The following is a 53,187-nucleotide window of genomic DNA, read 5'->3' on the forward strand; positions in this document are numbered from 1 at the left end:
CTATCTGTTTCTCTTTTCCTCAATGGTACAACACTGTGTCTGTGGATTTACAACGCTATAAAACCAGGTTTTGATACTCGTGTAGCGCACGGCACAGATAGCCCAGTGTATAGCTTTGCGTTTAATAAAAAACTTGCTCACATTAATAAATGTCGCTGTTGTATTTCACTGATCTAATTTTGAATTATGAACATTTTGTGATAATGTTTGATAAAATTAAGTTATTATAATCATCAGAAATATACATTTTAAACAAGACTCTGTATGCTTGTAGCATAACATTGATTTAGGGCGAAACAAGATGGGACAGCGGTAAGTCTTCGGATTTATAATGCTAAAATCAGGGGTCCGATTCCCCTCGGAGGACTTGTTAAACTTATACAACGCTAACGCTAGGAAATTATCATTTTTTGTGTTATTTTCAACTGAAGCACAAACTATGTTATTAAAGATGAATTTTACAGAAAAAAAAGAAAACTTTGCAGTCAAAAGAACTACTCATACTGATTAATTTTGCAGCTTCACATTTTTTTTATAAAAAATATGTGCTAATAAATGAAAGAAAGAACTTGGTGCAGAAAGAGCCCTTTCCGAGCGGTAATCCGAACGTTGTAGTTTTTACATTTGCCGCTAGGAGAAGTACTGTGACGTAATAGTTGCCAAACAAACCGCCAACGCCAGTGCTTTGAATGTAAATAGACATGGCCAGTGCATACGGAGAAACAGAGGCGGAGTCTGTTTTGACTTTGTGTTCTGAACAGTGTCGAGTAGCGCCATATCAATTCGAACCTACTCTGAACGAACCTAGAACAGTTACTTTTGACACAGATCTGACAAGTTCTAGTGATGAAGACAGTTCCACGAGCGAGAATAGCGGAACTGTGAGTGATACTGATAGCGCCAAGGCAGGTTGCGAGCTGGTCATACCTCCAGTGAAAGAATGGTAATCCTAAGCCATGACAACAAATGTGGTCTGTATTATTTCACGTGCAATTTTAAGCATTTCGAAACCTGTTTGGTGTTTATGCGTTATTGGTTCCACAGACTGGGTTTAATTTGTTTATACTTTGCCGACTATGGTAACTAATACTCGGCCCTTCCACAATCATTGTACCGGGTATTTATTACTCGTAACAAAATGAATTTCAGTTATACGTTATAATTCTGTCTATGAAATCAAACTAGATGTAGCAGACTGAATAGTTAATTTAATATTTACCATAAATGTATAATTTATATGACATATTCCGTATGTTTTTGCAAGGTGTAGATAGATTTACATAAAACACCAACACTAACAGGAACAAATTGGTCGGCGCGCAACGAAGCGTGTTTGGCAACTATAACGTCATAGTTGTAAAACGTCACGGAAACAGCCGAAACACCGAGAGGAACGTGAGTTCGAGAACCCGCATTTTTTGTTTCATTTTTTACTCAAAAACTAAATTGTTTAAAAATATGGCAACCATACAGGAATTATACTTAACCAAAGTACAGTTTCTAAGGCAATTATTAAATTTGTTGAAAATTCACCTTTAATTCAGTAATTATACTTTGGTTATTGTACAAGTTGTTAACCATAAGAAAGGTTATTTCACAATGTTGATATTATTGTGGGATCGTCACTCTGACAAAAGACAAAAAAAAAGTATGTGTCATACGTGTGAAAGGTATTTGTTTTTGAATTTGGTGCAAACTTACAAGAGGTCTATCTGTTTTCGTTGTCTCTAGTTTAGCAGTGTTAGACGAGAAGAAAGGTAGTTAGTCAACACTTGGGCTACTCGTTTACCAAAGTTAGATTGACCATCACATTATAACGTCACCACTCCTGAAAGGGAGAGCATATTTAGTTTGACGGAGATTCGAACCTGTGGCTCTTATATTACAAGCGAGTGCCTCAACCACCCGGCCGTGTGGGGACGCGATAAGTCGTTTGTTCTTCATGAAATAAAAACCTCGTTTGTTCTGTGTTATACTTGAAAACTGTGTTAGTGGTTTTGATTTTTAAAAAAAGATGTTTTTTAGCGGTTTTTAAAAGTTTAACCATTTATCTCAGTTAGAGTAGCATTTGCCTGATATCATTAGAGTTCTCCCACTCTCGTTTCTCGCTGGTACAAAGGTAAGTCTATAGATTTACAATGCTAAAATCAGGGGCTCGATTCCCCTCGGTGGACTCAGCAGACAGCCTGATGTGGTTTTGCTATAAGAAAAAAACACACATACAAAACTTTCCCGCTTGTACAGTGGTAAGTCTACGGATTTACAACGCTAAAATCAGGAGGTTCGATTCCCCTCGGTGGACTCAGCAGATAGCCTGATGTGATTTTACTATAAGAAAAAACACACACACAAAACTTCCCCGCTAATACAGTGAGTGGTAAGTCTATAGATTTACAACGCTAAAATCAGGGGGTTCGATTCTCCTCGATGGACTCAGCAGACAGCCTGATGTGGTTTTGCTATAAGAAAGAAACACACACACAAAACTTCCCCGCTGGTACAGTGGTAAGTCTATAGAATTACAACGCTAAAATCAGGTGGTTCGATTCTCCTCGATGGACTGAGCAGACAGCCTGATATGGCTTTGCTATAAGAATAAAAACACATACACACACACATAAAATGTAAATAAATGAAAAATTGCGAAAGACATGAACCTTTTAAATCATTTCATGAAAGACAGTAAAACATTTAGCTTGAAATATTTTCGAATCTTTGTTTCAACCATAAATGAAACACTCTAATGCCTTGAAGCTTAAATATTTAATTTGCGGTTTTTTAATATATGAAGAATCGATGGAAACACGTAGCTGGAAGGTCATGGTATCCCGAGTGCAGGAAATTACGTCATTATTTTTCTCTTTCATAGAATACGTGGGTGTTTAATGACAGAATAAAATAGTTTAAAGCTGAATAAATATATCCAACGAGACAAATTATTTTGGCGTAAGATCTGAAGGAGGAAATAAAACAAAATATCTGAAAGTGTTAGCCATATCTTATTTCTTTACTTGTAAGTTGCTGGTTCTATTCTCTAAGTTATTAATATTCATTATTGTAATTGTGAGAGATTTATCACCAACGCTATTTTTAACCTAAATGTAATATTTTATACTCTATAACTGGCATGTTCAGGTGATTAGAGAGCTGGACTTGGAACCTGAGGGTCATGCGCTCAAATTCTCGTTCATCCAAAGTTGTTCGCCCTTTCAGCCATGGAGGCGTTATAATAATACGGCTAACCACACTATTTGTTAGTAAAAATGTAGCCTAAATTTGGCGGTAAGTGTTAATGACTAGCTGCCTTCTCTCGAGTCTTTCAACACTAAATTAGGGACGGCCAGCGCAGATAGCCCTTGACAAGTTTTGCTCGAAATTCTAAACTATCAAGGTGTTGTATTCATATTCATGAAATCACGTAAAAGTCAGTCGTTTTTTCATAACCAACCATACAAATTAAATAAAGCTATATTTAAATAAGTATAATAAAAAAAGGTATTTGGTAAACAGTACTTAACTCTAACTCGTGGCACTATGTAATATTAAATACAATGCTACTAACTGCTAAGTTTGTTTGTTTGTTTTTGAACTTCGCGCAAAGCTCTCAAGGGCTATCTGCGCTGGCCGTCCCTAATTTAGCAGTTTTAGACTAGAGGGAAGACAGCTAGTATTCACCGCCCACCGCCAACTCTTGGGCTACTCCTTTACCAACGAATAGTGGGATGGATCGACACATTATAACGCCTCCACGGCTGAAAGAGCGAGCATGTTTGGTGCGACGGGGATCCAAACCCGCGACCCTCAGATTACGAATCAAGCACCTTAACCCACCTGGCCACAACTCGGTTTCTGATTCAATTCTCAGCTTCTATTTATTTTCGTTTTTTTTAAATTTTATAATTACATTCGATCGATCTAAAAAAAACAATAGCTGATTTCGATCAATGTACCTAGACTGTGAAATTTAGTACTAATTTATTAATAATAAATTAGGCTTATGTTTGTTTGCCTTGTTTCTTTTGTACCGAGCAGATACGTTACTAAATAAATTAATAGGCATATTCGTTAATTGTTAAGACGTTGGTTTCCGTGAAGATGTGTGAGAACTGATTATTCAGTAACAAAAACAAGCATCAGTTGTTTAACTTTATTAAGCCTTTATGTGTTTACTTCTGTAAAATATTAATATTCTTCTCACTATTTCCTACACATCCTAATTAACTTCAAGTTATTCTAATAAATAAATATAAATAGTTAACTTGGATTAATTTGCTTCATTTGCGTGCAGCAAGTTGTTGATGTTATGCTATGTTTACGTTTGTTCGCTCTGTTATTAAAATGTCGAACAGCAATTAACGGTATTGATGTTAGCTTGTTTGTAATAAAAACACAATATTTTCTTACTCCGGGAATTTTTTGTAAAAGTAGTACATAATAATGATAATAATAACTTGATTAATTAAATACATAAAAATAATTGATTATTAATATACTAACTTTTATAAAATTGTAGCTGTAGGTTGCTGCTTATCGTTGCTTCCCTGTGGTCAGTTCTTCAAAATTAGGGACGGCGCCATTCTATCTGTGATGAACACTGACAGGGGTTATTAAACGGATAGCCTATGCTTTTGCCATTGTTAAAAACTTCTCTAGCGTATAACAATAAAAAACATGAACACAATATTTAAGGTAAGGTATCCGATAGTAAGAACCTTTCTCTCTCTCAGACATTCTAGTCTCTCTTTTTAAAACAATCAAAATAACATTTATATAAAACCTAACACATCTAGTACTAGAAGCATTTATCTGTGTAAAACGAACTATAAATAATATACATTTGATTGTACTTTTAACTAATAGCAACTGGAACGAAGTCTGGTTTTGTGAGTAGCTAATTATAAATAACACAAACTTGGTGGTTCTTTTTAACTAAAAACAACTGGCACATGTGGTATTTTGGACCAACAATAACTAGTAAAAACAAACTGTTTCCTCTTTATTACAAGTTTAATTAAAGATTTATAATACGAAAAATCTGGAACATAAAATATAAGCAGATTTGTTCGGAAGTCAGAAAGAAATATTTATTTTAAAAACGTATCACGGAATTCTCTCAAAGCAGTTCCAAGATAATCAGATTTGCCAGGTAATTGTACATACTTGTTACGAGAGTCACGTATCCAAAGCGAGGTTGAGAAGAGAATTGACCATTCAGCCCTAAGTTTCAGAATGACTGTTGTTTTGAAACGTTCAAACCATCACAAATGAACCAAGGACAGATTGTATCTTGAAAGCAGTAGGCAGGAATAGCTCTTGTGAAACAAATGCAGCTACAGCCTGATAAAATCTGATAATATAAAAAAAACTGTTAAAATTGCTGTAAATAAAAGAAAAAAAAAACAAGTTGTGGTTAACTTTCGCCTTGGCGTCCTTGATCGGGAACTTTTAGCCTAACTCTTGAAAAGGCTTGTATTAATTATATCATGGCCTAGCTTTTGAATTAATTTGGATTAACTATTAGAATGGCTCAACTAGTATTCCTTCGGCAACAAAACGTTATTAACAGTTGATAAGGATTCGAGTGAGTTATTATTTTCTCTTAGAACAGGTTTCAATGAGTTTCTGTTAAAAACAAATTCAGTAACGTTTCATACTTTCATGAACGCTTTTAAAACTTGTTTCGTAAAGAAAAACAGTTATTATCTATATTTACAATTATCAACATGAATAATTATAGGAAAATAAAATATCAACATTGAAAAAAGGTTCTAGTGATTGAGACATTTTACTTAAAACGTTATATGGAAAATAACTTAAAATTAAATGTTCAAACAAATAAAATACAGAAACTAAACTTTGAGCAATACGTGGAAGAAATTATATTGAAGTGATTTAGTTTGTCAATGTATTTACACGGCATAGGACTAAATGAACAAAACAAATTAGCGTATGCGAATTGTTCAATGTATAATTCTAAAGTTTTTACACCACATGTCAACAAATTCATCTAGTAAAAGTCTTCTGCTAGAAGTGTTTTTCTTATAGCAAAAGCCACACAGGACGATCTGCTGTGGCCACGGAGGGGAATCGAACCCTTGATTTGAGCGTTGTAAATCCGTAGACTTACCTCTGTCTTAGTGAGGAACTTCTGATAGAATCTGGTTGTCTTACGATAAGACAGCGTTAAGTTTGCTGAGTTAAAGCGTTAAAATCCAGGGTTCGATTCCTCACGATGAATACAATAGATAATCCAATATGGCTTTCTTCAGAAAAATAAAAAAACAGAAACCTTGGCAAGATGGTTCTTCGTTAAAAAAATCTATGTAAAAAAGTGCATGTAACAAACAAGTTAGTGTTTGTGTATTCTGCAAGCAATTTATAATCTATTCTATCTTTAACATAACTTTCGGTTTTTAAAATGTTTAATGTTATAATTTTCAAACTATTATTATGTATATTTTAAAGGCTATTTTTTTATTGCCAGTTTCATATTCCAACTTAGTTAAGCCTTGAGAGATATTGTTGAGATTACGGTCCAGAATATCGCTAACAGCGGAGGATCCAGATGATGAAAAAAAACAATACATTCTAAACATTATAAGTAAAAACAAGAGATCAGTTACTAATTAGGTTTACGCATTATTGGGTTGATTTTCTATTTACGATATATGTTGGTAGCTTGATTTGATGATAATATAATATTAATAACATTTTTTAATATAATATTGGATTTCAAACTTTGCTAACATGTAAACAAAGCAAACCCTATGGATAATTGTAATTCAATACTCGTACAACCGCTATAAATCTGAACGCAAAGAAAGGAAAATATCCCCTATTTCAAATTACGTCAAAACATTTATAAAAGCTTCTAATTTACCATGTAAAATTAAACTTAGAGAAACGGAAAAATATAATTTTTTAAAGTTATTTTAACTAAGCTTTATATGATCCTTTCTCTCTCTTTTAACAGAATATTTCATGCGCTAACTACCAGAAGAATGCAACTGATCTGAATGGAATCTTCCGAAATAACAACAACAAAAATCATTGCTATAGACCTTGTGCGTTTTGACAGTTATTTATTTGTAATTTAAAATATAATAAATCGAATAAATTAAATATCCTAACAAGTAAGAAGGTTGATAAAAATTATTTTATTGATTTGTTTGCACTTTGTTGAGATTGTCATCGCATTCACCAATTTGTGGGAGACAGAAGTGTGAAAAATTCTTAAACCTTCTGATACCTTTTATATTTCAAAACTCAAGAAAGAACAGCTAAGCCTAAGTGAAAATGGACTATAAAGACTGCCTTACTTGTAACTTGCAGTTCCTCGGTGGGACAACGGCAAGTTTAGGGCCTTACAACGCTAAAATCTGAGGTTCGGTTATCCATGATAGACACCATTAACAGCTCAATGTAACTTTGTCATAACCCAAACAAACATAAGTTGCAATAGCTTTGGACCTAGTTTTATTCAACGAAATAAAAAATAATAAATAAAACCTAGTTTTTTACCAACGAATAGTGGGATTGATTGTCAGATTATGACCCCCCCCACGGCTGAAAGTGCGAGTATGTTTGGTGCGACGGGAATTCGAACACACGACCTTCATTTTATGAACTCGATTACCTTAACCACGTAGCCATGCAGGGCCTTCCAATATGAAATATACATTCTGTAGGATTGCATAAAGTACACTGATGTTTTACATTCTTGTAAACGCACAAACGAATGATCCTTAGAGAGCTGTTTTTGGCTTTACGATTCAAAACAATAAAGTACAAAGAAAGAAAGTGGTAACTATAGTCTTTGGTACTCCCAATACTGCTCTACCTCACAGAAAGTCAATATAAAGATATATACGAAGTGTTTTTCAATAGGTGTATGCACATATTATAGATATTGGATCAATTTCCGCCAAACAATTAGAAATTTAAACACGTAAAAAGATTGGACTTTAACATCGGTCGTATAAAATTATTGCCTAACATTTGTACAGTATATTTCATAAACTGGAAGCGGTACATACATGTTGTACTGATAACAAACGGACAATAAATACTCTGAGTCAGAATATCATTACATCCGTGCTTTTTGCTCCCTATAATTGTATTTTCTGTGCGTTACAGGAATAACATTGTAAAATCATGTATGTGCTTCTTCCTCAATTTGCCCGGCATGGCCAGGTGGTTGAGGCACTTTCACGTTGCAGCACCAGAGATTTCTTGTTTGTGTATGTTACAAAAGGATCCAATGTTTCACCGGACAAAGTCTCACTTATGTGATCACTGACTATCATTTTGCTCTATGCCCAGCATGGTCAGGTGGTTAAGGCACTCGACTCGTAATTCGAGGGTCGCAGGTTGGAATCCCCGTCATACCAAACATGTTCGCCCTTTCATCCGTGGAGGCGTTATAATGTCACGGTCAATCCCACTGTTCGTTGGTAAAAGAGTAGCCCAAGAGTTGGCGGTGGGTGGTGATGACTATCTACCTTCCCTCTAGTCTTACGTTGTTAAATTAGGAATGCCTAGCGCAGATAGTCCTCGTGTAGCTTTGCGCAAAATACAAAAAACAAATAAACAAACAAACTTTCTCAATTTCTTCCATTAACATAATCTGGATAAAGTAAACAAAGGTGTTGTTGAAGCTGTTATATGGCAGGCTATCGCGTGTATTCCAGCTACTGAAATTCAGAATAGCATCAAAAATGGCCCTATGTGAACCTTTTCTTCCACAGTGGTCAATTCAATAGAATTACGAGGACCGGGCTAGGTTTCGCACATATACATGAAAAAAAAAAAGACTTTGACAAAATTTATGTTAAAGTTACGGAAAATCTTTACATATGATCTCTTGAGTTGTAAAATCACATCATTTTAACACACAATCATATATTTACAGCATTTTATACAGTGGACTATAATACGTCCTAGAAAGCCAAACTGAGCTTCTGTCTGTATGTGTTTCCTTATTGCAAAACACATTGGAATGTCAACTGAGGGGAATCGAACCGCTGATTTTAGTGTTATAAATCCTTAGACTTACCGCTGTACCAGCAGGGGGTGCTGAGCTTTTACTTGATTTTATTGAACAAGCAGATTTCAATTTTAACAACTCACAGACTCTAAAAATGGCGGTTCTCCAACATGATCACTGTATACCTGTAGAAAAAAAAAATACTTCGGTGTAAAAATTTATGTTACAAAACATGTAACAATTCTACTGTTTTTCTTTATGATATGCCAATAATACTGATCACATAAATCAGATAAATTAAGAACATTACGTTTGAACATTTGTTTGATAAAATATATCCATAGCAACTTGGACTTTTCAAGCCAAGTTAACGTACTGCACATGATTTTCAACTGTGACTGCTAACATGTAATGTTTTCAGTATTAATAAATTTTTTTAAAATATGAGCTTGAATCTCGTTGGTTTGTTGAATTTGTACAAAGCTATCTATCGAAGAGTTATCTGCGTTATCCGTCCGTAATTTAGAAATGGTAAGACTAAAAGGAAGGAAACTCTTCAGCTGCGAAAAGTATGATGGACGATTGCATAATAACGCTCCCACGACTAAAAATTTGAACTTGTTCTGTGATGACATTCGAACTGGCAACTTGCCAAGCCATGGAAGGATGCTTAAAGGGCATTTACTCTAACTGTTATTACGAAAGAAAAAGTGCAACGAAATACGTAAAATTTGATATTTACCATAATATGTACAATTATACTATATCACCCAATTCAAAAATTATATACGAGATGTATGTGTCAAATAACATTTTATTTCATTGATTAATACAATTACACAGTTTGTAAAGAGCTTGCAGCAACATTTAGTAGTTTGTCTCTTTACTGAATTTCGCGCACGTCTACTCGAGGGTTATCTGTGCTAGCCGTCCCTAACTAAACAGTGTAAGACTAGACGGAAGGCAGCTACTAAACACAACACAACTTTTACATTACTCTTTACCAACGAATAGTGAGATTGACAGTCACATTATAACGCCCACATGGCTGAAAGTGCGAGTATGTTTGGCGTGAGGGAGATTCGAAACCGTAACCTTCAAATTACCAGTCAAGCACCCCAATCACGAAACTGGAAGGAAAATCTTTATCATATGTAATCATTGACCTAAAATGTTTGAATTTTGCCCTTTGACATCGTCACTTATAACATCCGAAGCTCGATAGTGTGGAGGGCTATATGTTCTTGTTTAGGGGTAGAACGATTTGTTTGTTTGTTTGTTTGTTTTGTAATTTCGCACAAAGCTACTCAGGGTTATCTGTGCTAGCCGTCCCTAATTTAGCAGTGTAAGACTAGAGGGAAGGCAGCTAGTCATCACCACCCACCGCTAACTATTGGGCTACTCTTTTACCAACGAATAGTGGGATTGACCGTCACATTATACACCCCCACGGCTGGGAGGGCGAGCATGTTTAGCGCGACGCGGGCGCGAACCCTCGACCCTCGGATTACGAGTCGCACGCCTTACGCGCTTGGCCATGCCGGGCCAGGGTAGAACGATAAAGGATGCTAACCAAGAAATCTAATTAACTCCACAATACGACGTGTTCAGTGGAACTAGAACTGAAAAAAAAAAAAAAACAACTACCAAATTTGTCGATTGAAGTTTTTGTTTTTATTAAAGCTGAAAATATTATCATTTATCTTGCGAGTGAAAGAGGATATGTAGATATACATATTATTTAATGAAGAAAACCTTACTTGAAAATTACTGGCCATTCAAATCATACTTTTCATGTAGTGTTTCACTCTTCAACACTTATAAAACATAGCTGTAATTTAGAAGGAAATTCTCTCTTTAACGCTCATAAAACATAGTTGTAATTTAGAAGGAAATCAGTTCTGTAAAATTAAGAGGCACTAGGTTTCATATTTTCTTGTTGTTACGAGCTTAGTTGGAACTGACGTCGTACTTTAGATTCTTCCCGAGTTAGCGTATCTTTCAATCTTAATGTGGAAAATATTTGAGGGAAGTGAACAAAACTAACGACTGAAAAAACAACAAAAAAACCTTGCGTAAGTTCTGCTGCGTTCGAAAGCATGAATAAAAAATCTACAGCATGGTTACTTCAACAAAATGACTCCAGGTACCGAATAAAAAAAAAAACGAAATCAACTCATCGACATTTAATCACATAGATAAGTATGAAGAAAACCTCCACCCATCATCCACAATCAATTCGTCCAATGAATCTCAGAATACTCAACTGAGAAAGGCTACTTCAAACAAGACACCGCTATAATTTAGTGACGTTATCATGATAAGACCTGTGTTGTTGGTAGCAATGACCTTGAAGTTATAAACCTACAGACAACGTCTGAAAATGCTTAAACCATACTTATGTCGTAAATAAGTAGCTACTTTTTCATCAAGGTTACTTGCAGAAAACCCGAGATAAACTATAGGAGTCCAAACCATATCATGTTTTGTTTTCGACTTTAGATCTTTTATTGTTCTTAAAAAAAAAAAAAACAGAAAAAAAGCCAACATTGTTTTTCCCTAACTTTGTTTTTTGATATTAAACCACTTTAAAAGTAATTTACTAACAAGGTGGGTTTTTTAAATCAATTTCTTTCTCGGCTTTTCTTAAACAATTACAAGTAAAGAAAAGCTTTCAAAAAAGGAAGTAAATCTAGGGATGGCTAATATCAACCCTCAGAAATAATATGAACGAGATAGTAAAAATGGCATTTAGCAGGGATGATACATAGATCTAACAAGAATTGCATAGATGGTGTAAATGTTATCCTTACTATCTTGTTTACATTATTTCTGAAAGATTGGTATTAGTAATCATTATCTTTACTTCATTTTTGGAATAGTTTTTTCTTTACTTATTTGGTCTTTTTTTTTTAGGTTGTGTTTCAGTAGACATAAAGTGATGGCATTTATAACTAACTTCTAAAGTCAATAAGGTTCCAACTGTACCATTCATTGTTTATCTATTATTGGCTGATAATTCATGTTTCGCCCTGTGCTGAAGTTTTTTAAAGGAACGTCAAATTTCTGTAGAAAAGTTAACTTTAAGAGTAATGATAAATTTATGATTAATTATGATTGTTTTTAAAAATTATTCCGAGTTAACAATACTTACAAAAAGCAGAAACTCAGTTTGAAACTTGGATAAACTTGGTAGATCCCATGTTTTTGCTGAGTTATAGTGCAATAAAAATGGTAGTAAGAAGAACAAGAAATCAAACTGTTTACTGTGATATTTACAGACATGTGACTCAGTCATTACATAGATGTTATAAAAGAAAACACTGTTTAGTATTGTAGAGTTCTGATGATCTATGGAGGAAATATTTAAGTACCATTTTGATGAACAGTCCGAGACATCTCTATATAACTAGTGCTACCGCCTGCCTGATAAGCGACATTGAAAACAGTGGAAATATTTATTATGTCGTAGTACATTATGTTTTCACATCATATTGTCGTTAGCGTATTTTTTTATGATTTTGTCCATGGAGTTTGAGTCCTAGTTTTTCTTCCTGTTGGCTCAGCTGTAAGGCTGATGGATTACAACGTTAAAGTTGAGTTTCGATACCTCCATGGACAAAGTCACCGATAACGCATTGCGACTCCTTGTGACTGTGTTGATAGTAGTAGTCTCTTTCGATTTGCCATATACTTTATTATTAAACTGTTGAAAAACATTCGTACCGTTTGCAATATGTTTTGCTCTGTTAAATGCAAGTATTTATCTATTCCTACAGAAGCACCCGATTTGCTCCTCAGTAGCATAGCGGTATGTCTGCGGACTCACACCGTTAAACGCTGGGTTTAGATTCTCGTGGTGGGCAGAGCACAGATAGTACTTTGTGTAGTTTTGTGCTTAATTCCAAACAAGCATTCGGTTTCTCAATGCTTTTCTATTAAACTAATACGTGAACAAAAACGCATCAGTCGTAACAGCACTAAAAGTACCACTCGCTCGTTTTTAACTTCCTCCACGTGTCCACGTGTAAATCAGTCAAGGTTAGAAAGAAAGGTCACAGATAAATCGTAAAAACCGTCTGAATTATTAGATGTTTTTAGTCTTACTAAAGGAAAACCGTAACTACTTTAAAACTAGTGTTTGCTGTTATCAGTTCGCCAGACAAGGAATTTATTCCCATCTAATATACGATTTCCTTTTCCCTCTTCTCTATAAATTATCTTTCATGTTAATCTTTTCTCTTAAATTTTGCGTTAACTTATCGAACACTTTAAATGAATGACAGGTTAAATTATGATCTTGCTACATTGAAACTCGATCAGGGCAGAGGTTCCCAAACTTTCCCAGTACATGGTCCTCCAGAACACATTGCATATTGATTAAAATCCCACCAAACACAATGAATCTATATCTAGTGAATATCTTAACCGCCCCTTAACACTTTTCTGCAGCTACAAGTTGGGGCCCCTTCTCTATGAAATGTTTACATCAAATGATGTAATGATAACAAAAGGTTATAATGTTGCTTTTTAAGATGAATATTATATATATTTTTCAATGAAATTTTCTCGTTTATTTATAGATGAGTCATCAGTTTCTGTGTTTTTATGATTTACTTAGACAAAGAAAACGCCCCCCGCTAGTACAACGGTATGTCTACCGATTTACAACGCAAAATCAGGAATTTGATTCCCCTCGGTGGGCTCAGCAGATAGCCCGATGTGACTTTGCTATAAAAAAATACACATACACAAATAATACAGAGAAAGAAAAAAAAAGGTTAAAATCGCACCATTTTCTGCAATCGTAATTCATCATAACTTCTTGAAGAAAATCTTTCTCAAACCAATACTAAGTAATGTAGCTATATTTTGAAAGACAGTCAAAGGAGAAAAATTTACCTAAATTTAATTAACTCCGCAGTGTGGCGTAGTGACAAATATGACGTGTTCTACCATTTCTAATATAAAGCTGAGAAAGACTTGAATGAACTTAGAATTTTTCAAATGGTCAGCCAGTTACTTCAGAAAGAAAAATATAAACTTCACGTGTTCACGTTTTGTAATTCGAGGACGTGTACTCTGGAAAGGCGATTGTTTTGGAACAGATTATCAAGCATTTCAACCCATTGTTAAGTTGGATTTACGATTTATCCAGCTGATGATTGGACGACATTGTTACTGCTGGCATCGTAGCGCTAAAAGTAATTGAATGAGATGGCATGTCATTTCTCAATTATATATAAAACAAAACAAAAAAAAAATCTCGTTAAATTTCTACATTCAACCGGTTCGTGTTCTTTAAACGCCACGTTGCTTGAAAACTAGTTAGTTTTATAGGATTTGACTGTTGTTTATTCCATGTTGAAGCTCCGAGCTGTATTCTGATCATCAAATTCAGTATTCAGTAAGACTTAAGAAAAACTTGCACGTACGATAATTGCAACGCTTGGATGAACATAACGACGCCATTAATGCCTCGCGATATTTACCACTATCATGAAAAGTGATTGTAGCATCAATAAACGTCTTCCGTATACCACTGAGGCTAAATGTGTGTTTGTATCAGAATGCTGAATTCGATCTTCGAAAAAGAAAAGTTAATTGAACGAATCTGTTGAGTATCTTGCTCTATGAATGATTACGGAATTACCAAACGCCTAAGTGTATAAGTTTTAGATCTAAAGAATGCTGTGAAATAATGTATTCCTTAAAAAATAAGCGTTTTCATGCTAATTTAAGATTTCTACAAGACGTAACCCGTACATGAAAGTAAAAAAAGTTAAGTAAACGTATTGAAAGGGTTTGTTTTCTGAATTTCGCGCAAAGCTACACGAGGTCTAATTTAGCAGTGTAAGACTAGAGGGAAGGCAGCTAGTCGTGACCACCCACAGCAAACTTTTAGGATACTCTTTCACCAACGAATAGTGGGATTGACCGTCACATTACAACGCCCCACGACTGAAAGAGCGAGCATGTTTGGTGCGACGGGTATTCGAACCCACGACCCTCAGCTTACGAGTCGAACGCCTTAACCCACTTGGCCATGCCGTGCCTCGTTGAAAGGAAAAGCTATAAAATGAAAAGAAATTCCTGATGATACTCAATGATACACCCAATTTTTCACTCCGATATTCATCAATTAATTGGAAAAATGAATATACAAAAGTATATGAAGCACAATAGCTTCAAAATTAACCATGATATCGTTTAGTATCTATCAGTGCAATGAAATATATCTTGTATTTATTTGTTAGTTTTGTTTTCTCACAAACTTACTTCTTATTTATTGGCCTATTCTATTAACTTCCTAAAAGGAATGAGCTAAGAGCAAAAAGTAGAAAGGACAATGAACAGTTAAACAAGTTTTCTTTGAAATATTAAAATAACAACTATACTTGTAGAAACACTCATCAGTATATGTTATAAGAAACTTACCATCTAATACATTAGCTGCCTTAATATTCAACTCACTGCCATAAAACTTTAAAATATATTCAGCATTGGGCATGTGCAAGATATGTGTACATATAAGATAAAAACATAAGTTTACAGCTTTATTCAGAAAGTTGAAAAATTTGAAAACATATTCTAGTTTTCATAATAAATGAGTAAAACAATAAGTAGTTATGTAATATTTGAAGCATCTAAATAATTTAAGTGTCAACTTTGGACAACTTTTACTGTGGTATCAGCAAACAAGACGCATATCACTCTAGATATACTGTATCTAATATTATCAGAAAACAAGATACACACTCTGGACTGCTTGTATATCTTATCAATAAAAACGACACATTATTCTGGACATATTGTATCTAATCTTATCAAAAAACAAGATGCATGCTCTGGACTGCTTGTATATCCTATCAATAAAAAGGACACATCACTCTGGACATATTGTATCTAATCTTATCATAAAACAAGATACACACTCTGGACTGCTTGTATATCCTATCAATAAAAAGGACACATTACTCTGGACTGCTTGTATATCCTATCAATAAAAAGGACACATTACTCTGGACATATTGTATCTAATCTCATCAGAAAACAAGATGCACACTCTGGACTGCTTGTATATCCTATCAATAAAAAGGACACATCACCCTGGACATATTGTATCTAATCTCATCAGAAAACAAGATGCACACTCTGGACTGCTTGTATATCCTATCAATAAAAAGGACACATTAATCTGGACATATTGTATCTAATCTTATCAGAAAACAAGATGCACACTCTGGACTGCTTGTATATCCTATCAATAAAAAGGACACATTATTCTGGACATATTGTATCTAATCTTATCAGAAAACAAGATACACACTCTGGACTGCTTGTATATCCTATCAATAAAAAGGACACATTACTCTGGACATATTGTATTTAATCTCATCAGAAAACAAGATGCACACTCTGGACTGCTTGTATATCCTATCAATAAAAAGGACACATCACTCTGGACATATTGTATCTAATCTTATCAGAAAACAAGATGCACACTCTGGACTGCTTGTATATCCTATCAATAAAAAAGAAGACGCATATCATTCTGTAGATATTGTATCTAATCTTATCATAAAACAAGATACACACTCTGGACTGCTTGTATATCCTATCAATTAAAAAGAAAATACGCATATCACTCTGTAGATATTGTATCTAATCTTATCATAAAACAATATACACACTCTGAAGTGCTTGTGTACCTTATCAGCAAACACGATACGTATTGCACTTGATAGCTTGAATATCCATCAAAAACAATATAAACACTCTGGATATCAGAATACACGACGTACATTTTAGACTACTTGTATTTGTCAACATATTATCAAACAAAATGCAGAATTTGAATTTCTTGTACCTGTCACTATTAGCAAACAAGATTTTCACTCTGGACCGCATGTTTCTTATCAAAAAACAAGATGTTCACTCCAGACTGCATGTTTATCTTATGAGGAAACAAGATGTTCACTCTGGAGTGCTTGTATACTATATCGGTAAAAGGATCACACTTTGAACTGTTTGTTTGTATCTATCCTGTCAGCATATCTAATTTTTCGAGTCTTTGTCTTTGTGCGGGATTGTTTCTATATTTTCATCTTTGCCGAATTTAAAAACACCAAAAAAATTATAAAAGACAAAAGCATTGTTTCTTTAAAAAAAACTCCTATTGCCTTGCCCCCCAGTGGCAGAGCGGCAAATCTTTGGACTAATACCACTAAAAGCTGGGTTTCTATACCAGTGGTAGACAGAGCACAAATAGCTTTGCGCCTGATAAGAAACATCCAACACCCACTGCCTAGTTAAAAAGTGTGTTGAATAATTTTGTTTAAGACTTATCATAAATTATTTTTCTTTGTTTTGAATTTTGCGCAAAGCTATTCGAGGGCTATCTGTGCTAGCCGTCCCTAATTTAGCAGTGTAAGACTAGAGAGAAGGCAGCTAGCCATCATTACCCACCGCCAACTCTTGGATTACTCTTTTACCAACGAATAGTGGGATTGACCGTCACATTATAACGCCCCCACGGCTGAAAGAGCAAGCATTTTTGTTGCGACCGGGATTCGAACCCGCGACCCTCGAATTACGAGTCGAAAGCCTTAACACATTAGGTCATGCCGGACTATCATAAACGAAGAATCTGTACAGCAGTTAACACCACAGTAACCTCGATATTTTTTTCTCGTTGTTGATGTTAACGATACCAGATGAGCAAATATTTGTATTATGATGAATCATGACATCGATGAAGAGAAATTAAGAATGGAATACAACACATGTAACTCTAACAACGATTGTAAAGTTCTCGTGCTCATGTGCAGCGTATTCTAGTCATTTTTACTGAAAATAGTTAATATATTTGTTTGTTTGTTTTTAATTTTGCACAAAGCTGCACGAAATTTATCTGTGCTAGCCGTCCTTAATTTATTAGTGTGAGACCAGAGAGAAGGCGTTAGTCATCACCACCCACCGCCAACTCTTGGACTACTCTTTTACCAATGAATAGTGGGATTGACCGTCACATTATAACGCCTCCACAAATGAAAGGGCGGGCATGCTTGGTGTGACGGGGATTTGAACCCGGGACCCTCAAATTACGAGTCGATTGCCCTAACCATCTGGCCATGCCGGACCAGTTATATCTTTATGAACAAGATGAAAGCTGGACTTTACACACTGTAAACATAAAATAGACTTACTGAATTCATTTTATGTGAAAAAACAAACAAATGAGGATTTTGTTTACTGTACGGAAGAGTGAAATAGAAGAGAAAAATTAGTAAAGATTCTATTTATGGAAGTTAGCTAAACGAATATATATACCCTAAACCCAAAATGTAGTAGTATTATTACAAAATGATTTTCAGCAAAATACAACATATAAAGCTTCAGACTATTTTGCTGTTGATACTACGTCAAGCTTACTGGACATATTGTTGTCTATTAAACGTTACAAATTGTTCGTATTACATGAAGTTATATGATCAAGGTGCATCGTACTCCATACCAGCAGGCTAGTCGTGTTACACAAGGTTTTATGACCAAGGTATATCACACTCAATATAAGAGACTAGTAGTTTTATACCAGGGCTTATGGTGAAGGTATGTATTGCTCTATATTAATACATTAGATTTTATCATGCTTTGGACTAGCAGACTGGTATTATTATTATTATAATGATATAGGTTTAATAGTAAAGGCATATCATAATGTATATAAAAGACTAGCAGTGTTATACCAGGATGTTATATTTAAGTCTTTCGTACTCTGAGCTAGTAATTATTTGTATCGTAGCAAAAACTTTCATCAAGCTAGTTATGCTCTAATCCAGGAATTTTTAACTTTTGACCAATAATTAAAACACCGAAGTATTACTCCACAAATATTTCAACTGGTCAAACGAAACTGATTTTTTCAGGTGAACAAATATTTAACAGTGGTCATCGGTTGTACGGCCAGATTGCTCTAAAGTAGTATATTATTAGATTAGTTGATATCATCAAGTATATTAACAGTATGATGATATCTTGTTCTATGTGGTATCAAGGGCTCTACTGGCAGACTGACGTGTTTTAGATAGGTATTCATAGTACGTTAATGTGTAGTATATGGCACACATTAGAATCTGTGGTCCATGGAGAATTCACTGAATTGTAGGGTCACGTGGCTCGGCGATAAGCTTGCTGTCTAATAACGCTGAAATTCAGGGTTTCTATCACTGGATCTAATAAAGCTCATAATGCCATGTGTATAGGTTTGCGTTAAAAAAAAACACTATACCGGAGTGCATACCCTAGAGATCGTAAATAATGGAAAACTGGATGTAAAAACAGAAAAAAAAACAACATTTTTATATATTGCAATTGACTAATAAACTTTAATTTTCGTTTAACTTTCGTTCTGATATGATGGTCACGTTGTCAACAGATGAAATATTGTCAAACGTATTATTTCAGATAGCTCTGTCTCAACATAATATACGAAAACATTCATCTCATAACGTCAATTTACTGAAATAATCTGTGATTTCACAGTCTTTACCGGGTCCAAAAATTAGTTCTACCAACTAAGCAAACATTTTCAGAAGCCGTTGGTGGTGCTATGTTTTTGGTTTGCTACATATGAAAATCGTTGGTTCTATTAATTAATGTGGGACAACTTTGAACTACAGTGTTCTTCCCACTCTAACACCACAGGAAGCTCCACCCAAGACTGAGGTCAATGACTTATCGGTCTGATTATCTGTGAACCAACTACACATGCTCCTCTATCCTTTGTACTTGATTATCAATGCTCATACAAGCTGTTGTTATTGACACAAGTATAAATTCTTTCTGTTCTACAATCGTTTACCACGTAGTCACAACGCTCCATTCATTCCGACAAATAATAAAAATCTATTGGGTCGAAAAACAGGTATGCAAGCCCTTCTGACGACACGCGCTTTAATACTTAGAAACGATTATCCACTTATCTTGGTTTTATTTATAGAATTTTTGTTTAAACAACGAATTTAGAAGTTAGCTGTCATTGTCCTCCGCGACTATATTTATGTACGAACTAAAATAAGAAAGAAAAAAGTCTGAAAAATGCACGAGACAATTGTCTCTAAAAATTATTGCAAATAGTTTTTTATTGCCGAGCGCTTCATTTGCTTCAACTGTTGTATATATTTGGTAAATAAATTGACAGTTATTACTACGGTTGTAATGGCACTTTATAACACATAAATTGGTCAATTTCCGAGAAGAGTTTAAATGAAACTTTCTCACCAATAAAACACAGGTTTGTATAATTTAAAAAAAAGGAAAATTTTCAAGCTAACACCCACAGGAACAAAACACTGACAAACAAACTTCATGTAAGAAGAAATGTAAAGATGAAACACAGGTAAACATGCTCTAAGTAAATAGCAATGTAAAGTTAACATCCACAGCAATAAAACAGTGCTTGATATCCTGGTAGTTCTTTGCTGAAAATATTAGTGAGAAAATTAAATTAATGACGGTAAAATAGAAGTGAATATAAAGTAACTAAGGATCTAGTAGGAAGATCCTATCTGATACTTGGGATATTCAGCCTGAGAGTCACATTATGTGTCGCATGGGTCAAATGACTAGACCAGATGAAAGGTAATTAGTTAAAAGAAGACACCACCTAAAGGCTGTTCTCAATAAAATAACAGGATTAACTATTATATTTATTATACACCCAGAACTAAAAGGGCAAAAAAGAGGCGTTGATATGCACTGGTACGTGGGTCCCGTGCTCCGTTCCCCGAATTCCAAGTTGGTGTCTTGAAAACTTAGAATATAAAACCATGATAGATGTAATGCTTAAAAGCCGAAAATTCACGCGTCTATGGGGCCCGATCATCGAATCTTTTAAGCAGCTAGCAACAGCGCTGGTGCAGAGCGTATTCAACAAAATATCATGTGCTCAAACCTTGGACCTCCGATAGGCATCATCCAAGCAGGCTTGCCTTTTGTCTATTCTTGGCACTTGGTTGGAAGAACAAGGAAACATTAATAATTGATTATAATAAAAGTATACTGACAGACGTTTGAACAAACGTGACGTGAGCAACTCTTCTGGATGACTTGTATGGAAACCAGACAAATATATGACGTGGATGATAAATTTGTTTGTAGTATGAATTGTTGAAGATGGTGTAAGGTAAGTTCGTTTATAGTTGAGTACAAGGCCACACAATGGGCTAATTGTACTCTGCCCACCACGAGTATCAAGACCTGGTTTATAGCGTTGTAGTATAAGAATTTTGCACAGGTCCATAGAAGAAATGTCACCTGAAGTAATTAAAACAGAAAGTGATGAGTACTGTAATTATTTGTTTTGTTTTTCAAAGCAACAGATGGATCTTCTTCTTCCTTCGGGATTATAAGCAATAACAAATTATTCTAGCACACGTACTATAAAATTGTCTTGTGTCTGTCATGGGCAACAGGTATTTTTAAGTCATTGAAGAAGTTTGTTGGAAGGTGTGTGTAGTGTGAAAACAATTGTCACATGTTACACAACGATCTTGTTATTTTACAAGACTACCTTGATTCAAGCTAATGATATAGACGCACCAAAAAGGTGTTTGTGAAGAATATAAATAAGTGAAAATGTAATGTTAAACTTTATTTTTTTTTTAAATTTATATGTGCTTTAAGAAAAATTAACATTCGTAAAGTGTGTTGCACAGAAGGGGAGATGTCATTAAAGATGACATTACTTCGTATACATGTTTGTCTGTAGTAAAATGTCAATTAACCATTTTAGGTATTTGATTTTAATATAAGTTCTTGACATGACAAAAAATATAGGATCTGAATAAAAGCAATAATATTACACTCCAAAGTAAGTTCCAGTAAATATGTATATCTTATGAGATCATGCCTTATGGTAAGCCAATAAGTTGAAATATCTCCACTCCAATAGAGATAGTTACCATCACTGTAGAAGAGATACTTCAGTTAAAAATCCATAAAATTATTTTACTTATTTCGCACCAAAGTGTTCACGACTTGCTTCAATAACTTGGCTAAAAGTTGGATGGAAAAAATGACAAGAAAACTAATAAATTATTTTATTATCAAAAGGACAATGCATTACATTTCTTCTTCGGTTATTAAATGTCTCGTTGCAACAGATATTACAACACTTGTAGCGAAATATAAGCAACCAAAGAAGTTAACTAATTAAGGCCAAAATACTTACTTTACAATAAATTAAAACAAATATGAAACATAATCTACAGCTCAAATTATTGTTGTCTTACTAATTATTTACATTTTTATGTTCCTCGATGGCTCAGCGGTGAGTTTAAGGAATCATTGTATCATTGTGTGTTTTCTTCTAACAAAACCACGTCGAGCTATCTGCTGTGTCCGAAACGCTATAAATACGAAGACTTACCGCTGTCCTTTTGGTGAACATAAAAAATCAACGTTAAAATCAGAGGTTCAATTCCTGTGATGAACAGAGCGCAGGTAGTCCGTTATGCAGTTTCTGCACGGAAAAAAAAAACAAAAAATTAAATTTTTGTATTATAGCTGACCCATAATTGTATTAGTTGTACTATGTTCAAGTACATTATATTATCTTTAGTATATATAAATTTAGGTGTCGTAGAGTTTCAAGTAGAAAAGCTAAAACAGGTATTTTTAGATCTTTTCTAAGTGCCAATTTATCCTGATTTGCAAGTAAATAAAAATATTGTCTCATTTATGACATGAAACTAATGAATGATTTATTAAAACATTCTCAATGCTTGACATCGTTACAAAGCTTTTCTATGTTTAATTTACTGTGATAACAAAACATACAGTTTGTTTTTCGAATTTGATTAACAATCACAGCGCCGTGTATTATCTGAAACAGTAGCTTGTTAATTTGTAAAGATTCGTTTAATAAAAATATCGTGTGTTTTTTTATCACAGTACAGTCAACTTTGCGAAGCATGACTGTGGGCAAGCCTTCATCATGACTACTTAAAAACAAACAGCTATTGGTTTAAATGTGCGTCACATGCCACGGTCACGAGCTACTTCAAGAAAGAAAGCACTTACGTCCTCCCTTAAAGGACTAAAACAAGTAGGCCTAAAAACGCTGCCAAGGCCAGTGTGTCGATAGAAATTGATATGGAAACACGTTTTAGTCCTTTAGGTGTGCCAGCAAAGGAATATTTGCTACAGCTAACACATTCAAGAATAACGACACAAACAAAAAGTTTCAAGCGAAACTGGTTTCATATCAAAGTTAAAACTGAATCGAGATATATTTTACTCACAATCTATTTAAACTACTGTGAAAACACGGTATTAACTTCTACATTTGATAAATAGAAGATTTGATGTGAAAAATAAATAAATTAGATGGTATGAACAATCTTTTGTAATCAAATTACTTTTTTGTTTATTTTAGGATAAAACTAATTGAGAATTTTCTCGTTTCGAATAGATTAACTGAAACATTAGACGATGGAAAGATATTTAGAATAATTAACAGTAACAAGCATTAATAATTATTATATTGTTTTCATTGAATAAAGAGAGTAAATTCTATAGTAAGTACACGATTTATATATGGTGATGCAAAGAGACATGCTGACCTAGATATGAGCCAGGACAGAACATTTGGTTCACGGCGAATTCTTCGATCGTTCTATTTTTCAGTACACCTATAAATAGACTTATATCTGTAGAGTTATACATCAGCAGTTTCAAAAGAAGGTTATTCTTATAGCAAAATTGTTAAACGATGTGGAGACAGAGGGCGCATCACTTCCAAAGAGAAGCTTTAAAACATCTCCATTGAAATAGAAAAATTCGCACTTTTGAGTATTTGAGACAGCAAGGGCTTCTAATCTTCACCTATTCCAATTTGGAGTAACGTCCTTATTTGTATGTAAAGAGATGTGGTTATGAAAGAGGACCTTCCGACCCGCAAAGCCTTTGCAATGCAGCCAAACAAGTCTATCTTAAAACTGGTTACAAACTTATACACACCTGCCTTGAAACCGTTAACAAAATAATACACATGGATTTGAATTTAGCTGACGACACTTTACAAGCCAAAACATCAGAAGCTTCCAAACACACCTCGAAATCATCCTAATTTTGATTAAACAAATGTTCGAAAACACTGGAATTAAACAAAACTCAATCAATCACACACTTGTCAAGTTCATCGGTCAGAACTAGGGTTATTCTATGCATGTATGAAGTAAAGATGAAAATGAACAGTTTCTACGAGTTAGTTTTGCCTTAGTTTTTTTTTTTTGTGCTATGTGTTATGTTTTTTAAGCAAATTATTTATATACATACGAATGTTAGCCCAGTTAAAACACGCTCGTGCTTGAGATAGAAGTACCATTAATAGCTTTAAATTTGATGTAATTCGTCAAGTAATGACTTAAAATGTAATTATTCGCAATTTGTATGAATCAACTTTTTTATCTTATAAGCTTAACTGAAAGATGCCCATTTTCTTAAAGATTTAAATATTTGACGTTTAACGATTAGAAATCACTTTTAGGTCTCAATATTGCATGGATTGAAATGCATTAATTCTATTCCAAAACAGATCAGCAAAACTAAGTTATGGACCGTGTTTCGTATGTATTGGTTAAAACCAATCATCTCGTTTTCGTGTTTGACGTGTGTGTGTTTTTCTTATAGCAAAGCCACATCGGGCTATCTGCTCAGCCCACCGAGGGGAATCGAACCCCTGATTTAAGCGTTGTAAATCCGGAGACATACCGCTGTACTAGCGGGGGGCATTTGACGTAATAACACCAGACCATATGTAAACAACTCAGAAACTGTTAAAAAAAATACTGATGTTAACATATGCGAAAGAATTTTTTGTGTTCAAAGTTTTAGCTAAGGAAACGCCATCGCAATCTCTAATTAGTATACGTATGAAACATTTAAACGATGTAAAAAAAACCACCAAAAAACATACGAAGTTGCACCATTTTCAGCGAAAATTACAAGATTTTTCTGAGAAGTTTTACCTCTGAACTCTTGTGGTTATAATACTCATTTTCTTCTCTCAAAAATACTTATGGTTTAACCTGTATATTATAGATGCGTGTGCGTTTCTGTATTATTGGCACTTCTGACACTAGTGTCTAATTTTTAAACGTTTTTAACATAAGTATTTCTCGAACATTAGAAACGTCATTCTTCAAACCAAGATGTCCCAAACCTGGAGGCTCGGTGTGGCCAGGTGGTTAAGGCAATCGACTCGTAATCCGAGGGTTACGGGTTCGAATCCCCGCCACACCAAACATGCTCGCCCTTTCAGCCGTGGGGGCGTAATAACGTGATAGTCAATCCCACTATTTGTTGGTAAAAGAGTAGTCTAAAAGTTGGCGGTGAGTGGTGACGACTAGCGCCTTCCCTCTAGTTTTACACTGCAAAATTAGGAACGGCTAGTGCAGGTAGCCCTCGTGTAACTTTTCGCGAAATTCAAAACAAACCCAAGCCTGGAAATTTTTAATAACTTATTTGTCTAAATTCTAGACACGTCTGACATTTCAATATTTTATACTCTTGAAAGTTATACGGTTGACTTGATTATTTTTATTTCTTAATATAAATATAATTTAAAATCTTAAATGACCAGTGATTTAGTTGATATTTAGTAAATCTGTGGTAATGACTGAATATGAATTATATTACGTATATTATTTTATTTCATTTTTATTTTACCTTAAGACTGGAAAGAAAGAACGAGTCATGTCTATCGCTGAATGGTTTATTTGTTGTTTTTTTTCCGCAAAGCTACTCGAGGGCTATCTGTGCTAGCCGTTTATAATTTAACAGCGCAAGACCAGAGGGAAGGCAGCTACTCATCACCACCCACCGCCAACTCTTTGGCTACTCTTTTACCAACGAGTAATGGGATTGACCGCCACATTATAACGCCCCCACGGCTGAAAGGGCGAGCATGTTTGGTGCGACCGCGATTCGAACCCTCGACCCTCGGAGTACGAGTCGAACGCCTTAACACACTTGGCCATGCCGCGCCTCGCTGAATGGACGTTTATGCATAATAAAAAAACAATTTTTGGGTCCTAGTAACTAAAAACAAAGAGATTTCAATTGAGTTTTAAAGTACTCGTGAAAGTTAAAAGCATCGTAATTAATGAAACTTATGTTATAATTAGTTGCCAATGTAAATAAGGTCGTTCAGTTTTACAACGTTAGCCAATGATCGTAACCTATAAGCAATCTACAACTTTGACTCGGCGATTTTTCCGCATAATACATACTGAAGCTTTTAGTTCTTCTTTCTGGATCGAGTCACAATTCTTAAGGGAAGCAAGAGGGTTGGACGATATCGGTTTAGCTGTATCACGCCTACTTCTGGAAACGTTCCACGTATAAAAGTACAGTGTCCCTATTTGCGTTTTCTTCACAGTCTACAAATACAATTTGAAGTCAAAGTTCCTTATATTTCGTGCCATTGACCTAGCCCTGTTAAATATCGCTATTGTTGATTCCACTCGCAGACAAAACGACACACTAACCTCAATACAAAGCCTCGCTTCGCTAGAGGTGGTTGTTTTGGAGGTCACAGATGAAGAACTTAGCTGTCAAAGATTTTTTTTCCATCTCTTTTTCAACAGGTGTACTTGAACAGACACCAGAGGGCTACTTTGAATTAACCTCCCTTCTTAATGTGGCATTAAGTAAAAAATAAAAAAAGGAAATAAGAAAAGAACCTGAGACGTTTTAGCGACACGAACAGAACTATGATTAGATATCGAATAAATTACTTTTCAGCGCGTGTTTGACGAATACTCTTTGGTATTATGGATATATTCAGATCCATGAGATGGAAACTTTCCACTATTGGTGAACAATAAGATCACAGAAGTGGCGATTAACAGCGCATTTATGGAACATTTCGGAATATGTGCATTCCATCTTCAACAGATTCCTACTCTAAACACAAAAATATAATTAGAAATAATAATCTGAATCTTATGTACTACAACAAATATCTGTAAGGGCAGTATTAAGTAGGGGCCACTGGAAGAAACAGTTAGTGAACTTGAATATAGACTCACACTAAAAAAACTTAGTGAATTTTTTTAATACCTCGTGAAAAATATTAAAACAAACTTAGCTGAGCGAACGAATCTATGTTTATCCATTATAGTTTCCCCAACTTAAATAATAACTCAACTTCTGCTGAATTAAAATTGTTTTAATTTTATGTATATACCATGCAAAGTATGATAATTTTGTGTACCAACTATGAATGATTATCCTGTACTCCTGTGTGAATGTGGTAGTTTTGTACACAAACTATGAATGATTATCCTGTACTCCTGTGTGAATGTGGTAGTTTTGTACACAAACTATGAATGATTATCATGTTCTCCTGTGTGAAATATGGTAGTTTTGTACACTAACTATGAACGATTGTCCCGTACTCCTATGTGATATATGGTAGTTTTGCACACCAGCTATAAGAGACTACTTTTTAATTAATTATGCGTGAAATATCGTAGTTTTATACAGCAGTTATAAGATAATGCATTAATTCCATGCATGTTGGAAACTATAGATTTTGTTAGAAACACCCAGTGACCTTTATTAAACGAATCACATTGAGAGTTTGTTGTCGTTACGAAACGAACGATATACGTGTTTATTAGTTTCACCTGGGTAGACTCTGCAAGAAACGTAAAGTTTGTCCGTAATTATGTGGTAGATGTTGGTTATTGTAATCGATAGGAGAGAGACAGCAGTTATATAATGATCAGATTTTTTAAAAAAGTACACGATATCTTGAAAACAACATAGTGGATCTTATATACAGTTCATTTTCAAAACTTTGATTAATAAAGTCAGAGAGAAAACAAAGATCTTTACAGATGATGTTAAAAACCAAACTTTTTCGCCCATGCTACTTCAGGAGAATTAGCACAAGAAATAGCACACAGAGACGATTTTAGTCATACTGAGCTCTAGATAGAATTCATTAAAAGGAGCCCAATAATGATTAAAACAAAACTCAGAAGCAAATTGAAAGGCATTGCATCGAGATCCCAAGGCAATTGATCAGTTTGTCTAATAGATAAGATCGCCTGTGCTGGTATACGATTTCTAAAATTCACTAAACTACGTATGCAGCTACTATGATCCAATATATGCTTGCTCTTTCAGCCTTGGGGACTTTATAATGTGACGGTCAATTCCACTATTCGTTGGTAAAAGAGTAGCCCAAGATTTGGCGGTGGGTGGTGATGATTAGCTGCCTTCCCTCTAGTCTTACACTGCTAAATTAGGGACGGCTAGTGCAGATAGCCCTCGTGTAGCTTTGCGCGAAATTCAAAAGAAGCCAAACCAATATATTTTTACATTTATCACGTCTAAATACACTGCATTTCCCTCTAACGTTATTTCCAAAATGCCAAAATTCTGCTAATATGCACTAAAAATTTTGTTGTTTTTTCATAAATGCAAATGAACTGTATACGTAGTTTAGTGAATTCTAACGATGGGATACTAAGTGTGATGTGTCCTATAAATATACAATTTTCACTTCTGATTTCTCTTGTGTAAATAAATGTGACACTGTTTCAGTAAGCTTGTTTGTACAGCATGAAATATAACTGGTATATGAGGCACCAGAGATGAACTTTTCTTGCTCAGTCCATCACGTACAACAAATAAGCGTTTTCTTACAGCAAAGCCACATCGGGCTATCTGCTGAGCCCACCGAGAGGAATCGAACCCCTGATTTTAGCGTTGTAAATCTGGAGACATACCGCTGTACCAGCTGGGGGACACAACAAATAAGAGACAATTTACTGGAAAAACCTAGCCAGACTAAAAAAATGTTTAACAAATAGGTCGTCAAGCTGGCACAGTGAAAACTTAGAGTTATGAATGATTTGTTTTGTTTTGAATTTCGCGCAAAGACACACGAGGGCTATCTGTGCTAGCCGTCCTTAATTTAGCAGTGTAAGACTAGAGGTAAGGTAGCTAGCTAGTCATCACCACCCACAGCCAACTCTTGGGCTACTCTTTTACTAACAAATAGTGGGATTGACCGTCACATTATAACGGCTGAAAGGGCAAGCATGTTTGGTGTGATGGGGATTCGAACCCTCGACCCTCAGATTACGAGTCGAGTGCCATAGTCACCTAGCCATGCCGGGCCCTAAGACCTTGCCTGGATAAACGTTATTCTGTTTTTTGTGCTTTTCTTTTGTAGTAGAAACCTATAACTTCTTGAAATTATGCTCAGCCTTATTATAGTGTAATATCATACCTTATCAATAAGTCTAAGTGTTTATAACACTTAAATTTATAGTAACATTCCCTTGACGATAGCTGTTGAGTAGCTTTAAGATAAAACCAACAAATAAACATATCTTAGATATTGTCAAGAAAAAGTTTTAACCTAAGAACGTCTAATATAAAGAATTTATGTAAACGGTACTTTAATTAATGACCTATCCATTGAATGCTGTTATTATTGTACTAAGTAGATTAAAACGTATGGTATCGCAAGTCAAGTTATGGTAATACTGTGTAAAAAACTCATCTTGGAGTGACATATTAGGCATGAGATGAGAGTTTGCGGGTCAGAAAGGTTTTATTCATTATTCTTTGAAATAGCCGGTGTTTAGTAAAAACAACAGAAGATATTCTAGAAGTGCATCAGAAAATAAACTTAATTGCATGTAAAGATTAATAGAGATGATCATAACGTTCATGACGATGTCAAATCGAATGAAATGAAATTAGTGTTACAAAAAATAACTAGACCGCAACCATGCAGTGATTCGTTTAAATCCTGCACAAAAATACATTTTGGCGCTCAACTACGTGTTCCTGAAGATGAATAACAAAGATTTAACAACAACGATCAGTCTGATCCATTTTGTGTTATCCTGTATGACGACAGTCCGTCATTGCATAAGAAGTGACTTTTTAGCAAAAAAGTGTTAGCTCTTATTCAGTCATGTGGTTAGATAAACGAAACAACAAATGCTATCCTCTTCTTGTCTGTCTCCCACGAATTGTATAGACAGATGCGGAGTTATGGGTCTGTGGTTCCTATACTGTAAAACATGTCGGTTCCATTTGAGACTGTAGGTCAGTTTGTAATAGAAATATTTTTATGTGTGTAAAACAAAAAAAGATTGTTGTTCAAAATTATTTATGGTTATACACTTGTGTCCGTAGAATAATTTTTAGTATGTCTCACACGTTGTAGGGAGACGAAGCCATGATGATAAATCACTAGTATCCCTCGGATCCCTGGTATTAATCAACAGGATCCATTGACAACAGAATACAACAAATAACGTAGACGAAATACTAATATACGCTCTTTTAAAATATGGGACAGTAAAAAATAACATTATTAAAGGTGTTAACATACTTATTGTGATATAGCACCGCATTCTGTTTCTTATTAACAGTCATGCTTCCTCAACTTTGGCTTCGTATACTATAAGTATTTCCATATAACAATGGTAAAGCCCGTTTGAAAATTATAATGATTGCATGGTTACACGCTAGAACTGTTTTTAACAACACCCAAAATACAGGCCCTCCTTCCAGTTATGGCGTCCTGTTACAGCACGTCTGTTAGTGCGCAGTCCATGTAGCATGATGTTATCCCTAATTTCGACTACAGGGAGACAACCTACTACTAGTTTTTATATGTATTATAAGTTATTAATCACGCAACCGAATTATTATTATTTTACTTAATAGAAGGGATCTCACTTTTAATGTAAACTGGACATTCGGACTTCTAATTGCTGCTGGACATTAGTAACAAGGCAAACAAAGATATTCTCAGTTTAGTTTGCTTGTTTTGTTTGTTTCTGAATTTCGCACAAAGCTACTCGAGGGCTATCTGTGCTAGCCGTCCCTAATTTAGCAATGTAAAACTAGAGGGAAGGCAGCTAGTCATTACCTCCCACCGCCAACTCTTGGGCTACTCTTTTACCAATGAATAGTGGGATTGACCGTCTCATTATAACGCTCCCACGGCTGAAAAGGCGAGCATGTTTGAGGTGACAGGGATTCGAACCCGCGACCCTCAGATTACTAGTCGAGCACCTTAATCACCTGGCCATGCCGGGCCCAGAAGGTATAAAAGCCGAAGTAAGCCGAGCACTTGTTATCTCTTTATATTATGTTATATGTTATATAGTTTTTGAAAACACTGAAGTTATGTGATTTGCTTAACAGTAATCGAGCCTAATTACTTACTACCGTTAATTATCTCTTACACAAAGCTGGATGTAAAGAAGATTTTTTTTTATTCATTTATATATTGTATCGTCGAACAGTCACATTCGTACGTTCATAAACTTAATAATGCTGTAACAGTTATCGTTTTAGTTAATGATTCTAGACTATTAACATGTTTATGAAGAAGTTAGAATATTATAGCTGGTTCACTAAATCACGATCTTTGTTCTTGAAGCGTCCCTGGTAGTATTTTTATGGTAATTTAATGGAAAACATAGTAAAATGGAAAATATCCAACAAATATCCCGCCAAACTGGTACACTTAAAATTAAACCACTTTTCCAGTACTTGATTGGAGAAACAAGCTATGAGTTTTAAAGCCCACGTGAGATGTGAAATTTATGACAGAAAAAAACAAAAAACTTGTATTATTTTAAAAACAATAGCAAGTCAGAAGAAAATACTAAAACGTGCACAATTATATATATTGATATATTAGGGAAAGCTAAAACTATAATAGGTAATTTAACTTGCAACCATGACATATTCAAACTATTTCATAACATTCATGTTTGAGCTATAAAACTACCGATGAAAGGAGTTCAAATAATAATAAAAAAAAAAAGGTATATGTCTACTGTTATAGTTTCTGGCCTTTGGTGCAGTTTACAGACACGTGATTCTTGTGTATCTGCCAAACACTATACACGTTACACTACTAGGTACACCAGCAATAATGAAAGTATTATACACGTGCTTATAAACGTTGCACCTGTTGGGCTGGCTGACGTAATATAAAATGTGGTTTCGGCATTAAATAACAAGTTAAACAAACCCTTCAGACACAATCAACCAGCATAAATGCAAATATATTTATTCACACAGTTATTTAATCGCATATTTAAATTTCCAGTAATTTTATCAGAGTACTGTAACATCAGCTACGGATTTTAAAATAGATTGTTCTTTCTGTTTACTTTACTTTATTCCGTATTTCATAATGTTTTATTCTCTTCTGTTCTCCGATTTTTGTATTCCCAAAGATACTTCTACTTCAGAAATAATAAATAAAGCAAAAAAGATAGAATTCAATTATTTATTTCTATACCAATCTCACTGTCTCTTTGTATTATCTGCACGACAAATTTCTACACTAGGCAGGGCCCCGGCATGGCCAGGTGGTTAAGGAACTCGACTCGTAATCCGAGGGACGCGTTATAATGTGACGGTCAATCCCACTATTCGTTGATAAGAGAGTAGTCCAGGAGTTGGCGGTGGGTGGTGATGACTAGCTGCCTTCCCTCTTGTTTTACACTGCTAAATTAGGGACGGCTAGCGTAGATAGCCCTCGTGTAGCTTTGCGTGAAATTCAAAAGAAACAAAACCAAACCACAAAGGAAACTATTGCCCCCCTCCCCCCAGCTGGTAGAGCGGCACTTCTGTGGACTTATACCACGAGAAACTGGGTTTTGATACACGTTAAGCACGAAGTTATTCTTAATTACAAACAATTTATTTTATCATTCACCCACTCATTTAAGCCTTGTTTAACACATTTATAAATTATTTTTTCAGTCTCCTTATATAATCACATTCATTTATTTTGATTTTTTTTTTGTAATTTGTGGCGTGCTAATAATAATTCTCCAAAAATTGATAGAAATGTTTATCTCCCGTAATCAAGGTTTTATGCGCTGTACGATCGAACCTAAGTACGCCCTCTACAATCAGAACCACACACAGTTACCCCACAAACTAATCATCCGTAAATATTTTTGACAACTTAACCTAACTGATTCCTCATTCTCTCATCTTACAAGCAAGGACCATCCTCTGGCCTAATCTCAGAGTGTGGGAAGGCCCTTCGTTCGGCGCCAATTTTTTTTTTTAATTCTCTGTGGCAATTCCGTGTTTTTTTTTTCTATTGTTGTTGTATTTTTAATCAGGAATAATTTCTAAACTCCTTGCACGTCAAGAAAGTATTACATAAATTGAAAGGTAACCTTGTAGCTGTTGCTAATAGCACTTATTTCGTGTATCTTTACTGCCTAAAGCGCCTGGTAAATTTAGATAAAAACATTTATTCAGCTCCTTTTCTTCATTGATTGTCCTTATGGAACTTTAATTAAAGTGTACGTGACAGTTTATTTAAAAATCTATGAAAAAATGACACATATTCGGCACTCTTTTAGAGATTTTAATCCAGAAATTTGAGGCCAGTTTCTACGCTCATAACAATAATAAAGTGAACCACAATAGTTTTGAAATAGCAGATGTTGTTTTTATTAAATACCACTCAGTGGCCTAGCGCTAATTCAGAAGGTTTATAACGCTATCAATCGGTTTTTCTATTTCCGCAGTGGGCAGTATATAGATATAGATAGTTCATTGTGTAGCTTTGACTTTAAAAACAAGCAAAAAATAAAATGACGTATTATTAAATGTGTTGCTAACTGCATTTTGATTGCTATAAAACAATTCTGTTGCAAACAACAATGTTATATATAAACTATTGATTGCGTGTACAATTCTTTGAACAATAACTCTAAAATCGCAACTATAATCCTCAGCAAAATAAGCATAAATAAAACGATATTCGTTATGGACGGACTGACTGAAAAAACTCTGCAAAGATTATTTTATATGAACAAGGTCATTCTGTTTATTATATTCATTTTTTTTTTGTTATCAAGCACAAAGCTACACAATGGGCTACCTGTGTTCTGCCCACCACTGGTACCGAAACTCGGTTTTGAGGGTTGTAAGTCCCACAGATATACCGCTGTGCCACTGAGGATATTATTTTCATATCAGCAACGCAATATTTACATTAAAAATATCGTTCTTATTGAGAGAAGATTCCATTTTTCACTGTCTCTAACCCCACACAGTGAGTCAGTGGTAAATATACAGGTTTACGACGCTAAAATTCGGGTTTCGATTCTAGTGGTAAGTAGAGCACAGTTAGCCCATTGTATAGCTTTGCGCTTAGCAAAATGTTGATTTCGTTCGGTGTTTACCTCTAAAATACGATATTTTCATGAAAAATATAAAGGTTGTAATTTTTGTATGATTCTTGGCAAAGCTTTCAGTGTTCGTCTTGATTTATATTATTCAATGATTTTATTATTAACATTAGCGCGGATAATCCCCGAGTAGCTTTGCGCGAAATTCAAAACAAACAAACAAATTATTAATATCGCTAAATGTATATAAGTATAATTTTTTTAATTTTTAATCTAGAGAGAATATTTTATGAAATGTATTAACTTGTAAAAAAACAACATGAAACTCTTATGATTTCACATGCGTAAAATTTATAAGATAACTTCGTCTCAATAGTGTGCTCAAGTTTTGGGAGAAAGACTATACTTACTACACGAGGAGAGCTTGATCAGCCAGCCTAGCAACAAGTGAATAACAACAGTGTGCTCAATTACCACTTGCGAGCTCAGCCACGAGCTAACTCTCCAGTTTCTCGTTGGGCGGGGAGTGCAACCCAAAATAGCACCAGAATGCTGGTGTTTCCCTTTGGTAGGTGTTCAGTTTCCAACAGTATAACTAGTCCTGCTCGTTTTTTTTGATTTGTGTATAATATTAATAACTGAAGTCAAAATATATTTATAAGCCAATCACCAATTCTCACAATACGTTATATTTAGGGTAAAAACAAATTTATAATGATGTGATGGATATAAAGTGTTATTTCTCGAGCGTGACAAACAAACAAATAAATCAGGAACCAGTTATCAAAGGCGTTCTCATATGTACATTCGTTATGTATAAACAAAGAAGCGGTGCTTTATTATTATACGCTCTGAACTGCTGAACATCCCCTGGATTTCCAACCTGCCTACAACTCAGCATCCTTTACCGTTATGAGACGGAAGAACTCGACAAAATATCACAATCTGATAAAACTCGTCCACAAAGGAACATAATAGTATGACCTCTCAGTATCCCGTCCAGAGTCAATAAGAACTTTTTTTTTTTAAATACAGAGCGTTTTCCAAAGTTCCTGTATTATATATTTCTATATGTATTATTATTTGCAGTACATAGATTACAGTATAACATGAAACCAACTGAAAAATATTTTATCATCCGAAACCTCGCTAGTGACGTCACATAATTCACTGAATTCATTCAGTCATAGACGTAAAATGACGCCAACTTTAATTTCTGTGATCTAAAGAAATGTTGATTTTTGTGCGACACACGTTAGGACTTTATTTCGAGCGAATGAAATGAAAGATGCTCTTTGAATAAAAAAAATGTAACCGACTTAATTATGAAACATTTTTTTCTATGTTGCTAATTACAAATAAAGCTTTTTTTTTCTCAATATTCACCTTTGTGCAGTAACATTACATAAACGAAATAAATCGTTATACAAAGATATATATTGTTATGGTGACTGCTAGTGTTGTGGTAAAACTACTTTCACGAAACTTATCGAAAGCGAATAATTTCGTTTTTTATTCGAAAAGAAAATTGGCAAAACGCACATATATAAGTAGACATCTCGTTAAAATCTGGCTTATAAAACAGTAAAACAATAAGTAACGGATTCCCCGTTCGGAAGCCATGTTGTTGACGTCACTAAGATATAGTAAAAGAAAGACCAAGTCGGTGAGAAATTTAAAAAAACAACAATAACAAAAAATGTGAATTTCGTTTTAAATTTATACATTATCTTAATAAAAATTTCTAGAAACTATTTTAATATTCCCAGATGATCCACCTACGACTTCATCTTACCAGTCATTATGTGGGCCAGACTTAGCAGGTCAGCAACCTCTCCTTTCCTAAGTGTATCTTTTATGTTCTAAACGTAAGTCTAAGTCGTCATCGCCCTCTTTACTCGACTTCGCTCAACAACAAGTCTCTAACTTGTGGCAGTTTTTAGGTCAGGATCCAGTTGTAGTATATCCATAGATGCGTATATTATAATGACAATGACCTACATCACATTTTTGCCTCATTGCCTTTGCTAGACTGCTTGACAGCCGTTTTTAGAAATAAAATGTATAGATAACATTATTATTGATGAATACTTGGAATACTTTACCTTTATTTCTATCTAAGAGAAACGAGTATAAGATTCTACTACATTAAAGTACATCTTATTTTACTTTTATTGCACATTTTAGAGTTTTATTCACATTTAAACGCACATCTCTGCTCCCTTCTGTGTAAAAAGTAACTGAAATTACTGTAGAGTGTGTGTTTTTCTTATTGCAAAGCCACAGCGGGCTATCTGCTGAGCTCACTAAGGGGAATCGAATCCCTGATCTTAGCGTTGTAAATCCGTAGACTTACCGCTGTAGTAGCGGGGGGCTAAATTATTGTAATTTTATATTGAATACAGAAAATGCATATGAGTTTGGTATTTCGTTAAGACAGAGATTAGATTATGTTCTCATTCGGTGTTTGTAGAATATTTTTTTAGGCCTAAAACGTTGTATCATGTACACTTTAATTGTAAACTAGGTTAAAGATAATATTAAACTGATGACCAGTCATACTGTTCAATAAATTGCTTGTTTTGAATTATTCTGTGTTATGAAGAGAAAAAAGTTCAACGTTCATGTACGTTGTAAAATCGCATATTTAATGTGCTGTATATAGCGAGCGCGTTTGGTTTGAATTTTGCGCAAAGCTTCACGAGGACTATCTACGCTAGCCATCCCTATATTAGCAGTATAAGACCAGAGGAAAGGCAACTAGTCATCACCGTCAACTCTTGGGCTACTCTTTTACTAACGAATAGTGGGATTGACCGTTACATTATAACGCCCCCACGGCTGAAAGGGCGAGCTTGTTTGGTGTGACGGGGAGTCGAACCCGCGGCTCTCGAATTACGAGTCGAGTGCCTTAACAACCTGGCCATATACCGCGTGATTAGGAACGCGCAAACAGTTCACTTGCACGAAAAAAATATAAAACGTTTGCTAAAGTATTAGCATAATTTGCAGTGTTTATTAAATCAATACCCGAATTACTGTTTCATTAGTCGCGTTATGTTCTGCCGTTCACTAAGCCTTTTCTATATATTTTTAAGATGATAATTTTACTGGTTACAAATTTTTGAGGATGGATCATTTACATAAATAAGTATCCACAAATATGAATCTTTCAATAGTAATTATTAGTGTTTTACATTCGATATAGATTACTGTTCATGGCACTCTTTTAAAGAAAAAAAATCAAAGAAGGCTGAAAGTTGATATGTGAATTTCAATTTTTAAAAACGAAACAGGACACATTTTAAAATAATTCAAATTTATATTTAATTTTTGGTCAGTATCTGAATACAGAAACTGATATTTTACACACATACACACACACAAAATAATATAAATAATTTTATATTGGTCCGCGTAACCAGTTATGGAAGATTTGAACTTTTTAAAAAAGACTTAAGGCACTTCATAACGCACCATTTTTTTTAAATTAATGCATTCATTAACGCTTTTGTGACCTCAAACACAGAATTGTCCAAATCGAACAAGACGTCAAAACTATCCCAATCACGAAAAAATGAAAATGTGTAAACCAAGTCTTCCACAAGACAGTTTTTAAGACTAATTATTAACCCCTTGATGGCATTATAATTAATTACGCTATCATTCACCAACTTAAATATGGGAATCAAACATCTTTCATATGCTTATTTAGGACATTTCTTTAAAATAAATAAGTTACTTAAATACATGGTATAAAAGTTTCAGACATAGCGTGTTTTGCCTCTTTCGTCAACATACAAAACTCACTTTTAAAATGAAACTACGTCTAAGTTTTGCTTCACATATAGATACGACTTTAGTCATCTACTATAAAGTAAAATACCTAATAAGCTAGGTATAATACGGAATACGCAAGCTCTTAAAATCATAAGTCATTTTGTTACGTACAATCAAAGTAATCATTTATCGAATCTCAGCTCTTTTCAAATACCTCATATTTTTAGCAATAAAATGACCTAGTTTACAATGTAATTAAAATAAATACACATCTAATAAGTAAGGCATCGCGAGATATGCATAAACATGGACCTAAATTAAACTCATTAACATGAATATTCATGAAATAAAACTGAATCCTCACATATTGTAATATTTGCATAACAACCTTAAAGCTTTTAGGCTTAACTGAGAACTAAACTTGCGTTGGTCCTAGAATTGAACGTTTCATGCGAAACCTCTAATATACAAAGTATCTTTTTTAGTCGAAGCTGGCCAAACTGCTGAAGATTGGAAGGCGAAAAAGACCACGACTGACATCCAAAGGTGAACTGCATGTAGCTGTCGCTGGACTACTAGCCAGACTCATCCCGTCAAGCTCTGACGTGATAGAATCCACTGGCGATGATGGGGCTGGAGGATCACGGCCGAAAGAATCCATTATTTCGCAATTTAGACTTTTCCCTGCGAACATGGCAGGTGTCAAACTTTGCTGAGACCCTCCAAAAATCGACGAATGATCTTGTTGTTGCGGAGGTGACATGTGTGACGTAAAATCTTGAGAAAATGAAAATGCCGTGTTCGACGGGGCATGGGTTTGTGAAGTTGGCGAATAGTTCCCAAAGGCATCGTCGTTAAAAAAGCTTTTCACAGAAGTTGGACTTCCGCTCATACTGGACGGTGGGGAGAGTTCTCCGGCCGAATCTAGGCTAAAGCTGCCGAGGGACAAGGCTTTAGGTCTTGAAATAACGGGCAGGTCAGCAGACGAGCATTCATTGTGGCCAAAGTTGTGCATACCTAGTTGAAAATTAGACAGTAGATTCTTTCTTGTCTCTTCACTGTAATGTATGAAGTGGCATCTGGAACCATATGGACACAACCCGGTCGTGTGGAATGTACGACACAACTCCGTTTTGTACTTAGGATGTCGGGCTAGGGTGCGAAGCTCGTGCATTCCATGGGCAAACTGACATTTGTCTCCATACTTGCAAGTTCCATTTTCTTCAAATGGACGACATAGTTCGGTCTTATAGCGGGTTGAATTGGTCTGGTTAGGCTTGGCTTGGACGCTGTTTCTATCGACGGGGTCACTAATTGTTCGGTCAAGCTTACGGAGCTCTCGCCCACCGCTGGTTAAATTGAAAATATTGTTGGAAGCACACATATTCGGCAAAGAATTAGTACATACTGGCAATCCGGGGGAATCTGGTTTCTGATGCATACCGACTGACGTGGGTGAGGGTGGACTAATGTTTATAGTTGTTAAAGGATTAGCAGAATTTCTTCTGAAACTTTGAAAGTTGATGACTGGCGGACTGACTGGTCTCCTGTCCAGCGGGAAGACTGATTTGTGCGTGTTTATGTTGTTAGGTTTCTGGAAATAATTTTTTTTAAAAAAAGTATTTGATGAACGAAAGAAAAAATAAATAAATAAAACTACAAAAGTCGTAATGTTGTTACCAAGTATTTAATATGCTAGGCAATATACCACTAGTACTTCTAGTATTTAAATATATTTCGTGCTTATTGTGTTCTTTACTCGATTAGAATAGCTCACAAAAAGAGTTCTTTACAAGATGTTTACCGACATAAACGTGCTACAAATAAAAGCTACTAGAAATTATGTCTTACCTTGTATAAAACATCATTGCAGTCAAAGAGCGTCGTTACCATAACTGCGGGCATATCGTCGTCGTTCAAGAACCATTCGAACACTTACACCTCCAGTATGTCTTTTCTACCACCAGTTGCGAAGCTTTTCTATCTATTCACTGAGTATCAAGGATACCAACGTCAAACGTAGGCGGAACGTTTGTTTGATTTGTCCAATGGTTGAGGCCATTTTTATGACGTTGGTTAACGTAAGCTCAACAACTTGCATGTGTGTTTGAATTAAAGATTTATCATTGGCCAATGAGGTTGACTTATTTAAGTGAAGGTATTAGGAGTTCTGAGTAGGCGTTAGGGGTTAATACCAATAGTAGAAAACGCTACAAAGTTTGCGTGTAAACATCACGTGTACCTCAAGGTTTGTTTAACTTCATAATACTGTTTCTTCAACATTCTTCCCACCCTTTTCAATCATATAAATCACATCATTAGTTACTGGCGAAGTAGACTTTGCTATTAATCGAAAGGCCCAATCAACTGTGGCTCACAACAAAGTTTATAGTTGAAGTGTGATTATAAATTTCGTAACACGAGATTTCAGGTTGTAAACCAGCCAGTTCGACGAGCTCTGTTATTCATCCAAAGGATTCGTAAACACCTAAGTTAACAGAATCTGGAGTTGTAATGCCTTCATACATTCTGCTAATTGCAAAAATATGATGCAGCGAGTTAAATTATTATCAACTTGTTTGTAGTATAATAATTAAAAACTTTCCACTAAATGTCACGCTCTATCGGCTTAAAGTGTTCTACAGTTTTAAAATTTCGTTATATTTTCACTCCGTTCCACCAACGATGCTCGCCCTTTCAGCCGTAGGGGCGTTATTATGTCATGGTCAATCCCACTACTCATTTGTAGAAGAGTAGCCTGAGAGTTGGCGGTGGGTGGTGATGACTAGTTGCCTTCCCTTTAATCTTGTCCTGATAAATTAGGGACTGATAGCTCTCGTGTAGCTTTAAGCGAAATTAAAAAAACAAACAAATTATCTTTTCACTCAGTCTCAAGCTAGCACATACTAACTGCTTTCTGACTAAATCAATTCGATAATATGATTTTTATCTGCCTTTTTCATTAATACAATGAAGGTGTGTCTATGGGATATATTCTCAATTGGTGGTTCTCGTGTAGGTTTTGTTTTTGAATTTCGCACAAAGGTACACGAAAGCTATCTGCGTTAGCCGTCCCTAATTTAGCAGTGTAAGACTAGAGGGAAAGCCACCGCCAACTCTTGAGCTACTCTTTTACCAACTAATAGTAGATTGACTGCACATTATAACGCGCCCACGGCCGAAAGGGCGAGCATTTTTGGTGTGTCTCGTGTAGGTCCTGAAAGGAATAGGAGTTGCTCCTAATTATAACAATAATGTAAAAAAACAAATAAAGAGACTCAATAAACAAATATAAAACAGCGTATTGGAAAAATAAAGTAGATATGTTTACAGTACGGCTTCTGTGGTTGGTTCGTTCAAGGTCACTTGTCAGCGGTGGTTTTAAATGCATGATATTTTGTTGCGGACCTCTTACATAGAGGGCGGCACTTCTTTCACTGCGGCGTTTGCTATATAAAAAAAAAAACAAATGGCAAATGGTTCGCAAGCACGAGATTGCAGCATATGGTGGGTTAGTCCTTCAGCAAATTACGAGATGTTTTTACAATCACATTTTTCTATTTGTGTGCTGAAAATCTTAACCATTAAAAGAAGTTATGTTTTGTTTTAATGTTTACTTCTTCAGTATCGTAACACCAGTAATAATTGTATAGATTAACTCTGCACTCTTTAAACCGTTAAATCGATAAATATTATATTAATATATTTTAATACCTCAACATCAAAGAAAACAATTCGTTCCATTCAAAGGGACATTTACCTGAGTAAGGTTTCATCCAGAATTCGCGCTAGTGGGAGGAGCCAAGTGGGGGCGTTATAATGTGACAGTCAATCCCATTATTCGTTGGTAAAAGAGTAGCTCAAGGATTGGCAGTGGGTGGTGATGACTAGCTGCCTTCCCTCTAGTCTTATACTGCTAAATTAAGGACGGCTAGCGGAGATAGCCCTCATGTAGCTTTGCGCGAAATTAAAAACAAATAAACAAATCAAACAAACCATCCACACCCTGCAGAGAAGTTACATAGACATACAATAGACAATATGACTATATTTATATAAATTTCTTGTCTTTTACATTGTTGTGCAGAACAATGAACCTGGCGAAACAATGAAGGTTATTAAATATAAAACAATTGTAGTAACAAATCAGATTTAATTATAGATGTTGCTGTCATAATTCAACAAGTTAATCGAAAGTCGTTTTTTGGAATACATTTAGCATTTAAGATATATATTTCGTCTCACTACTCATAAGAATTTTGTCAATATAAGAAATTAGTGTGAATTCACATATGACAGTTAAAAGTGTATCAGAAGTGTTCATTGCTTTGAGTATAAGAAATTCTACCAAACTTTTTCCAGTAAACAAACTGAACCAGATCCAATCATCTACTTAATAACTGTAAGAATAAAAACAACACTCTGAATTTGAAATCTCGCTGATTTAAGAATGTTGAAGTGTTGTAACATATGGATAAGAAATTATATAATTATTATTAATGTGAGATGATTTCATAAGCACCAACTATTACGTTTACCAAAGTTCTGAAATTCACCACGTGTGTCAGAAACTGAATTCATTCAAATAATCGCTGGTTTTTGTGAGTGCCCCAATTGGTCAGCAGCAGTAAGGATTAAAACTTTCAACTGTATGATTTAAGTTATGATCTCCGAGATATGAACAGCACATGTAACTCGTTGTGAAGCTCTGTGCTTAATTAAATAAACGTATTTCGCGAAGTTCCTGATGTAGTTCTGTCGATTTTTCCTGTGTTCACAGGTACAAAACCAAAATGACCGTACATCAGAGATGCGAAATGTTTTACATCCATTTATAATTTAATAACAGGAATAAGAGGATAGTATTTTTCATAAATTTATTGATTAATTGTAGCACAATGGTGAAGTATGTAATAAAGATTAAAGCTATAACATGATATAAAGATAAATTTCATAACTTATCCGGCTTAAATAAGTTTCCTCTGTTAAATATTTAGGAATTATTTTAGATCGAAAATTAAATTGGCAATTTCATATTAATTCTTTAGTTAATAAATTAAAATATAGTTCTATGCTAATTTTTGAACTTAGTCATTGTGCTCCTTATCATATTTTGTTAAGTGTATATTATGCTCTCTTTCAATCTTTCTTACAATATTGTATTTCAATTTGGGGTGGCACATATAAGACTTTTTTTTAATTCCTATTCACAAGTTGCAAAAAAGTGTTTTCTCTCTTATTTTAACTCATAGGCTTGATACCGATTTCAGCAAATTTAACTCCCCTCTTTCATATGATAAACTTTATTTATATTTTTTAGCTTTATCTACATTGCATGTTTCTTTTAATAGGCCTTTTAAAGTCACTTCATATTTTACACGACTTCAATCTTTTTTTCCAATTAATGTACCCACACCACGTAAAACAGTTACACTTCATCAATATCTTTATTTGGCACCTCGTATTCATAATTTTATTCCTTATAGTATAAGATCTTCTATTAATCGTGTTAATCAAAAGAAATACTTAAAACAATGGATCTTAAATACTGATGATAATATTCTGGGAACTTTATATTGATTTTGTAAGTTTTGATTTTACTTTATTATGTGTTTAACCATCACAGGACGAGTTAACTCTTTGTTGATGGTTTTATATTGATATTTCATTTTTTGTGTCTAATTTATTGCTTAATAAATTTATTATATTATTATTATTATTATTAAATAAGGGTCAGGCTTAAAGATGAGTATACTTTAGAATTTTCGCATAAAACTACGCAAGAGATATCTTTTAATAGTCTATAATTTCGAACAGATAAGCTAAAGGAAAAATACTTAGTTAAAACATTCTCCACCCACTCTTGAGCTGCTCTTGTCGATTTACTAGTGGGATTTGGCCGACACTCGTACATGGCACTCGCGGTTCAAGAGCAAGGCTCAGAAAAATGCTATTCGTTTGAAGCATGATGGGAAATGTTTTGAGGTGTTTCTTGCAGTTTTATGTGTTCTATAGGTGTTGTAAATATATATGTGTTCGCTGATGGAAAATCTGAGAGTTGTAAAAGTTTTTTAGTTTTTGAATTTATTTTATCGGAATGAGTTCTGTATTTAAACAAAACTATAAAACACATTTCTCCTGGTGGATTAGAGGTTTGAGGAATTATAACACACATATCAGGTTTCGATCTCACGGTGAGTAAAGTGTAGATAGGTAAACCATTGTGTGGTTTTGCGCCTAACAACAAAGAAAGTTTCTACGTCTCTCAAACCTTAATAAGAACCTAATAATACATATTATTTTTATTCATGATTTTATAAATGTTGTTTGAATTTCGTAAGATTTTAAGAATGAAGTTTTCATAACATAAAAATCCATAAAAAACAAAAACTTGAAACCACACTCAAAACACAAAGTTTATTGAATAAAACAAGTGCGTATTATACAATTGTTATCTTGATGTAAAAAGATAATTAATATTTTGAATATTTATATATATTTACAAACCAACAGTACTGATAAAGATATTTAATATAATAGTACAAAAATAAGTTTCTCAGAATCAGTTTAAGATGTGTTTTAATATTCTGACTTGTACAGCCACTGCCATCTAGTAGTAGCTTTATAAATAAATCTTTCATTTTGCATTGTGTTGTTGTTTGCGAGTTAATTAAGAATATGAAACTGACCAATTTCACTTAGTTCAGGTAAACTTAAAATTTCGAAGAAAGTTCTATTTACTTGAAATTAATATTTGCTTTATTGAGTACGAAATCTTCTTGTTTAAGCTTGGTTAATCATTTACCTAATTTTAGGTGTTACTAGGCGGAAGAGCTTAACCTTTCTATTTTTGTTTTTCGTGAGAAAATGTAGTAGAGTGGATTCATAGCATATTCAGATATTTTGATGCTGTTTACTCTATGTTTACTGAAACACTTTTTAAAGAACGAATTTGGTTTCTTTAGTACTTACGCTAATAAATCTAATAACCCCGAACCAAACATTTTACTTGAGGGTTTAGAGAAATATGAGTTTTCAGTTATTCGTTTTTACTTCAGCAATAAAATGGAAAGAGTTTTGAGTTATTGAATCAAAATTTTCCCATGTTTTAAATCGAAAGCGTTTCTTGAATATCACTTAGTGTTGCTTGTTCAATTAAAGATGTGGTTTGAGAACATTATCAACTAGATCGTCCTAACTATTTTGGTTGATAACAAGGTATGTGTTATGCTAATTTTAGACACTTCTTCTATGAGACAGAGGATCTCACACTGGGGCTGTAGCAAAAACAGAAAACACACGATACTATTAACGTTCTCAGTATCTATAAATCCAATAAGTGGTGTGGTGTGGCTCAGTTAGGATGCGCAATGTTATGGCTGCCGTGCGCTGAGAAAGTTTGTGTGGTATATAATATATAAATGTCTCATTAGGAAGTAGATTGATAAGATATTTTAAAACGTGGTGTCGAAGTAAATGAGAAATGATTGTAACATCTAACGTTCATGCATTTCAAAGTTTTAGTTATGCTAAAAGCAATAAAGTAATTGACAAGTAGCCCATTAAGCTACGAAACAGGTCAAGTCGAAGAAAAGGGTCAAGGTTTATGTTTTGTTATTCTTTCTTAAAGTGAGCTGTTAACGTTAGTTAATATTAACTACACCAAGAAAAAGTTTATGAGGGTTATATGATTCTGTACATTTATAAATAAGAGAAAAATGCAGGTGGTATAAAACACAAAAAACGAAATTCTGTAATCTAGTCTATTCTTCATAGACTAGAAAATATATTTGTAGTCACTAAAACATTTTATGAGTTTCATGACACAACGGTCACTTTCGGTATCTGTAAGTTAGGCAACACGTATATAACTTGTTTTATTGAAAACTTATGAGACTCGGAGTAAATCGATATAAGTCATGAAATCAGTACAAGTTTCTAGCAGTATATATATATACGGTAGCATTCAGAGTTTGTTAGCCCTTGTTTGTTTACTTGTCAGATCTTCGAGAGATGTTCAAATTGAAACTTATGAGAATAACAAGTCACTTAAGCCGGTATCAAGTACGTTAGATAAAATTTCAATGTCAACTAATGCTGCAACGTCTACAGTTCAGAAGAGCGCCATCTACGTTCAATCTGTAAAAACGTCCTAACAATATATCCAAGTAAAGAACTGTCTTAACGTGACGGCCCGCCATGGCCAAGCGTGTTAAGACATGCGACTCGTAATCTGAGGGTCGCGGTTTCGCATCCCTGTCGTGCCAAACGTACTCGCTCTTTCAACCGTGGGGGCGTTAATGTTACGGTTAATCCCACTCTTCGTTGGTAAAAGAGTAGCCCAAGAGTTGGTGGTGGGTGGTGATGACTATCTGCCTTCCCTCTAGTGATACACTACTAAATTAGGGACGGTTAGCACAGATAGCCCTGGAGTAGCACTGGGGAAATTTAAAACAAACAAACACACTTAATGTGATTTCAGCATACTTTCTCGTTTCAAATGCAGAAGATATTCTGAAGGCATGATTTTGGTCAAGACTTTTTCCTATCGGATCATAAACCGATAAATATTACATATATATTATTGTATATGTATAAATATATATATTACGGTAATATATTCAATTACAAATTCTTTCACTTGTAACAATAAGAATTGCCGCTTTTCCAAGTTCAACATGAATATAACCGTATCAATTTTCCATCCAAAATGTCACTGATTTAATTCGATTATGAAATGATAGAAAAGCTAACAAACACTTGTTCTTCATTTTATATGTCACAAAGAGGTCGTTGATTTCTGGATAAGATAACCTTACCTGAATTAACTCTGAAAAAAGATAAAAGGTAAAACGCATACACCCACGTATAAATCGATAGCAAAATTACTTAAAGGTGGGGCAACCGCATGAGTCTGTGTGTGTGTATGTATGTGAACACAATACTAACAGAATGAGAATTTCACCCATGTTATGTAAAGATTTGGACGCTCACACACTCGCATATATATATCATCAGGCCAAACAACACAACATGGAGATACTGACTTTATTATATATATAATAAACATATTTTGTGAGACGCTTTTAGACCTTTCTATGTTAAAATTAAGGATATGCTTTGGCACCTACGAAGTTGTTGACTAACTTTATTTACATTTTTAAAAAACGAGAAACAAACAAAATAAACCTTATTTTTAACTTGAAACACTTCCAAGGATGCTGGAAATTTTAACAGTAAGAAGAAAACTGTAGTTTTGGAAATCTATTGAAGAATAATGCTCTAACTATATGAATTAATTTATACATTCTTTTTATTTCTATAGACCCCACATATACCCTTTTGCAAATTAATTGAAACAAGACGGAAAATTACGATTTCTTCAATTTTTTTGCATTTTATTTTTGAGAATCCAAAAATTACTCACACATTAATACATGATATGACCGCCTTTATTTTTCAGAAGATCATTAATCCGCTTTGGCATCGAGTCCACGAGTTCAATGCAATCTTTACTAATTTTTGGATCGCGGTATCACACCTCAATTATGGCCTCAATTAGCTTATCTTTCGAAGTACAGTCTTTTCCTCGAAGTCTTTCTTTACAAATCGCCCAAAGATTTTCAATAGGATTTAAGTCCGGAGAGTTTCCAGGCCAGTCCAGCACCTTTATTCGCATTTTAGTCATAACATTCTTCAAAAGTTTTGATGTGTGGCACGGAGCCAAATCTTGCTGAAAAATGCCAGATCCATCTGGAAATCTCTTTTTCAATTCTGGAACGACTCTTCTCTGCAAAACTTCGATGTACCGTGGTCCTCGTATCATACCTCCTACGATATGTAAGCCTCCGACGCCATAGTAGCTGAAAAAGCCCCAAAACATCTTCTTCAAGGGATGTTTTACGAACTAATTGATGTGAGATTTTCGATGTTTCTCACCTGGAGATCTGCGAACATGCAGACTTCTTTGACCCTGTACGAAGAAATGAGTCTTGTCACTGAATAACATCTTCTTCCATTGTTCTTGCGTCCAGTTCTTGTACTTCAGACCCCATTGATACCGTTTTTTCTTTATTGAGTTGGTAAGAAGTTGTTTTTTAACTGGTCTTCTTGCCCTTCTAACGCAATTTCGAATAACGTAATATTCCTCAAAATTTCGTCATATATTCCAAAAATAGATCGACCATACTGCAAAACACAGTTAATGACGCCGTCTGTGTGAAAAAAATGACTATTAAAGGAAATCAGCGGGTCCAGCGAGCCTACACCGGTCGCCATGTTGAAAATATTGTAAAATGACCATTTGTTTCAATTAATTTAAACAAGATGTAGCTACTGGTTGCACCATGGATACCGTATTTTCCGCCTAATAAGCCGAATTTCTGGCCCTAAATTTTGGACCTGATTTTTGGGGGTCGGCTTATTGGCCGATCACTCCTTTCGGAAATTTCTTCTTCTTAGGAAATATTTTTCTTTTGAAAATTACCATAGGCGGTAATTTTGTCCCATCAGCAAAGCACGTTAAGACTACAGTGAAACGTTGTTTCTGGAATTTCATTGGTTACCTAATTACAGTGAGTGGAGCCAATAACGAATGACATATTGATTCCATCTCTGTCTCAATACGACACGTTCTGCTTTACTACAGAACGCCAATGATCACACACAACATGCATGCTGACGTTGAAACGAGACTAAGAAATCATTTTGAAGAAACTTGTCACTTCTTAAAAATGGCTTCGGCTTATTGGGCGGTAATAAGCAAAAACCCTCATTTTCAGAGCTGAAAATTGGCCTCGGCTTATTCGGCGATTCGGCTTATTAACCGGAAAATACGGTATGTAAATTTATAAATGACGCAAGATAGCCATGTTTTCGGAACACAGTATTTACTTTAAAACAGTTCTAACTTGAACTTGAGAATGAATTTTGTAATTCAAAACAGTTTTAACTTTTTTTTTATTTATATACACAGTAAAATACAAAACGCTCTTTATTTAGTTGTAAAATATTTGTTAATTTTAGTCATATAAAACATCTAAATGCCTCCTGATAGTATTACACAGTTTGCAAATTTAAACCTGATAAAGGGTGCTTTGGTTTTAATAATGCATTTTCTATAATTAACCTGAAAATATTTCGAAAACAATATTTTTTTCTATCACGTAATGATTTTTCACAAATCAGGAAGAAAAAACTCTTATATGTTTTAAATCGAATTATTACTTCGTTTACAACAACGAACAACTTTTATTATTATGTTTGAGTTCTAGAACGATCGATAAGAATTTTATGTCGCGATTGATCTAAAAAAATCTATAACTGGTGGTTGTAAACGTTTTAAGTATAGCAAAATTTGACCCGATTTCAATGAAAATGATTCACTTATGTAAAAGTAGATACAATGTTTTGTAAAAACCTGTATGTGATGAATAATGCTGAATATCATTTTCGGATTCAGCGTACAATAACTGCAGTAGAACATGTAACAATTTCAAGACAATGAAACCATCGCAGGCCTGTGTTATACATCGAGTAAAAGAAAACAGTGACATCCTCAAAGGAGTGGCTGAGTGGAATCAAGCTACTGTCTGTCTGATCTTATACCCCCAAAGTGCTCTTTTCCTCAGTTATAAAAATTGCCAATAACTGCTAAAACACATGCTTGATTCAACATCTTATTATTTATTACAAAAAAACAACAAAAATAAATTTAAAATGAACAGAGAGACTTGTAAGTGTTTACGGTAAGAAATATTAATAATTGTGCAATAATTAAACTGTCTAGTTTTATATTTTAAAAGTGTTTATAAGACCGATTAAATAGGAACAAAAGAGGACCTGTTTCCTTCTTATGGTTTGGTTTGTTTTAAATTTCGCACAAAGCTACTCGAGGGCTATCTGTGCTAGCTGTCCCTAATTTAGAAGTGTAAGACTAGAGGGAAGGCAGCTAGTCATCACCACCCACCGTCAACTGTTGGGCTACTCTTTTACCAACGAATAGTGGGATTGATCGTCACATCATAACGTCTCACGGCTGGGAGGGCGAGCATGTTTGGCGCGACGGGGCGCGAACCCGCGACCCTCAGCATTACGAGTCGCACGTCTTAACACGCTTGGCCATGCCAGGCCTGCATCTTATGGCTTTCTTACCCCATGTGTGAGTGTAACAGGTGTTATGCACAGTTCCCGTAGTCTCCATTACCACAACCTCCCTCAAAGAAAACAACATTGCTTTACGATGTTTGAAAAATGCACTTTTTTGTCAATAAGCCTCCGTTCTTTTGATGTACACCGTACGTTAGTGAGAAGAAAACTATTGCTTTACATTTCCCACGTCTTCACGAAACCCAGAAAATAACTAACCATTTTATAAGCCATTGTTATATATTAACAAGTGAATCAAATTACTTTTAAACTCTCGGGACAAACAACAATACAAATGAAAATATCAACCTGCAGATGTTGATTTGTCGTAACACTTAGTTTCAATTATTTTTTCATAAATTTATTATTATAATATTAAAAAATGATAAAACGCATGCAATTTGTTCTTCAACGGTAAATGTGATATTAATACGTTATTATTATATAGTCACACACATCAAATTTATTTTTGAAGATAATAAAAGTGTCATCTACATTTGGTTGTTTAAACTGCTCAGGACACTTGTCTAACCAAAATTTCTCATGGTAAATTAAAAGCAGATTAGTTAGACATGGTACAATCCTTGGTCCCATAGAAACTACATCTGTTTATTTATAAAGGCAACCATTAAAAAATAAGTTGGACTTTTCAGTGACAAAATCCAACAGTTGAATAAGAACTGGTTTTGCTATACCCCTAACATCTAAAGGCTGAAAAATCGAATAACTACTTAAGTCAGTTACTTCATTCAGAGACACGTTTGTATACATTGTGATTCAATGTCTAAAGTAGAAACGTAGATAACTTCAACAGAAATTATTGCAAAAATATATTTGAAAAATTCCAAACAATTTATATTATTTGTTACAAACGGATAAAACATGAGGTAAAAAAGTTGTTAGTTTTGACTTAAAACAACCTATATACGATCCAATCGGTCTAACAAAACAATTTGTTTTATACACTAGAGATAATCTTTAGATTATTCAGCAATGTGAACCAATTGCTGTGATTTCGTTATAATTTATTTCAGGTTTTAATTTTTAAAAGATAATTTTGTAGTCACATCTTTCTTTAAGCTGTAGGATTGGGCTTAAATTTCTTAAGTTTCGTATTATTATTCAGAACTCTTAAATGATTTTTCTATAATTATTTTTATCAAGTTTAAGAACTGCTCAATTTGTTAATGAAGTGAGATTTTACAGCCAAAAAAGCATTTTGTTAGAAAAGTTTTCTGCAATATCTTAGACTCGAAAATAATTATTACAGACATCAATATCTAAGTTATGTAACAACTATTTACACCATCATCAAAGATACTCACCCTTTCTGCCGTGGAAGCATTATTATGTGATGATTAATTCTACTTTTGGTTGGTAATAGACTAATAAAAAGCCAGTAGTGGGTACTTTTCACTAGCTACTTTCCTTCTATTATGTTACTGCTAATTTAGGGATGGTTAATGCAAATAATTATTGTGTAGCTTTGCGCAAAATTCAAAGTTGGCTAGTCTCGAAGTTTATTGATGGGAAGCCTTGGATTATGTTGATCGACACTGGTTCTCGGCTATAAAAGTTTGCTTCATTTAAAGGAGCTTCATCAGCAATGAAGAAATGAATTGATGTAAACTGTTAGTGAACATAAAAATCCAGCAAGAGAGAAGTTGAAAGTTAACCTTGTAGTATGGAAGTTCTACATGTCTCAGAAAGTGTGGGTAAGTGCTATTGAGGAAGGTTACACATTAAAAACTGAATTTGTACCTAGATATAGATATGAGGCTAGTTTCGGTAGCTTCAAAGTGTATGTCCGGGAAATTATTATGCTATACATAAAAATCACTGCACAAGATGTTGAGCTTTAAGTGACAAAAAGCTCTGCAATTATTGTTTCAAACTGAAACATTTATACAAGGTCTTATTACAAATATAAATCTAGTGACTGAAGCAGAGTAGAACCTGAGGGATTAATAGTTGGAATAACTCTCATGACACTGAAGAACAAAGATGCCATCATCAAGGCTATGAAAAAACTATAAAATTCAATTCAAGCCTAAATGGGACATGCCTTGATTTGAAGATGTACTGCCACATTAAAACATAAGAAGAAGTCACATTTAAGACAAAAGACAGAAGGTCTCATATCAAACCTTCACATAAGGAAAGCTTACCACCTCACTTAAAGAAACTGTATAACCAGAAATATAGATTACACAACTTGCTCACTGAATATAAAGATATCCTCTCTAACATACCTCATCGGTTAGGCTAGATAAATATAAAGATAACTTATAAGGTTGATACTGAAGATAGAACCCAATGCTTCTATTAGCTAGTAGATTTCTACTTTCAAAGTAGACTGAGGTTTTCAAAATGGTAAAATCCATAAAGGAACAAGGAGCAATATAATCGGATACCAGTTTTTGGGTATCACCCATTGTACTTGTGAAGAAAAAACATAGATCCATAAGATTCTACGTAAGCAATCAGAAGATGAATGAAGTCAGAAAGAAAAATTACTTTTTACTGCAAAGGATTGGCTCTACTTTGGATGGCCAATGTGGATAAAAATGTCTCTAATATGGGATATCATGAATGTGAATATTGGCAAATCCAAGCCGATAAAACAAAGAGAGAGGAAACAGTCTTTATTATATAAGTGGACATTTGTTGTGTTATCATCAGGGTTATGTAACGTACTTCAAAGATGATTGGGTTCCTCTGACCTATCCTACAACATCATACTCATCTACTTGGATGACATAATCTCACATGGAAAAATGTTTGACGGTTCTTGCGATGGGCTAAAAATGTTCAGGATCAGTGGAAGACAACGAATCTTAAGTTGAATATCAGAAGTGTGAATTGTTCCATCAACAGCAAAGTTTTCTCTGACACATTGTTTGCAGGGAAGAAGTGTCTGCCGATAAGTTTCAGATTTTGTCAATTCAACATTGGACAACATCAAAAAACTTTCATGAGGTAAGATAATTTCTTAAACCGTACTCTGTCATTGTTTCATAAAATCATTATCTTGCATAATTCATTCTCTAC

At 34.5% G+C, this 53,187-nt stretch overlaps 1 protein-coding gene and 1 long non-coding RNA gene across 2 annotated transcripts; both read right to left on the reverse strand.

The window, feature by feature from the left end:
• Positions 1-1,892: 1,892 nt before the first annotated feature.
• On the reverse strand, positions 1,893-35,553 carry LOC143229767 (uncharacterized). The gene is made up of 4 exons (XR_013016063.1): positions 34,620-35,553; positions 22,419-22,511; positions 9,056-9,171; positions 1,893-5,347 (listed from the first exon to the last, which is right to left on the reverse strand). It is a non-coding gene; the product is annotated as an uncharacterized LOC143229767 (long non-coding RNA).
• Positions 35,554-37,511: 1,958 nt separating this feature from the next.
• On the reverse strand, positions 37,512-40,099 carry LOC143229764 (mRNA decay activator protein ZFP36L2-like). The gene is made up of 2 exons (XM_076462519.1): positions 39,841-40,099; positions 37,512-39,583 (listed from the first exon to the last, which is right to left on the reverse strand). The coding sequence occupies exons 1-2, from the start codon at positions 39,892-39,894 to the stop codon at positions 38,471-38,473; spliced, it is 1,167 nt and encodes a 388-aa protein (XP_076318634.1). The 5' UTR covers positions 39,895-40,099; the 3' UTR covers positions 37,512-38,470.
• Positions 40,100-53,187: the final 13,088 nt, after the last annotated feature.

This window comes from Tachypleus tridentatus, chromosome 10 (assembly GCF_004210375.1).
Source record: "Tachypleus tridentatus isolate NWPU-2018 chromosome 10, ASM421037v1, whole genome shotgun sequence".
NCBI lineage: Eukaryota > Metazoa > Arthropoda > Merostomata > Xiphosura > Limulidae > Tachypleus > Tachypleus tridentatus.

Bases quoted from the DNA above. Each gene is read 5' to 3' on its own strand.
- LOC143229764 (XM_076462519.1), bottom strand. From the start codon at position 39,894: ATGCCCGCAGTTATGGTAACGACGCTCTTTGACTGCAATGATGTTTTA. The intron at 39,584-39,840 runs GTAAGACATAAT...AATTATTTCCAG, and splicing joins GCAATGATGTTTTATACAAG to AAACCTAACAACATAAACAC.